Here is a 56,009-nt window from a genome sequence, read left to right as displayed (position 1 = left end):
CCTCTGGGCTCTGGCAGGTAGCAGAAGGGGTGTGGCCTCGGGTGGAAGGGATGGGGCTGGGGGCTAGTCTCCCCCAGCCACGGTTCATGCGCTGCCCATGCCTGGGAGCCAGCAGCTTCGCATCCCCCCCGTGTCTCCCCCCGCCCCCCCCGGGACATGGCAACATCCATGAGGGCTCCCTCCTGCCCCCTTCCCACCCGAGAACCCCCCCATCCCTGTGGGACCTACACACAGACCCAGATCTGGGAAAGCCAGCGTGGCGGATTGGGGCCTGTGTCACGGAGTCGCCGGGGCGATGCTCTGGAACTGCTCCCTACGAAACCAGGCAGGACTCTGGGGGAGCCTCCTCTCTCTGAGCAGACTGTGCCCAGAGCAAGTAGCTTCCACCTTCCTGGGTCTGACCCCGGAGCATTCAGCATCCCTGCCCCTCTGTGTGCTTCCCGCAGCCAGTCTGCCCGGGTGGGGTCCTGGGGCAGCCAGAGGGCCCTGCAGCCCAACTCCGCAGTCAGACGTGACTCTCAGCCAGCGTAAAACAGAAGGTTTATTAGTCGAGAGGAACACAGCGTAGAACAGAGCTTGTTAGCACAGAAATCAGTGATTTTCAGCCAAGTCCATCTTCGGGGGGAGGGAGCCCAAAGCCAGAGCTCCCCCTGTGCCCCAAGCCATGTGCCCAAGGAGACTGTCTCCTCCTCCCGCCTTTGTCTCACTTCCCAGGCCAAGAGTCACCTGGTCACATCCCCCTCCTGGGTCTCAGGTTGCGAAGAGGCGGCTATAGCATCCATGCAAGCAGTTGGAGCAACCCTACAGAAGTCAAACACGCTTATTCCCGCCACCTAGACCAGGGGTGGCCAACCTGAGCCTGAGAAGGAGATAGTATTTACCAATGTACATTGCCAAAGAGCCACAGTAATACATCTGCAGCCCCCCAGCAGCTTCCCCTCCCCCACTCCCAGCACCTCCCACCCACCGATCAGCGCCTCCCCCTCCCTCCCCATCAGCGCCTCCCGCTCAGCTGTTTCATGGCTTGCAGGAGGCTCTGGGGGGGGGGGGGGGGAGGAGTGAGGGCACAGCAGGCTCAGGGAGGGGGCAGGGAGGGGTGGAGTGGGGACAGGGCCTGTGGCAGAGCCAGGGGTTGAGCAGGGAGCACCCCCTGGCACATTGGAAAGTTGGCGCCAGTAGCTCCAGCCTCAGAGTCGGTGCCTATACAAGGAGCTGCATATTAACTTCTGACACAGGTTGGCCACCTCTGACCTAAACATTGGTGCAATACAAAGGGAAACTGAGGCACACACAGCATTCCTGCAAAACAGTAAGATTCACATACAACATAACTAGGGAAAATCTCCACTTTGTCACACCCTGCATGGGCGTCTGCTCTGTAAAACGGGGTAGGGGGTGGGAACCCCTTCTGCTGATAGCGGCGCCTGGCCCCAAGCTCTGGTGTCCCTGGCTGGGGTACTGGGTGGCCAGGCCTGGTAATGGGGCTGAGGGAAGGGGTACAGACCCCTAGTTGGGCAGGGGTAAGGGAGAGAAACCAGTAGGAATGAGGGGTCCGTCAGGAGCATGGCGAGGGCAAGGTCTGACCTGCCAAAAGAGTTCCAGGGGGCTCGGGGAGGTGGGTAAGTCAATGGGAGGGGAACCTGGTGCCAATCAATGCCCAGAAGAGGGAGGAATGGGCCCTGCTCAGATCTCAGTGGGCTGAAAAGGGGCAGGGCTGTGGCAGTGCCATGGAGATCTTGGTGTGGGGTGCTGCTGGACTCAGGGCATGAGGCACTGGTCAGGACCTCAGCACTGAAGAGACATGGCTGCCAGGGTGTGTGGGCAATGGGCACATGGATTGGCTACTGCCCCCAGCTCTGGCAGGCTCCACAGATGTTGCTGCAGCATTTCCTGGTGTCCACACCAAAGGGCGCAGACACACGGGGCTCTGGCCCAGAGGGGTGTTCTGCAGGAGTCTCTCGGGGCTGTAACTCACCATCCACCTGCCCATCCTCAAGGGGCCAGCAGCTCAGCAATGGAGAAGAAAATACCCAGGGTTCCCTTGACACCTGGGAGATGCAGCCTGCTCTGGGGTGGAGCTGGCAGCTGGCCCCCAGCCACAGGGAGGCAGGCTGCACCATGATCAGCCTTGAGCGGTGGAGGAATGGTGTTCACACGCCAGCTCTTGTGTGACGGTCCCAGTGGGGGCGTCCCACTGCCGAGTGGACACCACAAACCACAATGGTGTCAATTCACAGCCCATGCACAGGGCCCAGGGGCCCAATCCTCGGAGGGGCCGAGCCCCTGCGATCCTATGGTCCTGCTGCTCTCAGGATTGGGCCCTTTGGCATCTTGGGGTGTGAGACCAACTCACTGGGAGTTAGCCAATGTCCAGTGCAGGAGATTCCCCCCCGCCAACCTGGCTCCCCCGGAACCCACCACGCAATGCCACACGGCTCCCCCTGCCAGGCCAGTGAGCACCACAGCTCCAAGAGCTCCCGTGGTGGAAGCCTAGAGATGGGTGGGGGGAATCCCCTGGGTCCCTCCGCCCTGAGCCTGTCCCAGCCTGGAGCTGGTCCCTGCCAAGGCACTGAGTGCTGTCAGGGGCCTCAGCCTGGGAGGAGAGTGGATAGCTCCCTAGGAGCCAGGACTTGGGTTCTATCCCAGCCCTGCAAAGGGAGTAGTGGCTAGTGGTTAGAGCAGGGGTGGAGCTGTCAGCCAGGACTCCTGGGTTCTAGTTGGCTCATCCACTGACTTCCACAGAACCCTTCCCTTCTTTCCCAGGACGGGGTGAGGCCCGTGTCTCATGAAGAGGATGTGGGGGCAGTGGCCTGCACATGATGGATCACGGGGCATGCATGGCACGCGCTGGGCTGGGTCGCAGGGCTCTCCGGGCCTGCTGGTGTGGGATGGACTCTGAACCATTGAAAATAACAAGAATGTTGTTTCCTGCTGCTCCAGCCAGCTGAACGCTGGGGCACTGGCCCCACTGCACAGGGGGAGACCAAGTCACGGGGGGGGCAGGCTCAAATGGCAAGTCAGTGGATGAGCCACTGAGAATCCAGGAGTCCTGACTCCCAGCCCAGGGATTAGGAACCAGGATTGCCAGGTTCTTTGCCTAGCTCTGGGTGGGGAGTGGGCTCTGGTGGTTGGTGGGGGGGTGGGGTTTGGCAGTCAGGATTCCTGGGTTCTAAACTCCGGTTTGCCCAGAGTCTCCCTGCCCCCGCTCCCATCCCTGGCATGGGCCAGAGCTCTGTAGCTGCAGCCCGGGTGGCAGGTGCACGCCCTGACCCCGCTCTGGGCTCCTGCCAGCTCCGAGCATGTGAGGCAAACCGGAGTGAGGCAGAATCGCCCATCCTGGCTGAGCTATTTACTGCACCGTTCCCATGGGCGCCCAAAGGGGGGCAGAGGGCGAAGGATGAGCTGTGGGAAACTGACTTTCCTGGCAGGGCAGGGCTGGGTTGTTCCCAGGTCTGTGCCCTCATGCCAAGCCAGCTTGGGCCTGGCCAGTGTGCGGCTGGGAAACCTGAACAGAGGGTGTGGCAGCCGGCTGGGTGGGGCAGTAGGGGCTGTTCTCCCCCGAGTTAGCGCTGACCCCTGACAGCAGGGAGCAGTCTCAGGACACAGCAGGGCTCCTCCCTGCCCCTCTGACACCAACCCCAACTGTGTCCCATAGACTAATTTGCTCAGGATCATTCTCACTGCTGGGGAACCTGAGGTAGGGAGAGGGGATGTGACGTCACTGCTGGAGAAACTGGTGGGGAGCAACATGATCTTGCTTCTGGGGAAACTGAGGCAGGGAGTGAGGCTGTAACCTTGCTGCTGGGGAAACTGAGGCAAGGAGCAGCAAACTGACTTGCCCAGGGCAAAGAACCCAGGAGTCCTGCTTCCCAGCTAATCACTGGAGCCCCTTTCCCCTTCCAAAGCCAGGACTCCCGGTTCCCGGTACAGTGCTCGGGTGGAAGGCAGGTGTGTGCAATGTGGGAGAAGGCAGGTTCCCCAGGGTAGGGTGCGGCACTGGCTCGGGCCTGCTCTGTGGCAAGTTCCTGTGGCAGGTGCCAGGGCTGGTTCCCGTGTGTCGGGGCTGGGCTGTGAATCTCCAAGTGCACGTGAAACGGCAAAGCATCCCCCAGGCCTGAGCACTGTGTGGGGCCAGGTGCCAGCTGGGTGCTGCCAAGCAGGAAAGCGTCCGGGGCTCTGTGCTCTGCCGGGCACACATTCCTGCCCCATTGCCTGGGCCTCTGTGCTCCACAGCTGGGCACCCTGGGCAGTGCCAGGAGGGGCATCTGGGCTCCCCGCACACAATGCCGCTAGTGCCCCTCAATCCCGACCTGCAGTATTCTAGTTCGGTCGATGGCCCGAGAGAGAGGAGCAGAAAGAGTCGTGGCCCCAGTGGTACCCACTGCCCTACTGCTGCCCCCAGCATGTCCTCCGCCCTAGCGCTGCCCCTGCAGTAGCCCCCTGCACCCTTGGGACCTCACCCTTGTCGTGTTGGCTGTTCACATGCAGCAGCTCATGCCCACGTTCCCTGGCTGCCCTTCTCCGGTGCCGGGGGGACGGAGGGGGAGCAATGGACCTTGCCCCTCCGCTGGCATCAGGGAGCAGCCCGGCCATCTGGCTCCGTGGAGCTCAGTCCCTGACCCCTAGCCCAGCCTGGGGCAGGAGGAAGTGGAGCTGTGGCCAGGACACCAGGGTCCCTGGAGAGCATCTGTGTGGGGGGAGGCAGCAGGGCCCTGGCACCCTGAGCTGCTCGGCTGGGTGAGACTGACCCTGATGGGGGAGGGGGCTCCCCAGTCTAGCTCTGCCTCCTCCCTCAGCTGAGAGCCCTGGTGGCCTGCGAGGACAGTGCCAGGGTCCCAGTCCTAGGAGGCAGAGCTGTGCCCCCAGCCTTGCGCCAGTCAGGGGGAGCCAGGTGCCAGCCCCCAGGCCATGGGCAGAGGCAGCTCTGGGCCTTGCCATCAGCCCCGAGTCCCCTTGTGCCAGAGCCAAGGAACACCCAGCCCTCAAGCCTGCCCCTCTCAGCTAGTCCCTTTTCCCTCTGTACCTTGGCAGGCCCCGCCCAACCCCAAGTCCCTCCAAAGCCCACGTCTCCTGTGAGGCTTATTCACTCCAAGATCAACATCTAGCCCTGGGCATCGCTCCCACCTCTGGGCTCCCTTGGTCCATGCGCTGGGGGCTGCCTGGAGCAGGGACTCTCCTCACTGAGTCGGCTGCCATCATCTCAGCAGACCCTGATCTCGGTCGGGGTCTGGGCAGCGCCCGGCACAGATATCATGTAACTAATAACCTTCCAGGCCTGGTACTTCCTGCTGAGAGAAAACCAGACATGGCTTTGCCTGGTATCAGCCCGGGGACGCCTTCCAGAAAGGCACGCTGCTCCCCCACCCCACCACTAGTGTGCCCTTGCAGACCCCGTGAGTGAGGGCCTGCAGTGCTGGAGTGTCTGGTATTCTGGGGACGCGTGAGTAGCACCCCAGGTGCTCTGGGACAGCGAGGGTGATGGGGTGCTAAGCAAACAGGCCGCTGCCCACACTGGGGAGACCTGGCTCGCCAGCTCCTCCACCCGCTCCTGGCTGGCTCAGTGCCGGGGCTGTGGCCTAGTTCAGAGCTCTGTGACGAGGTCCGGGGCTGGTGTCAGGGTGGGCGTTAATGAATTCAGCGTTGCGTGGAGGAGCTGATCGCTGTGTTAAAGAAAAGCACCTCCAGCGGGTTTGAAATTGCAGCAGGGGAGGGGCAGGGCGGTGGGGCCTGAACTTCTGCTGCCCTTCCTGACGGCAGGATCAGTCGTGCTGGGACCCCCGCACGCACCCCTCGGAGTGAAACATGCCCTCCCCTCGCTGGGGCAGGCATGGTTAGCTGTGGCCCCCAGAGCTCGTGGGTCCTGGGCCTCCCCCTCCGGCCATGTCACTTCACTAGGCAGGGGGCCTTCATGCCCTGGGCAGCTCTGCACCCCGGGGAGGGGACCCACCCTGACCCCAGCTGCTTCTGGGACTGGGTTCCTTGGGCAGGGGCTGTCTGGCTCTGCATTGCCAAGAGTTCAGCTCCCAGCACGGTGGGCACACTGAGCATCCAGCCCCTGCTCTGGGCAGTGCCTGGCAGGACGGGGCCCTGATCTCAGGCGGGGCCTGGGCAGCGCCTGGCACGACAGGGCCCTGATCTCGGTCGGGGCCTGCGTAGCGCCCACACATCAGGGGCTGTCACAGCACAGGAGAATGCCCGCACTATATCCCCACCACCCAGCCCTTCCCCCTCCCCAGGTGCGGATCCGTGGCTCTTTGGGGTGTGGATTGGGGAGGGTGACACCTCTTCTTGTGTGTGGGGGACAGGGAGGCTCTGTGAGCAGCCTGCTCCTCCGGGGGTTTCTGAGGGGCAGATTTGTGCACCTGCCAGGGTAGATCAGCATGCCCACCTGTGGGTGTTGGGCGGTCAGACGCAACAGGTGACTCCAGCCTGCCCGGCTTAAGGGAGTTGCCCAGGGTAGTGCCTCACCCCCCCCAGACGTTGGCACCGGTCGCTCTTTGCCTGGTACCTGGGCACGTCCCCATCCCACCTGGGGCAGGTGTGATCATGCTGCACCCACATGACTTACATGTCGCCTGTGTGATTGGCCCAGCACAGCCGCTTGGGCGCTAACCTGGAGCAAACATGCCCACCCTGCCAGCCATTGACCTGTGGGGCAGTGCCCAGCTTGGGTCCATTCACCCACTGCCATCAGACAAGACGGCCAGATCCCAGCCCCGTCTGGGTACCATGGAAGGGCCCCCCAGGGAGCTCAGACCGCTTCCTCGAGCAAGTCCCCACAGCCCCATCTGGGAAGCTGGGGGGAGGGGGCTGTGTTCATTGTCACACATGGTTCAAAACCTCCCCTCCCTGCCCCCCTCCCACACATCTCTTGGCCTTGAGTTTGAATTTGGATTTTGTTCCTGCAAAGGAGCCCAGGGAAGCTGCTGCTGCAAGTCTGACGCCCCGAACCCGCAGGGCCGAGATAGATCCAGATTCAAGGAATCCAGCCCCCCGCTGGCACCCGACTGCACTCGGTTCGTTGCAGGACGTGGCCCTAATCCTGGGTACTGAGCCCTTCAAAGATCCCTGCCCGCAGGCTCCATGTCTAGTTGGCAGCCGGTATCAAGCAGAGTGCCCCAAGGATCGGTCCTGGGGCCGGTTTTGTTCAATATCTTCATTGATGATCTGGAGGATGGCGTGGACTGCACCCTCAGCAAGTTTGCAGATGACACTAAACTGGGAGGAGTGGTAGATACACTGGAGGGTAGGGATAGGGTCCAGAGGGACCTAGACAAATTAGAGGATTGGGCCAAAAGAAATCTGATGAGGTTCAACAAGGACAAGTGCAGAGTCCTTCACTTAGGACGGAAGAATCCCATGCACTGCTACAGACTAGGGACTGAATGGCTAGGCAGCAGTGCTGCTGAAAAGGACCTAGGGGTTACAAAAAGAACAGGAGTACTTGTGGCACCTTAGAGACTAACAAATTTATTAGAGCATAAGCTTTCTTGGGCTACAGCCCACTTCTTCGGATGCATATAGAATGGAACATATATTGAGGAGATATATATACACACGTACAGAGAGCATGAACAGGTGGGAGTTGTCTTGCCAACTCTGAGAGGCCAATTAAGTAAGTGAAAAAAAACTTTTGAAGTGATAATCAAGCTAGCCTAGTACAGACAGTTTGATAAGAAGTGTGAGAATACTTACAAGGGGAGATAGATTCAATGTTTGTAATGGCTACACCTAGGGTAGGCACAGGCAGAAAGAAGCCTTGTACCCATACGGCTTATTCCCCATCCCATCCTGCAATAGCACCTCTTGTATAACACATTACACTCCTCGTTCCTCTGGCAAGTAGCGCCAGGGATGGGTGTTTGGGGTTTGTTTTAGTTAAAAAAAACCCCAAATCAACAGCTTCTGAAGAGACCCAAATGTAGCAACGTCTCCAAAAACATCACAAGGTGCAGTGTGAAACCAGGGTCTTGTTAAATACCAACTAGCTCTTCCTGATGCGGCGCATCAATGGTTTGCCTCCCTTTGGCTGTGAAAGGAAGGTTTTTGTTGCACCTCAGTGCGCAGGAAATGAATGCGCTGAAGCGGGATATCTGCTGTTCTGCGCAGTGTTGTTGCAGCCATGTGGGTCCCGGGATATTAGCGAGAAAGGGTGAGTGAGGTCGTATCTGCTATTGGACCAACTTCAGCTGGGGAGAGAGAGGAATTTGCGAACCGAGCTGTCCTGAAGACAAGCTCTGCAGCTCCAAGGCTGGTCTCTCTCCCCAGCAGCAGCTGCTGGTCCAATAAAAGATCTGGCCTCCTCCACCCCATCTCTGAAACAGGGTGCTGTTCTCTGCTTAAATCCCAACAAGGGACATTTTGTCAACAAACGTTCTACTGGGAATGTCAAAACCCTTATAGCCCTGATGCTTCCTTTCGTTTTTCCAGGGTAAAAATGGTGACAAGGATGCAGTTTGACTCTAAATCTGCTCCACCAAAATAAGGTTTTCCACTCTCACATGGTCTCAGGGGTCAACTTCTGGGAAACCGCCTCATTTCCTGGGAACTTCAGAGAAAGAAGCACAAAGAAACTGGTTCAAAAAACCAAACCCAAATCCACTTCCAAGCGGGAGAGTATTAAAACTACTTTGCACCATACCATATAGGCGTTTGTGGCTGGAGCGAGCCAGCAAGTCCTTTGACCAGCTATACCTAAATCCCATTGCTATGAAACCAGTTAACATTCACTCGCTCCTGGAGTGCAATCAATTTATCTGCACAGTGGTTCAGATGGGAGCCATCTCAGAGCCTCGGAAGGCATCTTGGTCTGGTTCTCCCAGCCTGACCCACCCTGTGCAAACTGGTTTGAGACCTGCCCAAAGCTCTGGCATTGTCTCTTAATGACCCTTAAGTGGAACCAACTGTTAGAAAGGGCCCCCTCCCTTTACGGTCTCGGTGCATCGAGTTCAGACAGGAATTATTTCAGGCTGGGATCTGGCCTGTGCAGTGCAGGCGGCGAAGGAGATGATCACAAATCTCTGCCAGCACTGGCAGTGCAATGCCCAGGAGGGCAGGGTGGCAGTCCCCTGGGCTGGGTGGTTGATCATCTCCCCGCCCAGCCCCATCTCCAAGGCCAGGTGGGTCATGAGTGCTGGGCGTTTACAGGGTGTTATCTGAGCCGTCACGCCGAAAGATTTATTCCTCCCTTGCCCGCTGGGGCCAGGTGGTGCCGGGACTGCATGTGCAATCCAAGTGGCAGAGATCACTCGGGCACAGGCTGATGGAACTGCCAGGTTCTGCTCAGGGCCTAGCAACAGACAGTCAGGAGCCAGTGGGCTGGGCCCCCCATGGGGCACGTCCCCCCAGCGGTTCAGAGCCAGGGAGCCCTTGACTTTGCACATCTAGAGAGTGCCCCAGCCAGCCCAGAAATGCAGCTGCCTCTGGGGTGAGGCACAGCAGCTGTTCAGCAGGCACACAGGAGGGGAAAGAGGGGCCTGTATGGAACTGATCCTGCAGGGGGGCATTTAGGGAGGTGAAATGGAGGCATGGGAGATGGGCTTTCCGGCCCAAAGAGGCAGCGAGACAGCCTGGCTGAGACAGACCGGAGGGAGATGCCATGGCCTGGGCGGCTCAGATCTCATCCAAACTCACCGCCTGCAGCACAGGCCCCCATGTGGTGGCCTGGTGTCGGGGCCAGCACTGACTGCCTGGGCACAGCGCCCTCACCCCACGCCCAGCAGACTGCCCTGTGGGGCTCCCATGTCCTTACCAGGAAGGGCCTGTCCACTAGGGTTACCATATTTAGTGCCTCCGAAAGGAGGACACTCCACGGGGGCCGGCCCCGCCCCCAGCCCCGCCCATGCCCCAACTCCGCCCCCTCCCCTGCTTCCCGCGAACATTTGAGTCGCGGGAAGCCTGAAGCAGGTAAGGGGGATGTGGGGGGAGGAGGCGCGGCCCAGGCTGGCCCCCCCGGCGTTTGCAGCCTGGGTCGGCTCGGGCCCTGGGGTGCCGGCCCCGGGCCCGGCTGAGCACCCCCGGCCCGCCCAGCACTGCCGGTCCCCGGCCTGGCCCAGCCCCCGGGCCCCCGGCCGAGCACCCCCGGCCCCCAGCACCGCACCGCCGGTCCCCAGCCTGGCCCAGCCAAGCACCGCCGGCCGGGCCCCCGAGCCCTCGAGACCCCGGCCCGGCACCGCATGTCCCGATTTTCCCGGACATGTCCGGCTTTTTGGGATTTCCCCCCGGACGGGGATTTGGAGCCCAAAAAGCCGGACATGTCCGGGAAAATCCGGACGTATGGTAAGCCTACTGTCCACAGGGTGTGGGTTAAACCAGGACAGAGAGACAGGAGGGAACTCCCCACAGCCATTCACTGCACCAGTGGCCACGCTGGGGACAGAACCCAGGAGTCCTGGCTCCCAGCTTCCCCACTCTAACCCCACTTCCCTCCCAGAGCTGGGGACAGAACCCAGGAGTCCTGGCTCCCAGCCTCCCCAGCTCTAGCTCACAAGGCTCCCCTCCCCAAGTCAGGAAAGGAACCTAAGAGTCTTGGCTCTCAGCCCCCCACTCTGTCTGGTGAACCATGCTTCCTGTAAGTAAATGATTAACCCCTGCCCCCTGCGCCCCGCACCCTGTGAGGGGAGGGAAGGGGCCGGAGCAAGGATCCTGGGTCTGAGCGGAAGGAGAGGCAGATGCTTGAGCAATCCCTGCCCCACACCCTTGTCCCAGGTGACCCAAGTGTCCCTGACCGCCCCAGCTGCTCTCCTAGGCCTCGCCTAGGTGAAGCACCCTCCCCAGCCCAAGCTGGGAGCTGTCCCCCCACCAGTCGGCCTGGAGGGCAAAGGGGCAGATGGGTGAGGACAGGGATCCTGAGGGATTAGGGAAGGGTCCCGCCTCCTCGATGGGCTGCAGCCGTGGGCCAGGCTGAGCCAGTCTGGGAGCAAGGGGCGCAGGGGATGGTGCAGGGCTCTGCCCCACGCTGCCTCCTGCCAGTGCCCCCAGCCTCCCCCTCTGACCATGCCCCTGTGCCCCTGTCCCCTGCCAGTGCCCTCCCCCACCCCATAATTCTGCCAGTGCCCACCCCCACCCTTTCCTTGCCAGTGTCCTCATCCCCCTCCCCACTCCTCTGCCAGTGCCCATCCCCATCCCCTTTTCGGGGACAGCTCCCTTGGCCCCATACCAGGCAGACCCCTGGAATGCCTGGGCAACCCACCCAGCTGCCTGCTCATTGCTGTCTCCACGTCCTGCCCAATAACTCTTTGCAGAATCCCACACTCTGCCAGGGACGCCATCCTCGGAGGGTGAAATCTGAGGACAAATGCTTCCTGATGCATTTGTGCTCAGCACCTGCCCCTGGGCATCTCATCCAGCCGTGCCCCGAAAGAGCTCTCTCACACACAGGGATTTTAAGAAGCCCAATGCAAAGCTGAGTTAATAATATTCCTGATGCACAGAACAGCCCTCCCTTACCCCCCACCCATGGGCTTCTCTCAGGATCCCCTGCTCTGTGTGAGCTCCTGGCCGCCCCTCAGCGGGATGGGGGGCTGAGATCAGTGGGTGCCCTGAGCTGGGACAGGCTGCTGCTGATGGCACTGCCCGGGCCGGGGGTCCTCCCAGGTTGCATGGAGCCTTGAGGGGGGGTGTGGTTGGTCAGAGATGTGTGCTCCCAAGGCAGTGACTTGCCAGGAGAGGGAAGGCGGGGGTGGCAGCTGGGCGTCACGTCGGCCTCCAGATTGACCACAGCACCTGGCCTGCCAAAGCCACCGTCTGGCAGGCCACAAGGGCGGGAAACCAGGATCTCGCCCCCGCTCACTGGCCGAACAGCCATCTGACCTCACAACTCCAGCCCACACTCCCTGAGTCAGGGCCTGGCTCTGGGCCCTGCTCTGTGAGCGGGGCTGGAGTGGGGTCAGTCACACCTCCCAGCCTCCTCCGGCCGGGGCTGTGCTGGCGTGGCCTACTCTGCTCCTCCAAGCTGCTGGGAGGGTGGGCAGTGCCGGGCAGCCCCTCCTCCACATCACCAGGCAGTGCTCTCTGTGCCCCTTGCATGGAGGGGTCCTGTGGTGGTGGATGGGGCAGGGCTGTCCTCAGTCCTCTTAGCAATCCCTGGCAAGCTTCATTTCAACCCACCAGATGGAAAAGGAGCTGGGACAGGCTCTGTAAACACGGCTCCCTTTGAAAACAAAAGCTGTAATTCTCCTGTCCACGGTGACTCACAGTGCTGGGTTTGCATTAAAGCACCAAATCCTCCACACAAAACAGGGATTTGCCTCTTTAAAACAAGGCTGATGGGACTAAAAAACTGGGTCTGGGTCAGCTACTGAAAAGGAGGCACAGCCTGGGTGTGAGTGTGTGAGTGACACACAGGCAGAGTGGGTGTTGGCTCCAAGCCAAGCAGAAACTGACGAATGGTTTAATTATAAATATCTGGCTACATGTTATTTGCAAGAAGCGCCCTGCAAAGCCCTGACCCCTCTCGGGTGGTCGCTAAATATTGTAATTAACACAGATTGGTCTCTTCCAAAAACACCCTTGAAATAAGCCAACCTGGAGACAGCATAAACGGGAAGTGGGGAGAAAATCCACTCCTGGGCAGGTTCTGGCACCACAGGTCAGCCTGTCTCGAGCTTTACAAACATATTAAAGATAATTAGACACAACAGTGGCGTCTATAAACAAGCCCATGGTCTGGGAAAGACTTTCCCCCTTGGCGAGGAGCTCGATCCATTCAGAAAAAGGCCCTATGGTTGTCAGCGAAGACGAGAACACAGAGCTCTGGGAAATGGAGATTGCAAAGAGCTCATTTGCCATCCAAACCATCTTTCAGCATGGGAGGTGGCCAGAGCAGGTTTTCGACTTTATCTTTGGGCCTTATCAAAGCCATAAAACAGCTAATAGCCCCGATTGCAACATAACCAGCAAAGCCCAGCAGCTGGGCCACTGATTGCCACAAATCCGGTTTTTCAGGTGAGCAGTTTTGGGGGCGTTTGGTTGGGGAAGTTGGGACAAAGGCTAATCACTTGCGATATACACTCTTGTCAGACGTTAATAGATGGTCTCTGTGTCACCCAGAGGAGAAAGCAGCAATGAAAGTAACCAAACCATTAGTGCCTTATTAGTCAAGTAGCAGGATCTTATTATACTAAGTGGAGGGTTATACAAAGGAGTTTGAAGTGCACCTCCCTGAGTATAATGCCAGCCACCTCTTAAACCTGTCTACGTGGTGTTTCAGTACAATTCAAACTGATATTGTTACAGGGGTTACACCAATCTGATGGCAGTGGTGCCACTGGGATAGCGGGCGACAAGGCGTAAAGCAGCCGCTGCAGAACATTGCTTACTCTGAGTTCTCCGGTTCATTCTGCCTGGCAGCTCTGTCTGCACAGCAGGGATCCCAGCCCACAGTTAAGGAATATGCCCTTTTTTGCGTCAACTGATCCTCTCTACAGGTGTCGTGAGCCCTACAGACAGGATCCAGTTACAGGATCAGGGCCAGAAACCTTAGCTGCCCTCTGTTATACTAGTCACAAAGTGGGGACTTAGGAGTAGACGAAGAATTCAGTGGGCTGACCGATGCAGCAGATTGAAAGGAATTGCAAACCGGCTTGCAAATTAAGCACATCCAGGAAGGACGGTCCAGTGGTTGGGGCACTAGTCTATGACTTGGAGTCAATTCCATGCTCCGCCACAGACTTCCTGTGTGACCACGGGCAAGTCACTTAGATATCTGTGCCGCAGTTCCCCATCTGTACAATGGGGACAAGAGTCCTGCCCTACAGGGGTGTGTGAGAAAATATACATGGAAGAAGTGCTGTAAGTTACTGATACTATATAAGAGCAGGACATTATTATTATTTCCCACTAACGTTTGTCCAAGTGCATTCATTCCCTCTTTGGGATCACTTTTCGGGACGTTTCTAGCCAAGGAACATCTTGGAAACTCTGAATTTTTAACAACTATTTCTGGATATTTGCAATGAGCCAGTTTCCAATGTGTAATCACAAGCTTTTGCACCAGTAAATGGTTCCTAAGAGCGATGTTCAACCAATCAGGAAAGAGAAACAAAGCACCTGTCCAACAAAAACAGCTCGGTCGTTGTCTGCGGAATGGTCTCGGGAAACAGCTCACCAATGAGCTGCAGCCCAAAGATCACTCATAGAAATGATACAGCAAATCACTGGTTCACACTAGCTCCTGGGGGGGGGGGGCAATAGTAGATGAGAACTCCATTGTACTGGGTGCTGTACAAACATGGCACAAAAAGAGAGGCCCTCTGTGACGAACTGGGACTGTTCTTAATGTGGTCTTTGAATGTTGAGTGGGGAGTGTTGGCCTGGGAAGGTTGCAGGGGAGTTTGGCTGCATTGGGGGATGGGAGACTGGCCTTGAGGGAAGATACCTGAGCATGTAACCTGAGAACCCAGGAAGGGGTTAGAGGCCAGGTGACACCTTGGCCCGGGAAACTGAACAAAGGCTGGGAGAGGAGACGCTGGGGAGAGGGAGAGTTTCAGGAGCTGGCTGTTGTAATGGAGGGGAGCCCAGGTGGGGCTCTGACCCCACAATGGGGCTGTGGTGCCCCTGGGGACCTCAAGAGGGACCTAATTGGGGGGGCGGTCCTGTTGTCTGTGCCTGCAAGACCTGTCTTGGACTGTGTTCCTGTCGTCTAAATAAACCTTCTGCTTTACTGGCTGGCTGAGAGTCATGGTGAATCGCAGGAAGCCGGGGGTGCAGGGCCTTGTGTCCCCCCACACTTCGTGACACCCTCTCCCAAGGATCTTACAATCTAAGGCCCTGATCCTGCAGATGCCTAGGGGACTACTCACTCATGGGAAAATGACAGGTTTCAGAGTAGCAGCCGTGTTAGTCTGTATCCGTAAAAAGAACAGGAGTACTTGTGGTACCTTAGAGACTAACAAATTTATTAGAGCATAAGCTTTCGTGCATCCGAAGAAGTGGGCTGTAGCCCACGAAAGCTTATGCTCTAATAAATTTGTTAGTCTCTAAGGTGCCACAAGTACTCCTGTTCTTTTTTCATGGGAAAACGAAGCACATGCAGGATCGGGGCCGAAATAGGACAACGGATACAAAAAAGAGGTACAAGGTCTAACTGAAAGGCAGTCATCGCAGAGGGGGGCAGGGGCCCTGACCAGGAGCAGATTGTGCGCAGGATGCCTATGTAGTAAGGAATAACTGCGAGAAAGTCGTGATCTAATTGCAGACAGAAATTCATCCATTATTCATTAACCATTAATGGGCCAGGCCGGGTAACTTCCCAGTCAAGAGTGACACTGGGCCAACGTGTCAGCAGTTGTATCTCTTTGCATCAAAGAGCTGCCTGGAGCCTGTCATTCCCAGAATGCTCTACTCCATCCTGAGCTCTAAAGCAGTGGTTCTCAACCTTTTTGGGCTCAGGACCCATTAATAAATGTTTATGGCCAGTCTCACAACCTAGGGGTGGAGGCCCTGAGGTAGTTTTGGTTGGATCCTCACCTTCCGTGCTGTGAGAATGGCTGGGCTTGGCTCTCCGCTCCGAGCTGTGCAGCCTCTGGGGTTGCAGTGTTGCTCAGCCTCGCCTCCCGACTGGACCAAATTTGTGTGAGTGGAGTTGTGACCTAGCTCATGGGGTTGCAGTGTCACTCACTTAAATTTGGGCTACCCAGGCTCCCGTCATCATGACAGCTGGGCCAAATGTGAGTGGCGCTGGGATTCCAGAGATTGCAGTGCCTGGAGGATATAGGCAAGCGCAGCCTGTCCTTTGGGACAGAAGCTGCCACGCAACCCTTTGAAAAGTTCTGGTGACCCCATTTTGGGTCCCGACCCACGGGTGGAAAAACCCTGCTCTAAAGCACTTCTTTGTTCTGTAGACTGTTTGGATCAAGATGCAGCACCACTGGCAACCTATGTTCCTGCACCCGCATTTGGATCAAGACAGACCAGGTGTCTGGGGTGCTAAGCATTGTGGGCTGCACAGGGGCCCCCATCCCATTGTCAAGGGGAGCTTTGGTGTTGTAAGAACGTCACAGTGAGACCTGTCCTGATCTATGATCCTGTGCTAATTTGGCATTGAATGGCCCTGCCTGATCTGTGTTAGAGCCACCCATGGAAGCTCATAGCCTGGCCCTCTGCTGCCAATCCCACCCACTCATGGTTGGGGGGCTGCATATCATGTTTTGGGAACCCCACAGTGCATGGGCAGGACCATGGGGCTCGTAGTACGAAGGGCAGTGCCAAGCCCCAGATTGATCTGTTCCTGTTTCTGGCTGGCAGAGGGCGTGGTGTCCTTTGAGTCAGCTGATGATGTTTACTGGGAATGCAAGTCATGATCCCCTAAAACCAGAACAAACAAGCGCAGGGACCATATAGGAGCCCAGGGTTGGCCTCAATCCCTCCTAGCAGGGTGGGAGAACAAGCATCCCATGCGGAACAGGTAAGGGAAATAAACCAAGGGGTCTTTCCCAGCTCCCGGGCGGAGGGGTGGGAGGGAGGAAACCCAGGAGCTGGGTGCCCTGGTGGGGCTGGGAGCAGACCCTGCATTGGGGCAGGCTCAGCCTGCTGGTGGGAGGCAGCGTTAGTACCAACCCCCGTTCCCGATCGGCCGGCCAGGGCCCCTTGTTAGGGTCCAGAGTGAACAGCCCGTGGCCGATTGGAGCGGGAGCCGCGCCCATCCCAGCAAGGGGCGTGGCCATGATCCGGGGGTGGCGAATGGCCGCGCGGCAGCGAGAAAGTGGGCCGAGTTCTCCCTGCGTCACTCGCCGGATGCGTGCTCGGCCGGGGGGGGCGGGGCTGGTGGGTCACGTGGGCCGGCTTAGGCTATAAAGGACGGCCCGGCGCCGGCAGCAAGCTGCGTGCGCTGAGAGCTGGTCGGGACAGTGGAGCCGGCTAGAACCAGATCGGCACCGCGGTGAGCGCCGCGCTCGGGCTGGGGGAATGGCGGAGCGCTGCCCGCCGGCAGGAGCCGGGGCTGGGGCGCGGCTCGCGGCATAGGGCGGGGGGAGGACAGGGCTCTGAGCGCGCCGCGCCCCCTCCCCCTCCCCCTCCCCCCACGTGCGTCCGGCTGCCCGCGCGGCCCTGGACCCGCCTGAGGCGAGGCGAGGCGCGCGCGGGAGCAGCCGTTTCCTGCTGCGCGGGAAGGAGAGGCCGGCGCGCGGGGTCGCGCGGGACGGGTGGCCCCAGGCGGGGGATCTGGGGAGCGGGTGATGCGTGGGGCGGGGCGCAAGGGGCTGTGCGGCGTCTGGAGTGACGCCCCACGTGTAAGGGACCTGGTGGGTGTTGGGGGGCAGCAGGGGCCCCAGCTCCTCCAGGGCGTGGGGTGCCAGGTGGGTGGGGGCACAGCCTGTCTGGGGGCGAGCGGTGGTGAGGCTGGGCACTGGAGAGGTGGTGTAAGGTGCTCTGGGCACAGCCCCCTCTCGCCTGGGCTAGCTGGCAGCATGGTGGCACTGACTCCTGTCCCAGTGGAGGGTGACAGCAGGGCCTGCTCGGTTTGTCATTTGCAGGATGCCCACCTGTGTGTTGGCACTGAGTGCTCCGTGCCACGGCCTGGCTGAGCTCAGGGTTCAGAGGAACGTGTGGCTGCCCGTTCAGAGCCCCTTGGGAGGGGAGAGCTCTCAAAGCAAAGTTTGAATTCACAGGGAGGTGATGGAAGTGCCATGTGGCTAAGGCAGGGCAGGCTAGCTAGGCAGGGCTCTTCTGCCCCTGGGGGCTAATTCACCTGCCCTGACTGTAGTGCAAAATGGAGGGTGAACATTGAGTTTGCTAGGATTTTATTTTGAGGTAGCAGAGATAAGGCTCGGTTAGTAAGTATCTGTAGCTAGTTTGAGGCCCCATGTACCTCCCACCTGGGGCTTATCTTGATATAGCCAATTGACATAAAAACAAGTGACTTGTTCCCTTGAGATTTTGACACTAAGGCCAGGTCTACACTAGGAAACTGGATTGATATAGTTCCACACCCCTGAGTAAAACTGTTAGGTCAGTTTAACTCCCTGTGTAGACCATGCTGGTCAATGGGTTCTCCTGTCAACCTAGCTAATGCCTCTGAGAGTTATGCTGTAGCAAGAACCCTAGGTAACCTGCATGTCAGTGTAGGTAGTGTCTTCACTGAAGTGCTGCTGCAGCATTTTAAGTGTAGACAAACCCAAAGATGGCTAACTTGATGTAAAAACACTCCATATTTTGCTGTGAAGACTTGGCCTTAATGGGTGCCTAAAACAGTGAGGGGCGAGTATCCACAGAGCCTGTAGATTTTCAGGTGCATGGTGGCTATTTGGTGCCTCAAGTGATAATTTATTTTATATGGAGATATACCTATCTCATAGAAGTGGAAGGGACCTGAAAGTTCATTGAGTCGAGTCCAGCCCCCTGCCTTCACTAGCAGGACCAAGTACTGATTTTGTCCCAATCCTTAGGTGACCCCTCTCAAGGATTGAACTCACAACCCTGGGTTTAGCAGGCCACTACTCAAACCACTGAGCTATCCCTCCCCCCACTTAAGGCTCACTTAGATGCCCCAATGTGGACTTTGTAATTTCCTCAGGGGGCAGATGGTGGGCACAGTCCCTCTTGAGGTTACATCTTGTAATCTGAGTGCCAGCTGGGTCCCACACTTGCTCACTTGAGGTACTGCAGCCATATAGAAAACCCAATTTTCTGCCTCCATGCAGCAGATGCTGTTTCCCCAGAGTGTGCTTTGTAGGCTTGCCTTTTCAGGCAGATTGTTCTGCCTTTCCTCCCTCCAGTCTAGTAGGGGGATGATCCTTGGCAGTGTTTCAGGGAATTTCAGTTTAAGTGGGCCTGTTGCTCAGATGAAAGGTGTTGCTGCTTCCATTCCAACTCATGGTCAAGGTATCTGCAGCCCTTTCTCCTACTTTGCAGCAAAGGTGGTAATGGTGTGTGAGGAGGTCTGGGGCTGGTGCAGTGCAAGACCTGATGTTAAATTGGCTGGATATTAATCTCCTACCTCTTCTCAGTGTGTGGTGAAGCCTGGCTGCAACACAGATAGGGTAGAGGGGGAAATAACTGAGATGTAAGACCTTCTGACATATCTGTGATGGGCTCCTTCCTTCCCAAATGCTCTTGGGGAAAGGAAAGAATCTTAATGAACAGTCTTTCCTGCTCTGATTCTTGAAGGGTGGGGAGAGGGCTTGCTCCCTCTTCTGATGGCCCTTTTCAAGGACAGCCAGAGCCAGTGCTGTCACTGTAGGGACAGGCAGCAAACAAACCAATAGAGTGAGTAATTTCTGCAGCAGCAATAGCCAGGCTAAGCACAAAAGACTGCAGCTTAGGACACAAGGTACTATGGGGAATTCAGCTGACCTGCCAACATGCCTTACTCAAGTCATTGTTCAGGTACAGGATTTGCAGACTGACTGGGGCTTTTTCTTATTTTGGTGCTTGTCCACACTAGGTTGAGGTGCTGTTAGCTATCAGATTTTAACATGTTAAAATCCTGGTACAGATGGGATAAGTTGCAGGTTTAACATGTTAGCTGGCCAGGGTGAGCCATGGTGTTAATTGTCTTGCAGTGGGGCTTCAAAGGGAAGCCTCTTCCACTCTCCTGCTCCACTGCAGCTTGCATCTGCGACCTAGCAACAGCCCACTTAGTCCAGGAATCTTTGCTGGAAGGCAGAGATAGCGATCTTGGGGTTTTGTTACACCCAACATTATAGTAGCTGAACACCTGCCATTTAATAGCAGTGGCAATAGTGAAGTCCCTTAAGGGCTTCATGGAGTCTGGCACTTCTCTCTTTTTGGGGCCAAAACTCTGCTTGGGTAGAGGTTGTTTTTGGCAGGGTTTTAAGGATTGAAAGGGCTCTGTGCTGAGTCTCTTATGTTGGAAAGAGCTGAAATTGGTAGACCCAGTGCCTGATGTGCCTACCTTCCAGCAGATAGTTTTCCTCCTGGCCTTACTTTTGTGGGTTCTTTTTTTTTTGGTTGCACTTCTCCACCTTCTTGTATATGCACACCCTATCTGTGACCCCATAAAGTTGCAGGACCTCCTCCTCCTCCTAGTGGTGGCCAAAGTGGCAATCTTGAACACCAGAGAGGAGATGTTGGCTGAGTGGGTTCTCTCTGACTGTGGAGCCTGTTTTCAGTCCCCTCTCCACTCACATATCCAGGCAGAGTTCCTCTGAGCAGTGACTGCTGGCTCCCTTCCCACCTTTGAGGATCAGTGGGTGTTGTCCAGGGTTCTCTGCTCGGTGTCCCCTCAGGTTCCCTACTTTTGACCCTCACCCTGACCTTGTTGTTTTTTTCTGTTGTCCCACATAATCCTGGGCCCTGTGGATCCTCCCCATAGGCTGGGGAAGAGTCCTTTAGTTCCTTCCTGGAACCCAACAAGAGCAGATAATGTTTGTAGCCTGTTCAGGAAATACTTGGCCTGGAGTGTGCCTTTCAGGCTAGTAGGGATGGTGGCTAAGTTTGTCTTAATAGAGATTTAAGGTAGGGTTCTGTGGTACTGCCTGCTTGCTTTTAGGTCCCTGCTCCACACGGCAGCATGGCGAGCGTGTTGGAATCGGCCCCATTCTTCTAGTCCAGAGATTGTATCTCTCTTCCCAAGGAAAAATAATTGATCTGGTACTTGCTGTGGGCCTCATGCCCTCTTATTTTACCATGTTCAGCAACTAGACTCCACTGAAGTGCTCTCTAAAATCACTGGCTCAAATCCTCTTTTCTATAGACTGGAGAGCAGCTCCATTCCAAATCCTGATGGCATTGTTAATGTAATGGTGCTCTTTTAAGCATGCCTGCAGGGGGAGCTGGCATTCAGCTTGGATGGTGGGAGGGTAGAAATCACAAGGGATCTTGTGTCCCCATCTGCATTGTGGAACATAGGCAGAAGGCCAGGAATACAGCACTAATGGAGCAGCAGATAGTCACTTATGTTTCCTAATGGGTTTCCTAATGGGTACCCAGTGTGGCCTCTAGCTGCTAAACAGGGATGTAAGCTTAAAAAATGGCCTTGCTCTAACTATTTGGGGGAAGTCTCACTATGCTATAGCCTTGTGCTCACTTAACCAGCATCCATGGACCATGAGGACTCAGTTCTCCCTCTTTCATTTCAGGATGAAGAACTTGTGTTCTCTATTTTCTGCACCATGGAATTTTATTCAGCTCATTTAATTCTCCAGAGCCACAGGAACTTTAGAAAAGAGATTCCCATACACACCGTATAGCAGTAACTCTCTGGTTCTGAACATATCTTCGTTTAGTTTATTTAATTTGTAACATTATTTATTATAATATTGTCATACCTCATATTTTGTTTATGTATCAAAGTTGCAAATTCCTGTTAATTTGAAACCACTAAATTAATAACATGGAATCCACAATTGAATCTACAACGGCTCTGATGGATCTGCTAACCAGTACGATAGGAAGTAAGGCATCTGGTCCCATGGTAGCTTTCCTCTGGATGCTGATATTGGGCTTCATCATTGCCTTTGTGTTGGCATTTTCTGTGGGTGCCAATGATGTGGCAAACTCGTTCGGAACTGCAGTGGGGTCGGGTGTGGTGACTCTGCGGCAAGCATGTATCCTGGCATCTATCTTTGAAACGGTGGGCTCTGTTCTGCTGGGTGCTAAAGTGAGTGAGACCATCCGGAAGGGGTTGATTGACGTGGAGATGTACAACTCTACACAAGAGCTACTCATGGCCGGCTCAATCAGCGCTATGTTTGGTGAGTAACATTCTAGCTGCAGCAGCAAAGTGATTAAGTACACATGGATTAGTTATCTTGTTGGAGTGTCTGTCCCCAAATCTGCCATATATTGTAATGGTGACTAGTCACTGAGACACAACTTTGTTGTTTAGGGTCAGCTGTGTGGCAGCTAGCAGCTTCATTCTTGAGGCTTCCCATTTCTGGTACCCATTGTATTGTTGGAGCAACAATTGGCTTTTCACTGGTGGCTAAAGGACAGAAAGGCGTCCAGTGGTCAGAGCTGCTTAAAATTGGTAAGTAAAGTACAACCCACTAGCTTTTTCAGATGGTGAGGTGTGGCATTAATAAAACCTATCATAGAACATTAGGTTTGGAAGAGACCTCAGGAGGTCCTCTTGTCCAACCCCCTTCTCAAAGCAGGACCAACCCCAACTAAATCATTCCAGCCAGGGCTTTGTCAAGCCTGACCTTAAAAACCTCTAAGGATGGAGATTCCACCACCTCCCTAGATAACCCATTCCAGTGCTTCACCACCCTCCTAGTGAAATGGTGTTTCCTAATATCCAACCTAGACCTCCCCCACTGCAACTTGAGACCATTGCTGCTTGTTCTGTCTATCGGGGTCTGCAACCTTTCAGAAGGTGGTGTGCTGAGTCTTCATTTATTCATGCTAATTTAAGGTTTCGCATGCCAGTAATACATTTTAACATTTTTAGAAGGTCTCTTTCTAGAAGTCTATAATATATAACTAAACTATTGTTGTATGTAAAGTAAATAAGGTTTTTAAAATGTTTAAGAAGCTTCATTTAAAATTAAATTAAAATGCAGAGCTCCCCTAACCAGTGGCCAGGACCCGGGCAGTGTGAGCGCCACTGGAAATCAGCTTGCGTGCTGCCTTCGGCACACATGCCATAGGTTGCCTACCCCTGGTCTATGGCCTTGTCCCCAACATTGGATTAGTAAGAAAAATATAACTGGGTTTTACTGCCCAGAGCCACCTTCTAGTAGCCAGGATATTAATCGCCTCTATCTTCTGTCCTAGTGTTGTCCTGGTTCATCTCTCCCCTGCTTTCTGGCATCATGTCTGCTATCCTGTTCTTCCTTGTCCGTATGTTCATTCTTCGTAAGGTAAGGGTGCCAGATCTCCACAATGTGCATCTGCTGTGTGAAAACTGTTCTGCAACTGAAATTGTATGAGCAGATAATAGGAATAACCATTCCCGGTCAGGACAGTCTTAAATGCTTATTACTGAGAATTTTGTGATCTTTAATGTTTTGATCCATGCATCTCCCAGACTAGCACCCTAGCTGCTGGGCTGCCCTTCTTCATAATTACTGGGTACCTACTTGCCACAGGCTGATAGGAACTTTTTTGTGGGGAAGGGAGCATAGAGATCCAGTGCAATGTTCTGAGAAGCCCTGTCCTCAGCAGTGGGCATGGAGGAGGTTGCTGGGATAATAACCTGGCAAGTGTCTCCAGGCCGCCTTTGAATGCTCCATCTTTCATATCTGTCTCTGGCTAGTGGTTATCTCAACACTCTGGAGATTTGAAGACAGGAGGAGCTTTCTCTTCTTGCCCTCCTATCCAAAGCTGCTAGTTCAGGGGTTAATGTTCCACACCTATCTCATGTTCAACCAGATGGAGAACAGAAGCAGGCATAGCTTCCCCAGCAGCAGCATGAAACTGATAAGACGCTGGCTACTTGTGCTGTCCAATGCCTTGTGGGCTGAAAATCGAACCGACCAGTGTCCTCTTGCCTTTGTGTTGCAGCTTGTTACCTAGTAGCAGTAGAGTTAATTCTGGCTGCAGACTGGAAAGCATCACTGCAACTAGAAGGGCTAGAAACTTCTCTTTAATAAAACCTAAAGTCTGTAGACACTGGCTTATGCATCAGACTTCCAAGGGCAGGCTAGCTGAGTAGACCAAATAGATTTTGAAATACCTTATTCTCAGACCCATTTCATGTTAATACCATTCTGCCTGCCTCTTATTTATACTACCAAGTCTCTCTCTCCCCAACTTGTACTATGCAGTGTTGTAGCTGTTAGGATTGTAAAGAGAGCTCTTTAGCCTTTCAAAGGCAGGAAGGAATCTTGCACCTTGATTGCCACTTGGCACTCAATGGAACAGTTTGTGGAAGTGCCAATTAGAGCTAGTTGGAACTTGAATGACCTGCCTTAGCATTAAAATGCCTGGGAGAGCTCTGCCCTTGTGATGGAAACTCTGCTTCTATGCATGACTGAACTGGCAGCTTGCCTACACAGGGAAACTTAGGGCCTGTCTACACTGGCACTTTACAGCGCTGAAACTTTCTCACTCAGGGGTGTGAAAAAACACCCCCCTGAGTGCTGCAAGTTGCAGTGCTGTAAAGTGCCAGTGTAGACTGTGCACCAGCGCTGGGAGCTATTCTCCTTGTGGAGGTAGGGTTTTTTAAGAGCACTGGGAGAGCTTTCCCAGCACTGTTCTGTGACTACACAAGACATGTTAAAGCATGTGGCAGTGCTTTAACATCGCCAGTGAAGACGTGCCCTTAGCAGCAGAACTGTACTGATATAGATATCTGCAATAGCTCCCCATGTACTTGAATGTGTCGACATAGGCAGTTGTATTGGAATAATTACAGCAATATAGTCTTGCTAATTTCTTGATGTAGGCAAGCCCTCATGGATCTTGGGCTCATGTCTTAAATTAAACCTGCAGACCAGAGGTTCCCAAAACAACTGTCTTGAGATTCCACCAACCTAAAACCAGTTGCTTGAACTTCAGGATGGGCTTTGGGAGGTTTGACTGTACTGGGCTGAACTCTACTCGACCAGACAAATGCTTTCTATTGTGAGATTCCTTGGTTTGGAACTCTTTACAAATACTGTTCTAGTAAGTAGAACAAAAGTAGCAGTTGGAAATGGGAGCATGAAATGAAACTTGTTTGAATGATTTAACACAAGCCACTCTCTATACTCCTGCTGTTCAGTATGCTGAGTAGATCAGTAATCTGAACATGAATTAACACTAAGCATGCTGGTAGTGTACAGACTAGATTGCTGGTCAAACAGATGCTGTAATTATAGAGTCTAGCATCCAGGATTCAACTTGTGTGTAAACGGCTTACAAATACAAAACATAAAATTAGCTCTGGAGTTACCAAGTATATTTTGAGGATGTTATTGAGTAGCTTTAAAATGAACTTCAGATCTCAAATCTAACTCCTGTGGATTCTGCTTCAAAAAATGCAGTAATTCATTTAACACAGCTGGCAGATTAATATTGTATAACTGGCCTTTCAAAGTTGTACTCACTACTTAACACTTATTCAGATGGTTTTGTAATAGGACAAAGCAAACATACATTAAATTTCACTGAACATTGAGCATCAGAACACTTGGATTTGGCTCCTGGTCAACAGTCTCAAACAATGCCACTGCCTGGATGAGGTGTTGCTTTCAGTACATAGGCATGCATTTGTGAGTAATCTCTCTGAATCAGTCAAATGACTTTAATAACAATTGGCCTGACTCACCTGGGGAAATGGAGGAAAAAGCCTTTTGACAAATGAGATTTTTTTTTCCAAAAGAAAATTCCTTTAGTGGATTGAAGCAAAGACTTTTAGAAAGTGCTGTTGAAAACTGAGTTTTAGAGAGCATCTGTTCTGATGGATAGGCTATTGAATACCTGAGAGCAAAATCCAGAGCCTTACAGAATACAGAGAGCAAACAATGTCTTGGGGTGTAGCTACTTTGATGTCTAAGGCCTTGGCTACACTTGGAACTTCTCAGCGCTGCCACAGCAGTGCTGTGAAGCGCAAGTGTAGTCACGCCGCCAGCGCTGCGAGAGCTCTCACAGTGCTGTATGTGCTCCACCTCTCTGAGGAGAATGGCTTGCAGCGCTGTGAGCGTGCAGCGCTGCAGGCTCTGATTACACTGGTGCTTTACAGCTCTGTACTCCCTGCGCTCGGGGGGGGGGGTGTGCATTTTCACACCCCTGAGCGCAGCAAGTTGCAGCGCTGTACAGCACCAGTGTAGCCAAGGCCTAAAACTTAAAGTAAAATGCTCTTAAGTAAAGAGTTCTCAAGCATCAGATTCCATCCACTCTTTGTGGGATGGGCTGTTCAAAAGGCAACATTGCTGTTTCAGGGAATGTGCATTTCTGCTTTGAAACAACAATGGCATCAGGAGGCCCATTTCTGTCTTCAACGTGGAAAGTGCTCTGTTCACAAGTAAGGAGAGACTAATTGGCAACCCTAAAACCCCACTGGATCTTGTGATGCACGGGTTCTTTGGGCCCAATTCTCTCCTTGCTGACTCCTATGCAATCCAACTGTGAACAGAGCTTTCACAGCTCTAATATATAAGCCTCTAATTGGCATTTAGCAAACAATTCTGTTTGAACAAGAGACTCCATCTCCCTCTTCTGGAGCTGCCTCTGCTGGGCTAGTAGGAGGGAAGTAGTAAACTTTTAAGTCTAAGTGCACAAAACAGAACTTTGTAAGAAGTTACTATTTTTCTACACTCTTCCATGTAGAAGTGTACTTTAAATGTCTGCTTTGCTGTTGGGTTCAGAGTTTGGGATCTGGATTTGTATAGCATCAAAACTAATCTGTTTTACAGGCAGATCCAGTTCCCAATGGGTTGCGAGCTTTGCCAGTCTTCTATGCCTGTACAATTGGGATCAACCTCTTTTCTATCATGTACAGTGGTGCACCTTGTAAGTACATATCAGAATACTTCAGTGCTACTTTTATAATTCTTTACAAAAACCTCCATTAAATGCATGATTTACCCCTTTTGCTTTACAGGGCTGAAATCTCCTAGAAGGCTGCCAGCCTGTGCTGGCTACAGAAGGCTGCAGGCTAGCGTGCGCTGAGTTCTAACCTAGATAGTTACCCAACCAAAGAGGCCTGCTCAAACTCTAAATCACTACAGAGCTTTCTCCTTAGTCTTCACAGGAACAGCAGATAACATGACTTCCCCTTTCCTCTCTCCTACTTATGCTAGAGCTCAGGAACCCAGCTGCTGAAGAGTCTCCTTAAGCTTTTCCTATTCTCCAATAAGGCTAGTCAGCACTGGAGTCTTGTATTGGATTTGCTCAGTTTGGCCTTTCCAGCATGAGAGCTTGCTTGCTTTTCATCCCAAAGAATATATTAACTGCCCAACACTTCCTGACCAAGAAGAACTGGCATGTCCTAGCTGGCACAAGTACTCCGAAGAGGAATTCGTGCTTCGGAGTTGAAATCTTTTGGGAGCTCCAGATCAAAATGTTTAACTTTCTGTTGTGTGTGTGGGGGGAAACACAACTGATGAATGGAACAGGCAGCTGCCATCATAATCAATGTAGTTTGACACAGAAGGCCCTGGAGACCTGCAGAGTTAAAAGGCAAGCTGTAGAAAATATCAGTCACAGCAACTTAACAATCAGTTTCAAAACTCTATATACGGGGCTACCTTAATCAGGGCCTGCTACCCTGGACTGTGATGGCAGCTTCAGCTGGGGCTTTCTGCTGTGATGTATTCTAAAACAGGTCATCAAGGAACCAGAGCTAAGTAGAGGCTGACAGTGGCAGGTATTCAGTGTCATATTAGACACTTAGATCTATTTCAGTATTTAGTAGTGAATAGCCTGGTATGTAGCTATGAAGTAATGACTGCAGCTTTCCCTTCATACATTGGTCCCTTCAAATGCACTTTGGTCCTGAAATTCTAACAGATGTTGCAGCACTAATGGCGTTCAGCCAAAGTGGTGTTTATGCCTGTGAATGACATTGTCTTGTGAAGTAGTAATCTTAACCAGTTAAAGCATAAACAGCATTGCATCATGTGATCCAGTTTATAAGTTTGCACATTACTAGCCAGATTCATGTTAAGTTTACATTCTGTAGACAAGGTTTGGTTAAACTTTGTTCCACTTTAGCTGGGGTTTTTGCCAGACTCTGTATTTGTTGTAAGCTGCTATTAGTGTTGCATGTTAACTAAGCCATATGAAATAGATGTGACATTGTGCACTTGACCTCTGCAGTTCCTTTATCTGCCCTCTATGTACTGGGAGTGTTTATAGTTCTTGGCTGCAGCAGAAAATGCAGAAGCATTTTGATGGCCATTTAGCAAACACTTGATACCTTAGCTTAAGGTTATAGTAAACTATGAGTAAGTTCTATGGAAAAAAAATCCAGCCATTCATTTGTAAATGCTTGTGTAACTAGGTCAGTTAACACCTTAAAGCCTCTCCTGTTTCAAGAGATGCCGATTTGGTTCTAATTTAAAAATAAGTGCTCTGGAGTGAGATGCAGAAGCCATCATTGTTGCACCATGTGGCTGGAAAAGTCCTATCCCATCACAAACCTAAAATGCCACATCACTATAAATCTGTTGGAGATCTCTCGTGGGTACAATTCTTCTCCCCCCGGCTATTAGCAGACTGGCATGCCAGGGGGAATAGCGCTGTCTGCTGCAGCAGCAGACTTGCTGCAATGTCAAAGCAAAAAAGCAAGTCAGGACATAAGCCTCTGTGTGTATATTATATTGACAACTAAACTGAGGGAAGGATGGTAGAGCATGTCTAGTCAGTTGCTGCTGGGTCACCAGCATGTACAATGCTCTCGGTAATCCAGTTTTCCCTGGGGAGGGGAGAGGTCAGGAGAGTCTCCGAACATGTGAAAGAGATTAGCTGGGGAGAGAATGTAACCTGTTGAGGGCTCCTATGTGGGTTAAGTTCTAATTTTTGCAGGGTTAGTATTGGATTTTCTATTACATATTCACATCTCATATTAGCAGAAAATCTGAATAGAGCAAAGCTGGTGCAGGGAACTGCAGACTCCTGGGAGGCAGCAGTGAATATCATGTGCCAAGCATCCCTTGAGCCAGTTGTGAAGAGGGTAGCCATACATTGAAGGGGCTCTTGCCCTGGGGTTTTCAAGATTCATTGTTTTATTTCCTAGTGCTGGGCTTTGACAAACTTCCTATCTGGGGTATCCTTCTAACTTCGGCGGGGAGTGCTGTTGTCTGTGCTCTCATCGTCTGGTTCTTTGTGTGTCCAAGAATGAAGAAGAAAATAGAACGTAAGTAATACTTTAGAATGACCTAAAATCACATGTTCTGCTTAATGAGTTACTTAAATATCCTGTTTTGGCTCATCTTGCTTGTGGGTGGGGGGGTGTCTTACAAATCTCCCCTTTAACAGTCTATTTTATTAAAGGATCCTAAAGGGGGGTTAGCACTCAGATCTCACTCAGCTTCCTCTGAAAATCTCATGAGTCACTTAAGTACTGTATTTGTAATCAAGCTTTTGCTGGTTACTGTAAAACTAAACTTGCTTATAACAAGGGGTGGCTTCTAAGAGGGCCCCTTAAGCATGCTTCTAGCTGAGTAGCCATCCACTGGTAAGAAAGTACTGTTGGCAGGCTGCAGCTAACTTCGTGCCTACTTATCTGTTTCAGATCAAGCTGCATGGAGTAGGCTTTAGGCACACAGCACAGAACAATTACCTGGAGTGGATATACTCCTAAACAGCACTATTTCATCATTAATCTTAAAGGGTGCCCAAGGTAGAGAATGCAGGATCAGTGTGCCTAATTGTGGCATATAACCTTTAATACCATATGTACCTAATGAGCAATCTGACCTTGCTGATGCAGATTAGTTTTAAGTAGGTGATCTCATAAAATCCCTGCCCTGTAGCAAAGAATACCTGTTGAAAGGCACTCAAATAGCATTCGCCAGCTTTACCTTAATGTTCTGAGGGGCTCCTCTATAGATTACACGTGAGACTTGGGAGAGGCATCCTAAACAATAAGAGAATAGCTATTCACAAGTACCCTTGTCAGGTTTGCATAAGTGGTGAGAGACTAATAGCTTGTTAAATACTTTCTGGTTGCCTTTGAAATTTGTCTGTCTAGAGACATCTCATCCTTCCGGCTGTTAAAGGAGTTTATACTCTTGCCAGGAATTCAATTTTTTTCCCCCTCACTAATGTAACTTAGCAAATCTGTTCGCAGCTGTTGGGGTTTCAGCATAGCCTATTCCTAAGCAGAACCCTGGTGACACACATACTGGAGTAGTCTGAGCAGCCCCACACAGCACTGCAGCAGAACTAAGGAACTACAGAGGTTTCCTGCTATTAGTATCTGACCTGACCAGCCAGACTTAAAAAGTTCTGACCAAGTGCTTGCAGTGAGCTAATGAGTTCTGAAATCAATGGTTTCTGCTTTAATATAGTACAGATTGGGAAGCTTTTAACTGACTCCTAGTGTTCTTGCTCTGAAGATTTCAAGCATTTGTTAGCTTTGCCCTCCCTCCTGTAAGGTAGAAGTTTTTCCATTTTATGGCCTGGGGAAACAGGCAGATGTTAAAGCCAATTTTCAGACCTGGCTATACGGTTAGGCTCTTTAAATAACAGGCCATGCTTTCTCAGACGAGCTGAGAACCCACAGCTCCTTTGGGAGTCATTGGAGACCTATGTTCAGAGTCTCTGGAAAATGCTACTTGTATTTAGGTGCTTGCTTAGGCAGCCAAAAGTGAATTTAGGCCAAGGTCGTGCAGTCAGAGGCAGGATCACTCCAGAGTCCCAGTTCTGCCCTAACTAGTAGACTAGCTTTCAAACATGAACAGAAACAAAGTCCCACCATCAAGGCTCTAGATTAGAGCTGAGTGAATAATGCACCTTTTTGATTTGGGGGCCAAACAGAACCTCATTTTCAATTTGAAACTAGCCAGTTTTTCTCCCGGGAATGGGAACCAAAACTTTTTATGGGGTTTTGTTTGGCCCAGACAAATTCTGATTTTGGTTATTTAGGTGGCTTTCACTTTTTTGGGTTTTTGTAGCTAAATTTCAAAACAAATCACCATTTTGAAAGTCAAAACATACAACATGAAACACATTGTTTTGCAATGGCCAGAATGAACCATTTCAGCATTAGAGAGAGTGGATGAGGTAATCTTTTTTTATTGCAGTGTTTCTCAACCTTTTTGATACCAGGGACCGGCTTGCTGCCTTCCTAAACAGTCAGGGAAATCTCAGGAACGGGCATTGGTCCACAGATGGGTTGTTGAGAAACACTATTTTATTAGGCCAACTTCTGTTGGTGGGAGGGGGGGAAAAAAAGGAAGTTGGTCCAATAAAAGTACCTCACCCACCTTGTCTCTAATATACTAAACCAACACAGCTATAACACTATTACTTCCCCATTACTTTGTTAGCAGACTTATTGTTTGCTGAAATTTTTTTGCCTGCCTCTACTTTAGATGTTTAAAGTTGTGTGATAGCTTTAAAGCTGAGCTTGGTGCATTTTTCCAAAACACTCCTTGCAGTGGAGACCCTAGTGGTATTGTCATGGCTCATCACCATGTGGAAAAGGTACCTTCCTGCCCAGTGCAGTCTGTTGTCACATGCTTTAACCCAGTGAAAGGCACAGATGAGTCACCTGTATACTCCTATGGCTCATGCATCACAAAGTGCAAATTGCAGCAGTTCACTGATGATACCCTGGTGAGAGATTTGCTGCTTAACACTGCTCCCAAGAAGTGGCTCTGTCATCTGTAGTTAAAATCTTAACTTGTAATCAAAATAAGCTTTCTTGCACCATTGTAGTGTGGTGCAAGCCTTGGCCACGTCATGGGCCAGCTCTCAACCGTGTAACTTCTCTGGGCTGCTGCTTGTGCAATACTAGGAATGTATCTTTAGCTTTTCCTAACACTAAAGTGGAAGCAAAGTATTGGCACCATCTGTCCAGTCAGTTCCTGGTGGCCCACCACTATTCTCATTGTGGAGTGAAGAACCAGTGCTCTGGGAGTAACAAACACAGAGCCCTGCCATGCCATAATCACTCTGCCAGTTATAACCACACCTATACTGGGTGCCAAGAGCGGGGTTGAAATAGTAAAAGAGCACAGTTCAGACTAGTGAGTTCTGTGTCTGAAGATCTGGCTGTCCCATGCACAGCACATGTGTAACACATTTAAGCGTGTGAGTAGTTGGTTACTAACTTGAGCTGTAAACTGAAATTCAGCATGCATAAATCTGGGTTCTGACAGGTGCCAGCATTGTTCAGGTCTCAGTGGATGCAGAGTAGGCTGGAATCAGGTGCTAATGGCTGAAAGGGCTTTAAATGGCGGCAGCCTTTGGGAAAGGGGACTATTAAGTCATTACTTCTTTCCACAGGAGAGGTCAAGTCAAGTCCTTCTGGGAGCCCCTTGATGGAGAAAAAAACCAGTCAGAAAGAAGACCAAGATGAGTATAAAGTGCCACTAGACAACGGCGTGGGTGACAAGAGCTCTGTCACTGATGTGTCTGCTGTGCACCACAGGGCAGCCGTGGAGGAGAGAACAGTCTCCTTCAATCTGGGAGATGTGGAGGAAGCCCCAGAGCGGGAGAGGCTCCCCAGTGTTGACCTGAAGGAAACCAACATTGATAGTGGTGAGTTGGGGTTAGCACCTGCCTTGACTCAAGGCCTTATGGCTGGAGGTTGAGATGGCCCGGGCAAGTCCAGATGAAGTGGGAGTACCCTTAAGCATGCCCTGTGGAGGCATATTCCACCAGCAAATAGATCAGGGCAGAGTGGCACAAGCATGAGGTCTGTAGTGTTTTTAGTTTGGCTCCTGTTTGAGGCATGTTACCCACTCCTGGGCATGTGGGTTAAACTCCAGTTCCATTTGCAGGAGCTGTGCGGTTACCCAGTGGCAACCTTGTTCAGTTCAACCAAGCTGTCAGCAATCAGATCAATTCCAGTGGCCACTACCAGTACCACACTGTGCACAAGGATTCAGGCCTGTACAAAGAGCTGCTGCACAAGCTTCACCTGGCCAAAGTGGGCGATTGCATGGGGGACTCTGGTGACAAGCCCCTGAGACGCAACAACAGCTACACATCGTACACTATGGCCATCTGTGGCATGCCACTGGATTCATTCCGTGCCAAAGAGGGTGAGCCCAAGGGGGAGGAGATGGAGAAACTGACCTGGCCTGGAGCAGACACTAAGAAGAGGATCCGTATGGACAGCTACACTAGCTACTGCAATGCTGTGGCAGATACCCACCCAGCTGCTGATGTGGATATGGATGTAGGCAAGGTGGAGATGGGCAGTGGTGACAGGAAGTGCAGCACTGGTTCTCTGGAGGAGTGGCATGACCAGGATAGACCAGAAGTGTCCCTGCTCTTCCAGTTCCTGCAGATTCTCACCGCCTGCTTTGGTTCCTTTGCTCATGGCGGCAACGATGTCAGGTCAGTAGATTTAATCTGTGACAGGTTTTAGCTGGTTACTCTCAGTGCAAATGTTAATGTAGTATGTTCACTGCTTCTCTGGAGCATGTATGCCTAGCATGCTGGTGTGAAAGTTGCTCATTGTGAGGGCTCTTCTAGCAAAAACTTGCTCCCCAATAAGCTGGTCATCCAGAAAATGTAGCAAGTTGGGGTTTATAGCAAGATTGGAGTTGTTCACTTCAAGTCAGCAGCATGGAAAGATTCCTTAATTGTCTCTGACTGGAATGCATCTGTTTCCTTTCAGCAATGCCATTGGCCCCCTGGTGGCTCTGTACCTCGTCTATCAGACAGGTGATGTGGCTGCCAAAGTGGCAACTCCCATCTGGCTGCTGCTGTATGGAGGTGCTGGAATCTGCATTGGCCTGTGGGTCTGGGGGAGAAGAGTCATTCAGACCATGGGGAAGGATCTGACTCCCATCACACCATCTAGGTAAGATGCTTCATGGGGGGACACAGAAGGATGTTTATGGTATTTTCAGTATACTGTGTCCTCTGTACTAACCATTGTGTACATAACACATTATTACTCAAAGGCTGAGTGAGCATGTAATTATACAATGCAGAGTCTGCAGCCTACTGAAATTGGAAGGTTCATTAATTCTTTCCAGTTTGTTTGCTCACATTCCAAACTTCCTAGTGCTCTGAGGTACAATAGCTTTGATAGTCATGACATGTGGTGGGTTATCTTCAGGAAGACCACTCCACAAATGTCACCTCTAATTGCCGTTTCCATTGGTATGGTTCTAATATGTGCATTTGAATAGATGGCTTTGGGATCAGGTACTTGTACTAAACACACATGCCCTCCTCTCTGTCAAAAGACAGAAGAGCTGAACCTTCCACTGTGCCTTATAGTTCCACCCTCTGGAGCTTCAGGGGTGGATTGCAAAGATCATCCACTGAATTCCCTGCCACCATCTCCAGGTGGCTGTCCTAAAGGGGACTGATCTCTGATATCCAGGTCCAAGATCATATCAGGGCATTACAGATCAAAGCAAATGCCTTGAGGAATTGAATGCAAATAACTACTGAGCTCAGTGAGTGGCAGTGTGAAATCTGCTTAGTCTCCATTGTGTAAAGGGGAGTGCCCTAGAGTTATGGATATTTGACTTTTATTTAAACTTCCTGCAGAGATGCATGTATCCACTAGAAATGGAAGGAAAAATGAAGCTCTGATTAAAGATCTCTAACCTTGCTTCTGGCCTCCAGCTAGGAGCTATCAAGAGGCCCCAGGTGCACTCCATACAAAGCAGAAGTGTGTACAAAATCTAATGCCTTAACAATTAAACTGGTTAATGAGGGAGACCTGGAACCCTGCATAGAACAGGAGCCATAAGCCAAAGTTCTGTATGTGCCATGCGCATGGACTGTCGGGTGTGCAGGAATCCCTTGCTGACATTGTGTGGCTCATACCAACCTCTGATATTACTATCTTTGTGTATACACAGTGGCTTCAGCATTGAACTGGCATCTGCTCTGACTGTGGTGATTGCATCAAATGTTGGTCTTCCTATCAGTACAACGCACTGCAAAGTAAGTGAAATGCTTGCCTGTATGTTAAATGGCTCCTGGGGTGACCTGCCTATTAGTTCTGCAGGAAGTGTCACTACTGTCTCAGGAGATGGAGTTAGTGGTGTAGGACCAGATGTGATGGTCTGGTCTATTGTACGAGAATCCAGTAGTCTCCAAGTACTGGTTCTTGCCTTTTTCCTCCTCAATCTCAGATCTGGTTCGTATTGACTTCTAGTAGAATAGCTTCCAAAATACTCCAAGCATTGGTCTTGAGTTTGACAGGTCTACAATTTGCATGCAGATATGTCCATTTGTGGATAATGAACATAGAGTAAACATAGGAAGTGGTGGAGGGAGAAGCTGAAAAGAAATGGGCATTGAGGAAAAGTACTGAACCACTTCTTTCTCCACTGAGGACTGGTCATCTCCTCCCCATGCTGTGCTGCCCAGTGCAGTAGTCTGGGAGCTGACCTTCCTCATGAAGACAGAGGCAAAAAAAGCATTGAATACATTAGCTTTTTCCACATCCTCTGTCACTAGATTTCCTCCCTCATTCAGTAAGTGGCCCACACTTTCCTTGACTTGCTTCTTGTTGCTAACATACCTGAAGAAACCCTTCTTGTTACTCTTCACATCTCTTGCTAGCTGCAACTCCAAGTGTGATTTTGGCCTTCCTGATTTCACTCCTGCATACTTGAGCAATATTTTTATACTCCTCCCTGGTCATTTGTCTTCCACTTCTTGTAATGCTGCTTTTTTGTGTTTAAGATCAGCAAGGATTTCACTGTTAAGCCAAGCTGGTCGCCTGCCATATTTACTATTCTTTCTACACATCGGGATAGTTTGTTCCTGCAACTTCTAAGGATTCTTTAAAATACAGCCAGCTCTCCTGGACTCTTTCCCCCTCATGTTGTTCTTCCAGGGGATCCTGCCCCTCAGTTCCCTGAGGGAGTCAGTCTGCTTTTCTGAAGTCCAGGGTCTGTATTCTGCTGCTCTCCTTTCTTCCTATGTCAGGATCCTGAACTCTACCATCTCATGGTCACTGCCTCCCAGGTTCCCATCCACTTTTGCTTCCACTACTAATTCTTCCTGGTTCTTGAGCAGCAGGTCAAGAAGAGCTCTGCCCCTAGTTGGTTCCTCCAGCACTTGCACCAGGAAATTGTCCCCTACACTTTCCAAAAACTTCCTGGATTGTCTGTGCACTGCTGTATTGCTCTCCCAGCAGATATCAGGATGATTGAAGTCTCCCATGAGAACCAGGGCCTGCAATCTAGTAACTTCTGTTAGTTTCCTGAAAGCCTCATCCCCCTGGTCTGGTGGTCTATAGCAGACTCCCATCATGACATCACCTTTGTTGCTCACACTTCTAAACTTAATCCAGAGACTTTCTGTTTTTTCTGCAGTTTCATACTGGAACTCTGAGCAGCCATACTGCTCTCATACATACAACACAACTCCCCCACCTCTTCTGCCCTGCCTGTCCTTCCTGAACAGTTTATATCCATCCATGACAGTGCTCCAGTCATGTGAGTTATCCCACCAAGTCTGTTATTCCAATCACATCCTAGTTCCTTGACTGCCAGGACTTCCAGTTCTCCCTGCTTGTTTCCCAGGGTTCTTGCATTTGTGTATAGGAACTTAAGATAACTCGCTGATCATCCTGCTTTCTCAGTATGAGGCAGGAGTCATCCCCTCTTGCACTCTCCTGCTTGTGCTTTCTCCTGGTATCCCATTTCCCCACTTACATCAGGGGTTTGGTATCCTTCCCTGGTGAACCTAGTTTAAAGCCCTTCTCACTAGGTTAGCCAGCCTGCTTGGCCCTCTCTTCGTTAGGTGGAGCCTGTCTCTGCCTAGCACTCCTCCTTCTTGGAACACCATCCCATGGTCAAAGAATCCAAAGCCTTCTGTCTGACACCACCTGCATAGCCATTTGACTTCCACGATTCAACAATCTCTACCCAGGCCTTTCCCTTCCACAGGGAGGATGGACAAGAACACAACTTGCGCCTCAAACTCCTTTATCCTTCTTCCCAGAGCCACGTGATCTGCTCAAGGTCATTCCTGGCAGTATCCTTGGTGCCCATGTGGAGAGGCAGGAAGGGGTAGTGATCCAAGGTCTTGATGAGTCTTGGCAGTCTCTCCGTCACATCGTGAATCCTAGCTCCTGGCAAGCAGCAGACCTCTGTTTTCCTGGTCGGGGCGGCAGATGACTGTCCCCCTGAGGAGGGAGTCCCTGACCACCACCACCTGCCGCCTTCTCTTGAGAGCAGTGGTCATGGAAACCCCATCCCTAGGACAGGTTTCAGAGTAGCAGCCATGTTAGTCTGTATCCACAAAAAGAACAGGAGTACTTGTGGCACCTTAGTCTCTAACAAATTTATTAGAGCATAAGCTTTCATGGGCTACAGCCCACTTCTTTGGATCCCTAGGACAGTGCATCTCATGCCTTCCAATTGGAGGAGTCTCCTTCTGCTCCCTTCCCTCAGATGTATCATCTAGTCCACTCCCCTCATTAGTACCTGTGGAGAGAACATGAAAACGGTTGCTCACCTGTATCTGCATTGCTGGTACATGGACTCTCCTCCTCCTTCTGGAGGTCACATGCTGCCAAATGTCTTCACAGTCCTTCTGTTCCCACTGCAGCCTGCTCTCATTCTTCAGAATGTTGTATCCATAGAAGCATATCCTGACGGCTGTCTAGGAAATCTTAATTTTCTCTTATGCAACACAGGGTCGATACTTGTTTCTCCAGACCTCAAACTTTCTCTTCCAATATGGAAACCAGCTTGCACTTTGTACAAAGTCACTTCTGTCCTGTGGAAGAAAGACAAACATGGCACATCCTGTGCAGGTAACAGCTGAATGCTCACCATCCATATTACCTTCATTCAAAGAGCTTCCTCAGCTGTTGCAGTAACTACTCAGAAGCCTGCAAGATGAAAGCCTCAGTGCGCTCTCCCCAGGTGAACTCCCCCTATTAGCCTCTGCTGTTAGCTGCTTAGCAGGTTCACTGCTGACTGCCTTTTTAGAACAGTCAGGCCCACCTGGAACAAAGCACTCCCAATTCACTTTTCAAACAATCAAGCACATGGACAAACTGTTCCTGCAACAGACACTCAGATACTCACCAACACAGCCACCCAATGCCAGAGGAGGTATGCTAAGTGCTGGAGGCGGAGTTGGCGGATGTGATTGCAGAGCAATTGGCCATTATCTTTGAAAACTCATGGTGATCTGGGGAGGTCCCGGATGACTGGAAAAAGGCTAATGTAGTGCCCATCTTTAAAAAAGGGAGGAGGAGGATCCAGGGAACTACAGGCCAGTCAGCCTAACCTCAGTCCCTGGAAAAATCATGGAGAAGGTCCTCAAGGAATCAATTCTGAAGCACTTGGAGAGGAAAGTGATCAGGAACAGTCAGCATGGATTCATCAAGGACAAGTCATGCCTGACAAACCTAATTGCCTTCTATAATGGTCTCCACGAATGAGAGGAAAGCAATAGATGTGTTTGACTTTAGCAAAGCTTTTGATACAGTCTCCCTTAATTTGCTGGCAAGAATACTGTGGAAGTATGGGATGGATGAATGGACTAAGGTGGATAGAAAGCTGGCTAGATCATTGGGCTCAACAGGTAGTGATCAATGGCTCCAGTCTAGTTGGCAGCCAGTATCAAGCGGAGTGCCCTAAGGGTTGGTCCTGGGGCCAGTTTTGTTCAATATCTTCATTAATGATCTGGAGGATGGCGTGGACTGCACCCTCAGCAAGTTTGCAGATGACACTAAACTGGGAGGAGTGGTAGATACGCTGGAGGGTAGGAATAGGGTCCAAAGGGACCTAGACAAATTAGAGGATTGGGCCAAAAGAAATCTGAGGTTCAACAAGAACAAGTGCAGAGTCCTGCACTTAAGATGAAAGAATTCCATGCACTGCTACAGACTAGGGACTGAATGCCTAGGCGGCAGTTCTGCAGAAAAGGACCTAGGGGTTACAGTGGACGAGAAGCTGGATATGAGTCAGTGTGCCCTTGTTGCCAAGAAGGTGAACAGCATTTTGGGATGTATAAGTAGGGGCATTGCCAGCAGATCGAGGGGAATGATCATGTCCCTCAATTTGGCATTGGTGAGGCCTCATCTAGAGTACTGTGTCCAGTTTTGGGCCCCACACTACAAGGATGTGGAAAAATTGGAAAGTCCAGCAGAGGGCAACAAAAATGATTAGGGGGCTGGAGCACATGACTTATGAGGAGAGGCTGAGGGAACTGGGATTGTTTAGTCTGCAGAAAGAAGAATATGGGGGGATTTGATAGCTGCTTTCAACTACCTGAAAGGGGGTTCCAAAGAGGATGGATCTAGACTGTTCTCAGTGGTAGCAGATGACAGAACAAGGAGTAATGGTTTCAAGTTGCAGTGGGGGAGGTTTAGGTTGGATATTAGGAAAACATTTTCACTAGGAGGGTGGTGAAGCACTGGAATGGGTTACCTAGGGAGGAGGTGGAATCTCCTTCCTTAGGGGTTTTTAAGGTCAGGCTTGACAAAGCCCTGTCTGGGATGGTTTAGTTGGGGGTTGGTCCTGCTTTGAGCAAGGGATTGGACTAGATGACCTCCTGAAGTTCCTTCCAACCCTGATATTCTATGATTCTATATGATACTTGGGCACTACTGTGGTAGAACAAAAAACAGTTGTCAAACAGACCCATTACAAAGCTGCCAAGCTCCCTGGGCCGCTCAGGTCATGGCAAACTTTATTCCTATAAGCCTTGCACTTGTGCATCAGATGCCTGTAATCTCATTGTGGAACTCTCTGCTGGTCCATTGCTGCCTGGCCCCATGCTGTGCTGGTTGTGCACCGCAGTTCCAACAGGGAGATTGCTGTCCATAATGTGGCCAAGTGCCTTGTGCACACTTCAGCATGACTCAGGTTTTCTCTGGGCAGGTCTCATTGGATTCAGGCTTGTCTTGTGTCTGAACCTAGTCAGTGCTGCTCTCTTCTTAGTAAGGCCATACTGGAAACCGAGTTTGCCTGTGGAGGGGCAACATGTTGAGGATGCTGACAGATTGGGAGAGGATACCTAAAGAGCTACAAGAATGACCTGAAGAGTAGAAAACCTGCCTTAGATTGAGTTTTTAGTTTCACTCTTATTTAGAGAAGGTTGAGGTGAGCTTTGAGAGCTGGGGGCATGCTTCTAGGAGATAAAGGCAGAATAAAGATCAGTATCTGGAAGCTGAAGGTAGTACATTGGTTTTCAAACTTGGGGGTGCCCCCTAGGCACCATGAAATTATTGGGTGTGCAAAGACCTGACTGGTTATGGATTTTTTTAAGATTATCAAGTAGGTACTAATCTTATTCCCTGGGGATCCTATCTAACCCTAGTGTGCCTTGGTTCAGGGTGGGTGGGAAGAGGCTGGGCCTCCATTATGCAAGGGAACTGCACAACCTTTGGAGGAGAACTCACTCCCCTGTGGCTTCACTGGGAATCAACATAGCAGCTGTGCTGCACAGGTGTCCTGGCCCCATTGCAGAGACATCACACCTGGTTCATGTGCAGGTAGGGGGTGGAGCTGCCATGCATGAGTTCCCACCTCTAGGCAGCTGGGATTTGGGTGGGGTGCACAAGCTGCCTCCCTGTATGTGCTATTCAGTCTATAAAAATTGCAATATCTTTCTAAGATACTCTAGCTGACCAGAAGCTGTTGGGTTTGATGCTGGAAGCACTAGGTGGTGAGACCCTAGTGGTCTCCTAGTCTTTAAATCAGTCCCTTGGTGTATCTTCCATAGGTGGGCTCCGTGGTCTCAGTGGGCTGGCTCCGTTCCAGGAAGGCTGTGGACTGGCGTCTCTTCCGTAACATCTTCCTGGCATGGTTTGTCACTGTCCCGATTTCTGGCCTCATCAGTGCAGCTATCATGGCACTGTTCAAGTATGCCATCCTAGGAGTGTGAGACCAGCTTGGGTGAAATCCATATCATCTCGCTGCTCCGAGCAACTGGAACAGTGCTAGGGTGACTCGCCTGGGGAGGAGATGGGAATATTGCATTTATGCTGTAACTGCTTTCATGCTAAATGACTCGTCTCTAAATTAGCTGCAAAATAACCAGCACCCCTGACCTCACTAAGGTCGGTTTCCTGTTTGGCCTGTGAATTACTGTACATATTTCTATATTCTTTTGTATCAAGCTTATCTTCCATTATGTATGTTTGTCACTGAGGTCCTTTTTTTTAAATTTGTTTTTCTTTGGCGCTAAATCTTAAACTGGCAGGCGCAGTGAATTCTGGTGTGACCAGCTTAGAGGGGTGACTGTTCCACTGACATGTTTGCTCTAGGTTAACAGTAATGGGCACTATACCCAGACCACACTTATTTTTTTTTTTTAAATAAAACTTTTAAACTAAACATACCTATTAGCTGACTCCTTGTGGAGCAATACCTATTACACACCATTTCCTGACTGTCCTGTCGCCTCTGCAGCTCACATGGTACCTGTGGGACATGTTGCCACCTCCCCTAAGAGCTGTGAAAGATGCTGGGGGTGGTTCTTGCTAGGAAGCAGGTTGTAGTATGTCTAGTTTTGCTTCCATTTCAGTACTTACAGGTGCAAACAAGAGAAAGCTGCAGTACCATGATGCTCTGGTCTTGTGTTGTCTTCTCATTTTTGTGCAAATACACCTGAGCTGTGGGTGGGGAGGATTTTGTTTTGAATCTAGGATGGGCTAAACTCTTAACAGAGTTGATTTAAATGTTGAGATAATTGACTGCTCCCTCCCTCTACTAGCCAAGAACCTAGCTCTCTCCAGTGACCCTGACACTACAGGACTCTGCACCCATTGCTACCTCTAACTGAATAAAAGCTTAATTTTTAAAACAAATCTTTGGATTTTCCATCCCATGAAGTGTTAACATTCCAGTTTCACAAGTGGTGTGCTCATCCCGTGATCTCACCATGACTAGCTATAGCTGAAGGAACACAACCCCTTCCAAAGCTACAACAGCTGGCAATAAGCCAGGAGCAAGAGCATGTACAAAGAAATTACAAGCAGCATGAAAAGGTGAACTAAAGTTGGGCTAAGGGGAGGATCCTGTTTGCTGGAGGAAAGCAGTAGGTGCCTAACTGTAGAGTCATTAGAAGCTGCCCTTTACTACTGCTAGAACAGCTCCATTGCTGTGACCAACCTCTCCTTTTCTCAGCTCATGTACTGTTTAAGAGGCTTCTCAAGGCACACATGCTTGGCTTAAATTAACCCCTGATTTTTGGCACACCCTCTAATCTAGTGCTCAGTCTGCTTGTCTATTGGGGATTAAAACCCAGCCTGACTGTTCATGTTATTGGAGTGCACTTAGGTCGGCAATCCTAGCTGGTGCTGTCACTGGAACAGCTAGGCCTATATCAAATACAGACGCTTCCCGACTTATGCAAGCATTCTGTTCTGGAACATCGTGTGGAACTCACATTTCTGACTTATGCAAAATTTATCTCCAACCATTACATGCAAAAAAACCCCCCCCCCTCCTATTTCTAGCTTACAGAACTTTTTCCGTAAGCTCGGATGTGCGTACGTTGGCTTTATGTAACTCAGGGAGTATCTGTACGCTAGAGTGGGACCATTCCTCCCTCCAGCAGAAAGTATAGCCACAGACCTGCTTTGGAGCCAGACTGACCCATACTGTTTGAACAGTCCCATTTTGCTACTGCCATAGTGGCAGAAGGCAGCATAGCATTCAGACAGTAGGGCCCTTTGTCCTGCAGCTTCCTGTCTTAAAGCATACAGGAGGTGCCATGGTAGACTGAGAAGGGGTTTGGAAGGAGTTAACAGCTGGCACTTTCCCGCAGTACCTCCCAAAGGAGATTAGTGTCCTCTCCAGTTTACAGATTCAGAAACTGAGATCCACATCAGAGCTGGAGTGAACTAGTCCCACTCTGCACCCCCATCCACTAGTTGGCACAGCCTCAGCCTATTGCTGTGAAACAAGCCCAGTGGTCCAGCCTAGCAGAAGGAATGGAGGAGTAATTCGAAGATGCCCCACACAGGGAGACAGTGCTCTAGAGATGGGCATGGGCCTTCTGTTCTCAAATTTCCCTCCTGTTTCACTGGAGTATGAAAGCGTAGATGGGGGGCAGGGCAGGCGTGGTGGCAACTTTCTCAGTGTGTCATGGTAGGGTTTAGGGTTGGTTTCCCCTGTCCACTCCCAGACAGCTGACCCCTGTTTACAGCAGTGCTCTTACCAAGCAGGGGTTATGCTGCAGCGACACAGAATTGTTCCCCAAGTGGTTGGGTTCAATAGGTAGTTGGGGGAGGGGTTAAGGAAGTGGCTTCTGGTACTCCATTTGCTTCTTGCAGTCTTGGGGATCTCCTAATGTAAAGTATCCTCCAGCAACCTACCTGTGCTTGTGTTAAAGACTACTGCAAACCTTCTTTCCTCTCTGCTGCTCTTAGCAATAGATCTCCAAGCACTTGCTCAAGGCTTGTCCTAGCCCAGGGGTCGGCAACCTTTCAGAAGTGGTAGGCCAAATCTTCATTTATTCACTCTAATTTAAGGTTTTGTGTGCCAGTAATTCATTTTAACATTTTTAGAAGGTCTCTTTCTATAAGCCTATAAATAAGGGTTTTAAAATGTTTAAGAAGCTTCATTTAAAATTAAATTAAAATGCAGAGCCCCCGGATCGGTGGCCAGGACCCAGGCAGTGAGAGTTCCCCTGAAAATCAGCTTGCGTGCTGCAGGTTGCCTACCCCTGTCCTAGCCTGTTTCACAGGGACTGAAATGAAGGTGCAGAAAGTGGAAGTGGTTTGCCTGAGGCTGCAGAATCCTATGCTATGCTCTGGCCCAACCTGCTACTCCTAGAAAAGAGAAAGGGCATAAAGATGAGCTTTGCCCTTGGGGGCAGGTGCTGGGAGAAGGGGGATAGCACCAGGGGAAGAGGTGAGAAGCAGAACAGCTTGGTGCAGAGGCAGAGGGAACTAGTGTGGAAAGAGGAAGCTGCTGGAGGGCTTTGTGCAAGAGGGTGGGGTCCTTGACACTTCCGCTGAACTCCTCTGCCTGGGGCTAGGGTAGAAACTCACTGAACCAGTTCCAGAGTAGCACACTGTCCCCTGGGATGGGCCTCTGCATTGTGGGTGCCCAAGTGGAGCTGCGGAGGGCCTGAGTGAGTGCCCAATCCCTTCTAGTGCTGTTGCTGCCTGGAACTTCTCTGAATCCAGCATGATGGGCACCCATGTTGCATGGTTGCTCTGGGAACACTGGTCCTCCTGGTGCTGTGACCTAGCAAACCCACTGCACCCAGCTAGCCAACCTCCCCAAACCATCCCCACTCTAGGACAGATGCTGGACTTGACATTCCAGCTTCTTTACTGGCCCAACCATCCCTCCCCAGGAAGGGTGGGGGTGGATAACCCAAAGGAAAGAAGTTACAAGGCCATGCTTCTTCCACCCCCCAATTTTAGACCAGGTGGGGGCCTGTTCGCACAAGGACCTCTGAGCTGCAGTTCCATGGGGGGGGGGAGGGGTGTTCTTCCCATAGTGGGCCCCCAACCACTTTAGGGGTCACAGGTAACCACAACAGGTCATGTTGGGAGCCTGGTGCATGGCTTGAGTATGTGCTGGGTCCAGTAGACTAAGAGTGGGGGAAAGGGTGCACATGCCACTTCTGCTCTGGGGGGCAGCTCTGGCCAGACCAGCCTCACGTTAGCATGAGGTGATCCAGGGCTTCACCTCCACCTGGGCACATGAGCAATAGTGCTCACCCACAGGCCTGTCCCTGTGCAGTTTAAGACCCACCTGTGCTGCTTAGCCCTTTAATTGCCTGGCCAGGGCTGGCCTGGCACACAGAGCCCTCGTGTTCATCCTGATCCCCAGTGTCTCCTGCTTTGCAGGCTGCAGTCTGTAATTAGAGCGTTACATTAATTGATATACACTCCATGTCATGGGGGCAGCATAAATTAGCAGGAACCGTAAGTGTGGCAGATAACGGAGGCAGTGATTCTGAGTGAGCCCCCGGGTGCTTTCCCAGGCCTGTATCAGTGGGCCGAGGGGCACGCGCTCCCCCTGCTCTGTTGTGCAGTTCTAGGGTTAATAACGTGTTTGGATAAATCCTGCAGGTGTGGCTCTCCTGGCTGCGATGGGTGAGGAGGAAGGTTTGTGTGCCTCCATCACAGAAGCTATGCCCTTGTTCACAGATGCCACCTGCAGAGGGTGCTCTGTGCTGCCCTGCTATGGATGTGGCATCCCCACAGAACCCCAGTTTGTCGCTTCCATGTCCCTTCCAGCTTGTGCTGCAGCACTAGCTCCAGCCTCGTCCCATGGATCCCATCCGCCAAGCAGGCCGAATTCCCTGTAGCCGGCACCGCTCTGACTCCTGCTGCTGAGGAGCTCTCCACCTGCCCCAGCAGGGCCGGCTGGGGCCGCAGCCTGGTGGGTCTCAGGCCCTTGTACCTCATCCTCAGTGAATTGGGTGGCATCTCCCCATGGTCTAGTGTAGTATTTTCAGGCACTCAAGGCTGCTGTGCAGAAACTAAAAGGCACAATCCAAGCAACGCTTCCCCTCCAGCAGGCGTGCAGACCACAGCCAGGGGCCTAGAGGTTGCTGTAGAGCAAACTCTGGCAGCTAGTAGCCGAGGGCTGCGTGGGAACCTCTCCCGGGCCAGATCGTGCTGCTGTGGGACAGGCCCTTTGGCAGGAGGGATTCCCGTACAGAGATGTCCCAGCCTGGGCTTGGATACAGCCTGAAAAGCTATGCTGGGGGTGGGGGAAGGAGCTGGTTCCTGCTCTGGTTTGTGATGAGCTCTGTAGAATAGGAGGAATGAGGGGTGGAAATGCAGGTGCCGCCCATCCAAGGTCAGCCCCCTCAGAGACCGGTTGGTGCCACCCTGACCCCAGTGCCTGTCTGCCATCACTCATCTGGCTTTGCAACGAGGCATGAGACTTCTTCCTGGATTACAGATGGGGAAACTGAGGAAGTAGAAAAGCCAGGGCTAGAATCCAGCAATGGTGACTGCCAGTCCTGTGCTTTAACCGATCGACCCTGCTGCTCCAATCTCTGGGGATCTGATCGCATGCCCTGTGTCACAAGGGAGTGGTTTTAACTGCTACCCCAGGCCCAGGGCTGGTAGCAGGGACGGAGCGGGGAGAGGTGGGTGATTCCTCAGCCTGCAGCAGCTCTGGGCTTTCCCACACACTGGCTGCTGGGATCTAGCATGTTGCTGTGCAGAGGGATTGCAACAATGTGAAGCATGGGACCCAGCCTAGAACAGTGGAGGGAGGGGAGCAGGTAGCAGCCCTGATTTGTGCTGGCTCTAGGAAGGAACCCATGGCCCCTCCACCTGCTGCTTGGCTATGGGCACCTCCCACCAAGCTCCAGCCCAATGTCGGTGCAAGGTCACTGGCAGCTGTCGCAGTCAAATGTCACCGACTCATTTAGATCAACTCACCTCTCGCCTGCTCCCGGCGCTGCTCTGCCAGACTACAGCACTGCAATCCCCAGTGCGCCAGATGCACCACCCTGCTGGTCAGCCACCGCCAGGCACTTTCCACGTGCACAAAGACGCTGGGCCCCCAGACTGATTTACCCACAGCATCTGCCATGCCCCAGCGGTGCTAGGAGACAGGCCTCCAGAGATGTATGTAAAAGGCAAGAGACTGGGTACTGCAGGCTGGGGGTGGCTGACAGTCCCCTGGGAGCTCACTGGACTCGGGGGCCATGTGGGGATGCTGCTTCTCAAGCAGAGCTGTGCAGTACCCCATCCCTGCCGTGCAGGAGGCAGCCCTGCACCCATGAAGGACGTCCCAGACAATTAGCTCCTGGGGTTCCACTCCGAACTGTGCCACTGGGTCACTGCATGATGTGTGTATCTGTGCCTTGGTTTCCCCATCTATGCAACAGGAGTGGTATTTATTTCCAGCGGGGGAGGGGGGGAATTCTCTGAGCCCCCGACATGACAGACGTGCCCTCCATCCCCACCCCGGTTTTCAGAGGGCAGCTCGGATCCCTCTGGCTCAGTTGCAGGCTGGACCCTGGGTGTCTGCACGGTGGTTGGAGGAGGATGGAGCCCTGGTGGGATCCGTTGTGTCTGGCCCTGGAGCTAAAGCCCCATCTTCTGCCCTGTGAATCATCCCCAGGGTGAGAGCCTGCAGCCAGGTCAGAGAGTCCAGGGGACCAGTCACTGGGTCTGAGCCCTTCCCCTGGGAGTGAATCTGTTGGGGGAGGGGAGGGGCCGTGAGACCACAGCAGGGAGCATGCTGCGGGAGGGGTTCCCATGCATGTGAGGGGATGTGGGCCTAGCAGGCACAGCCGCACCCTGGCCCGGCCCGCTGAGTTCTCGTGCTTGTTTCCCATGGGGACAGGACGTCCCCAGGCTGCACTGCCAGGGGCCATGACTCACTGGGTGTTCCAGGTGACCTTTGGATGCAAATAGAAAGGCCCGAGGGCCCCCCGCTGAGTGGGAGCAGCCCCCGCAAAGAGAACGGATTAATGTCAGCCCCTGATCACACCCCTCGGCTACCTGAGACAGACACAGGGAGGACACAGTCTCACATAGGATACACACACATGGGATGCACACAGATGGGATACATGCGCGCACACACACACGACATACAGAGATGGGTAACCTGTGTGTACACAGAGGATACACACACACAGATGGGATATGTGTTTGCACATGGGATACACACACATACAGATGGGATATGTGTGCACACACGAGATAGGCACACAGAACATGCACCAGACACATGGGATATGCACACGCACACAGATGGAATACACACGTGCACACATGCATGCATTCACACACGCAGGATGTGTATACACAACACCCCTGCCTCAGCTCAGAGCATTCCCCAGAGCACCCCATTCCCAGCGCCCATCCCAAATGGGCACGTGGAGCAGCCGGAGATTAGGCTCCAAGATTAGGCTGCTCTGCCCTGTTCACCTGAGCTCTGCAGTTGGCTCCAGGGATGGGAAAGCCCTGCCCAGTGCTAGGAACATTCCCATCCACGATCCTCCCGGGTGCAAGCAACACTGCACTACTACTGCGTAACGCCCCTGGGATCCAGTTGGCAGACCTGGGCAGGATCACGGGTTCTGCTAATCTGTTGGCACCATTGAGGTCAACAGGTTTTGGGGCCAAAATCTATTGACATTGGCTTTGGGTGAGGTCAAATGGAGCCACTTCGGCCCCGGGAAGGGCAAAAATCATTTCTGAAGCCAGCGCACGGGTTGGGAGAATTTCCCAGATGCTTCCATGATTTAAGGGGTGCTAGCCACACACAAGGGCTCTCTGGCCTGCACGTTCGCCTTTCAATATCAGCGGGAGAGACAATTTGCCTGCACTTCCTGTCCTAGCCCTTGCCAGAAGCTGTGTTGAGGCATTGCTACGCGCTGGTAGACAACAGCAATGCTCCACCCCAGAGATGGCTGCATTTCAGCGAGAATTGAAAGGTTCATGCTGCAATATGAAATGGCTCAGGGTCTTGTGGCGTTCAAATGGCTAATAAATATAAATTGTTAATAAGAGCAACACCTCATACGTGTGATTTAATTAGCAAGTGGTGTCATTATCCACACTGGAACAGAGGGCCGAATGGAATGGAGGCAATTGGTGGTTGTGCCGGGTGCTGCCCAGATCCCAACTGAAATCAGGGCCCCGTTGTGCCAGACGCTGCACAGACACAATTCCTGTTCCAAAGAGCTCAAAGAAGACATGACAGTCTAAGGGTGGGAGGGGAAACAGAGGCAGAGAGGAAGTGACTTACTGAAGCTCACACATCAGCCTATCTGGGGAGAGAACCCAGCTCTCCTGCCTCCAGTGCAGCGCTCGCCACTAGACCCCGCTGGCCTTGGGCAAGCTGAATGCAGATGTTCCTATTGTCTCCCAGGCCCCCGAGGATACACCATTTGGGAGAATGGACGGCACCGGTTGCCCCTCCACACACACCGAGGATGGGCCAGGCGAGAGCAACAGTTGTAAGACAGAAAAAAACACAAGATGTGCTTTAAAAACAAAAATATTCCCATGTTTTTGGAGCCAATCGCCTGATGTTTTTGGGTCTGACTCGTTTTTTGCTCTCTTGAGGTTGGCAACAGCGGGATCTGCTCACGGGAGCCTGTGGTGCAGTGTTTGGCACCCACTGGAGCTCTCCGAGGGCCTCATGCCCAGATCTATGGCAGCACCGGAGCCCAGGTGGCACGGGACGCTGGCCGGTAGCACCAATGCCAGGGCATTGCCTGCCAGGGTGGGATGCAGTCTCCGAGCCAGCCGGAGATGGTGAAAGCGGCACCTGCGAGAGCTGAGCATCAGCGAGGAACCTAGGAAACCAAAACCCACAGACTGCACTTACCAGTGTTATTGGGGAAACTGAGGCATGGGGTGGGGGAAGGGACTGCCCTAAGGTCACACCATGAGAACAGAACCCAGGAGGCCTATGGCCTATTCTCGCATGCTGGCAGCTGGCAGCTTTCAGTCACGGTATGAAATCCCGGAAGAAGCAGCCCTTGCCCCGACGCCTGGCTGGAAGACTTCGCCCCCAGAGCTTGGCAGCAGTGCAGGGTCCCAGTTGGCCCTGAGCTGTGGGCACCATGGGGTGATGGCAGCCATCAGCCCAGCCTTGCAGCCCCCAACCCATGGGATGCCGTAGGAAAGCCAGGCTGCTGCTCCCACAGAAATGCCAGCTATGGAAGATGAAGGGCTTGGGAGGTGGGGGCCAGCAGGGCCCAGTTGAGCACGGGGGCCTCCATGGTACCAGGGCAAGGGGACTTCTCCCCTCCCCCCGCCTGGCACAGCATGGGCAGGACCCTGACATCTGGTGTGGGCTCTGTTATATAAGCTGCCCCTTGGGCAGTGGGCGCAAGGCCTGGTCCTGGGAAGGGAGCTCAGTGCTTTCACTACTCACAGGAGCCATGCCAAGGCAGGTTGGGGGGCATTGGACTCTTTACCCGGGAACCAGAGGCTCCAGCGGAAGCTCATTCAGAGCCCTGGCTGGCAGCAACATGGATGCCACAGGGGCTGAATACAAATGGGCTGTCCCTGCAGGCTGGGCACACGATCACCAGGAGGCAGCAGCTTTCACAGGATCGCCAACGCAGGGACCACAGGCAGCAAGGGTCTGCTCAGGGAGGGGCATGGGGGTTAGAGCAGCAGGACTGGGCATCAGGCCTCCTCTGATATCAACACAGAGCAGCGCGGGCATTAAAACCAACCCTACCAAAACACACCCACCCCTGCTGCCCACGCACTAGCCCCTGTGAGACAACAAACCACACGTGATAGGTGCTTAATGCATGACTGCAAGGAGCCCAGATACCATGGTGATGGGGTGGGATAAGAACTTATAAGAATTCCTACCTAGGATAAGACCTTGTCTTCAGTTGCTTGTCACTTGACCCTAATTGAACCGGTTTGGGCTGGTCTCAGCCTCCAGCTGCATTTTTTGGAAAAGCTTCAGCTAGAAAGGCTCAGCTGTTTCCAAGCAGGAGATCAGGGGTCTTGGCTGGCCCACGCTAGGGCCACAGCAGCGACCCGAGGGCTTGAGTTAAACCTTCCCCCAGCTGCTGCAGGGGAGGTGGGAAGGGGGCAAACAGTGGATGAGGCTGGGTTGGGACAGCTCTGTGCTCTGGGTGATGGTGGGGGGAGCAGGAAACAGCTGAGGCAACTATAACAACCAGCAGCTGCATTGGCAAGGACCACACGGCAACCAAGTATCAGGGCTAGGCATGACCGACAGGATCAGAGCAGGGAGGGATGGGGGTGGCTGGGGAATCTAGCTCCATATACCCCATCTAGGTTTACTTTCTTTTTTTCTTTCTCATGCTCATCATTAGGGGACCGAGGACTCTAGGATCTTTTCCCTGCACTCTAATATAATGATGATTAACAATAGCTAATAATCATCCTTCACTCTCTTTAGCTCCTTCCAGGTCGGGATCCCAAAGTACTTTTCAAATATCAGCAAACACTACCCTCGCCACTGCCTGCTCCTGTCTTCCCGCGGCTGTCAGGATTATCCACACTGGACAGCTGGGTAAACTGAGGCACAGCGCCAGGGCATGACTTGCCCTGAGGTCACGTGCTGGGTCTTCTGATTGCCAGCGCTACACTGACCACGCCCTGCGATAAGAATCCCAGGGGCAGAGTGTCAGGGAGTGTGGGGGAGACAAGGCCCCTCGGCTTCCTGTGATTCACCATGACTCTCAGCCAGCCAGTAAAACAGAAGGTTTATTTAGAGACAGGAACACGGTCCAAGACAGGTCTTGCAGGTACAGACAACAGGACCCCCTCAGTCAGGTCCCTCTTTGGGGGGGGGGCAGGGAGGCCAGAGCCCCATCTAGGCTCCCCTCCATTTTCCCAGCCAGCTCCAAACTGAAAGTCCCTCCCACCAGCCGACTCACTCAGCCTCCTCCCGGCTCCTCCCCCAAGCCTTTGTCCAGTTTCCCGGGCAGAGGTGTCATCTGGCCTCCAATCCCCTTCCTGGGTTCTTATGTTAGGTGTTCAGGTATCTTCCCTCAAGGAAAGCCTCCCATCCCCCAATGCAGACAGTCCCAGCAACACTCTCCTGCAACATTCCCAGGTCAATACTCCCCACTCAGTATTCAAAGAACACATTAAGAACAGTCCCACTTCGTCACACAGAGCTTCTGTGGAGATAGGTTCGGTCTGGGGCCGTTCGGAAGCTTGTCTCTAGCAGTGAGCAGGGAAAGGCCCTGTCTGATCCCTGGCTTCGTGCTTGTACCCCGGATGATGCTCCGATGAGGGACAGATCCGGTTCCAACGCACACGGCTGCCCATGGCCCCAGCCAGCCGACCGCTGGGTGTTTAATGCATTCCTGGGCTGTTTCTCCCACCCAGACTCTTGCCAGCCCATTTTGGAGGGTGTTGCCCAGAACCGTGCAGCTGATAACACCGGCATGCAGCTCAGCCTGTGTCAGGATGGAGAACTCCAGAGCATCTGAGAAAAACAGCCCCCCTCAAGACTGCCATCTGCCCGCCGCCTTACCCAGGAGTGCCGCCAGCTTTTCTGCTGCCGAAATACCGCCGCGGTCGCCACCCCCCAAATTGTAGCACCCTAGGCGACCGCCTAGGTCGCCAATGGGTTGCGCTGGCCCTGGCCTCACCCCCACCGATCTGGGCTTGGTGTGTAAGGTGGGGGGGGGGGCTGGAACCCCTGCTTCCCCCTGCAGCCTGTCCTTGGGGGAGAGAAAAGGCAGCAGCAGGCTGTGCTGACGCTATCCTTATCAGGGCAGAGCAGCAAGGGATAGGCCCCCACTGTCCGCACAGGGCCTTTCTAGTGCCTTATCAGTCAGGCCAGGCGAGGGCTGGCCAGCAGCTGGGGCGGGCTGGCAGGTCTTGCTCCACGGGCCAGGGCTCCCTGCCAGGGAGGACAGAGCCCGAGGCAGGCTGTGCTCCGGTCGCCAGGGCCAGCCTTAGGGAAAATGGCACCCTGGGCGAACTTGCATTTTGGTGCCCCTGGCCCCCATGGGTGTGGCACCCTCCCTTCCCCCACAACCCCTTCACTGTGCCCCCTTCGTCCCTGCCTGCTCCCACTCCCCTAATCCCTACACCCCCTTCTCTCCCAACCTCTGCCCCCCTCCTGCACCATAATCCCTACACTGTGCCACTTCACCCCTAATCCCTGCACCTCCCTCCTGAGCCCCAACCGCTGCACTGTGTCACCCCGCGTAGCCCTAGGGGGCTGTGAGGGGGGAGGGAGAAGCCAAGTCAGGGCTTCCTACATCCAGGTCACTTTCCCTGTGGGCTGTTTAAGGGGAGGGCAGGAGAGCAGCAGCCTCTGTACAGGCCAGGTGGGGAAGTGACCTAGATTCAGGGAGCCCTGGGGTGTGTGAAGGAGGAGGAGTGTGTGTGTTTGAGTGAGTGTAGGAGCACACAGGGGCAGAAGCCCAAACTAGGCTTGAGCAGACAGAAGTAGCTGCCAGCAGCTCCGAGGAGCAGCACAGACGGACTCCCCCCCGTCCCGTCACCCCAGCTCAGTGGGAATCGGGGACACCACACAGTGCCATCAGCCTCCCCTCCCCCGCAGAGCAGACAGGAGTAGGCTCCCAGTCCGGGGTGGCCAGAGGCGACTCCAGGGATGAATGGGGGGAGGGGGGACAGGAACAGCAGCGGCTGAGCACGTGGAGCAGGGTGGGGGGAGGCACCCGGGGGGGCACCCCAGCTTCTGTTTGCCCACCTACCCCCTGCAGCTTGGGTCTCTCCCCCTCCCAGCTGGCTTTGGGCAGCAGGTCAGGTGGGAATCCAAACCCCCCCTTGGGCGGGAGCCCGTACACCCATCCCAGAGGCCGGCCCTGCTACGTCTCCCCACACCCACCCCACTGCCCCAGGTTTTCCTGAGCCTCCCTGGCAGAGTGCTGAGCCCCTGGGCACCTGTCCAGGCTCTGGGCAGTCCCTCCAGTCCCAGATCTGCCCTGGAATTGAGGCCTGTGGGAGGGCTGCATCCCTCCTTACTCATAGCAGACCTTGGGGGTTCTGGTCTACAAGGGTGGGGCGGGGGCCAGGGAGCCCCCTTTAAATCCAGCAGACTGATCGGGCACTTCATGTCCTGCCCGCCATGAGCTTTCTTTCCTTCTGCAGTAGCCGGGGGTGCTGTCCTGGCCGCCCCCACTCAAAGCGGGTGCTCCGTGGCGGTACCGGGGTATTTCCGGGGTCGAGGGTCCTCAGCTCACACTCACCCCCTTGCTGCCTTAGCTGCTTCCCCACCATTCCCAACTGGAGGGGAGGGTGAGGAACCCTGCAGCCTGTTTAGAGGGAGGGGCCCCAGGGAGTTCCCACACAGTGTCTGGCCAGCCAGGAGGGCACAGCCGCTGGCTGGCACCTGGGGTCAGTGAAGGCCAGAGGTGAAAGTAAGCTGGTACAGCAAGAGCCAGTATGCCGTGCCAGACTGGACTGGCTTCTCCAGCAGTGATTTAAAGGGCCCAGGGCTCCAACCAATGTGGGGAACCTTGGGCCCTTTAAATCACCACCGGAGCTACGACAGCTGGGCTCGGGCAGGGATTTAAAGGTCCCAGAGCTCTGGCCCCTGCAGGGAGCCCTAGGCCCTTTAAATCACTGCTGGAGCCCTGCTGCTGCTACCCCAGCCCCAGCCCCAGGGTAGCAGCGGCGGCAGGGCTCCTGCAGTGATTTAAAGGGCCCAGAGCTCCGTGGCAGCCAGAATCCTGGGCCCTTTAATTCACCCCTGAGCCCTGGGGCTCCCAGCTGCCTCTGGGGTGATTGAAAGGCCCCACCTCTTCCGGTTGAGGCCATGCTCCACTCAGGACTTCGGCGTACTGGTAAGTCCTTTAAGTTACTTTCATCCTGGTGAAGGCTGCTCTCCATGAGGCTCTGCTGAGCAGGCCCAGACCACCTATGTGGTCACATGGCTACTACACAGGTGGACTAGTGGCTATAGTGGGGGATTGAAGTCAGGACTCCTGGGCTCTGTTCCTGGGGAAGCTTGCAGCGCCCTGATAGAATCACTGTGCCACTGCTCCTGGGGAAGCTCACAGCGCTGCACTGAACTGCAGTCTTCTCAAACAGAAGGTCCTGCAGCTGAGGCCCAGCCACCCCACTCCCTTGCCTACCATTCCCCCTGTTAGTAACTTGTCTGGTAGGGAAGCAGGGCCCTGGCACATAGTCAGCATCCTGCATTCTTGCTGGCTGGCTCTGTGCGAGGGGAAGCTCTGGCATTCAAGAACAGGCTGGCATGATGGGGAGAGACAGACATCAGCCTGACCTACAGGGGCCGGAGCCCAGCTGAGCTCATCTGTGTTGCAACAAACGCAGGGGGTTGTGGAGTTACTCTGCCGTGGGAACTCTGCCAGCACTGAGGGGTGTGGGGCTAATGTGCCCCTCTCGGGAGATGCCTGGGCACTGGGGGGCTCTATGCCACCCCTAGAGGAGACCCCATTGTAGGAGTCATTCCAAGGGGGGTGGATGGGGGGCAGGAGCTGGTGGCTGGGCTGGGCTATCCTGCACAACAGGGAGGGTAGTATGGGGCATCCCCTCCCCCATATGGTACCAGCTACCTTCCCTCAGTCCCTGTGCTGGCCCTAGTGTCAGCACAGCAGACGATTCAGTGGTAGTATTTGCAGGGCACTGTTCTGAGGAAGCTCACAGCCCTGGGAATCACACAGCACACCCTGAGCCAGGGCGTGTGTGAAGGTGGCTGGATTAGCAGAGCTGTCCAGAGTGACTGAAGGGGGACAGAGGGGAGGAGGCAGACACAGCTCCTGGGGCAGGCCAGCTTCACAGCTCCCACCACCCTGGGCACCTGCCAATCAGGCCAGGGGGCTGGGCTGCAAAGGGTGGGGTGTAGGACCCCAGCTTTCCCACCAGCTGCTGAGTGAGGTGTGGGGACAGACGCCTCGAGCCCTGGGTTGGACTTGGACTCTGCAGCTGGGAGGTGGCTGAGTGGGCCTACAGTGGGACATGGGGATGGGGGTCAGGGCAGCCTGGCCTGGGGCCCCCCTTCCCAGTGCCCTGCAGGGTCACTTCAGTGTGACCACGTCGACCCCAGTGCAGTCACTCCTCATAGACCAGGGGTCGGCAACCTTTCAGAAGCGGTGTGCCGAGTCTTCATTTATTCACTCTAATTTAAGGTTTTGCATGCCGGTAATACATTTTAATGTTTTTTAGAAGGTCTCTCTCTATAAGTCTATATATTATATAACTAAACTAGTGTTGTATTGTAAAATAAACAAGGTTTTCAAAATGTTTAAGAAGCTTAATTTAAAATGAAATTAAAATGTTGATCTTATGCCGCTGGCCCGCTCAGCCCGCTGCTGGTCTGGGGTTCTGTTCACCTAGGCCAGCAGCGGGCTGAGCGAGGCCTGCGGCCAGGACCCCCGCTGGCAAGGTTCCGGCAGCCAGAACCCCAGACCAGCAGTGGGCTGTGCGGGGCCGGCGGCCGGGACCCCAGACCGGCAGTGGACTGAGCGGCTCAGCTCACTGCTGCTCAGGGGTTCCATCCGCCGGCTCCTGCCAGCCGGGATTCCGGCTGCCGGATCCGTTCAGCCCACTGCCAGTCTGGGGTCCTGGCCCTCCCCACATACAGTGGGTACCTACCTTCTCCCTGGTTCTGGCCATTCTCTTCCTCTCTCTGCACTCAGCTGTGGGTGAAGGGTCTGGCCAGGAGCTAAGATGAGAGAGGGGGCTCAGGGTTGGGGCAGGAGGTTCGGGTGTGGGGTACTTACCTGGGAAGCTCCCATTTGATGCGAGGGGTGCAGATGGGAATGTGGGGGGGGTGCAGGAGCTCCCATTTGGTGCTCCGGGTGGGGATGTGGCGGGTGCATGGGGTGTGGGGGGGTGCAGGTGTCAGGGCAGAGGGGGGGCTGGGGATGTGTGGGGGTGCCAGAGTCAGGGCTAGGGTTGTGGGGGTGGGATGAAGGAGTCAAGCAGAGGGCTGGGTGTGTATGAGGGAGGTACAGGGCTCAGGGCAGGAGTCTGGGGTGTGTGCGGGGCTCAGGGCAGCGGGCAGGGTGTTTGTGTGTGGGGGTCAAGGCTCAGGGGAGAGGGCTGGGTGACTGCCCCCCTAAGAACTCCCAACCCACCAGCTCCTTGTCCCTTGACCACCCCCACCCTAACTGCCTCCCCCCCCCCCGGACTCTCCTTGCTCCCTGTCCCCTGACTGCCCTGACCCCTA

The 56,009-nt window shown here is 52.9% G+C and overlaps 1 protein-coding gene and 1 long non-coding RNA gene across 3 annotated transcripts; both read left to right on the top strand.

Moving 5' to 3' along the window:
- Positions 1-16,285: 16,285 nt before the first annotated feature.
- Positions 16,286-41,250, top strand: SLC20A1 (solute carrier family 20 member 1). Of its 2 annotated transcripts, none has more exons than XM_034761611.1 (11): positions 16,286-16,405; positions 21,039-21,653; positions 21,788-21,928; positions 22,678-22,763; positions 26,241-26,337; positions 28,565-28,684; positions 31,783-32,037; positions 32,280-32,841; positions 33,125-33,310; positions 34,329-34,413; positions 40,168-41,250. In XM_034761611.1, exons 2-11 carry the CDS (start codon positions 21,293-21,295, stop codon positions 40,327-40,329), a joined length of 2,055 nt encoding a protein of 684 aa, XP_034617502.1. In that variant the 5' UTR covers positions 16,286-16,405; positions 21,039-21,292; the 3' UTR covers positions 40,330-41,250. The 2 variants fall into 2 exon arrangements, with proteins under 2 accessions (XP_034617502.1, XP_034617501.1); XM_034761610.1 differs by lacking the exon at positions 16,286-16,405 and adding an exon at positions 16,765-16,879.
- A 3,266-nt stretch (positions 41,251-44,516) lies between these two features.
- On the top strand, positions 44,517-48,397 carry LOC117871589. Its single transcript, XR_004644293.1, has 2 exons — positions 44,517-45,997; positions 48,258-48,397. It is a non-coding gene; the product is annotated as an uncharacterized LOC117871589 (long non-coding RNA).
- Positions 48,398-56,009: the final 7,612 nt, after the last annotated feature.

The sequence above is a fragment of the Trachemys scripta genome, chromosome 2 (assembly GCF_013100865.1).
Source record: "Trachemys scripta elegans isolate TJP31775 chromosome 2, CAS_Tse_1.0, whole genome shotgun sequence".
Lineage (NCBI taxonomy): Eukaryota > Metazoa > Chordata > Testudines > Emydidae > Trachemys > Trachemys scripta.
Note: the sequence above shows the minus strand (reverse complement) of the source record. Positions and strands in the feature narration are given on the sequence as shown.

Excerpts from the sequence above, each read along its gene's own strand:
- SLC20A1 (XM_034761611.1), top strand. The coding sequence starts at position 21,293 with ATGGAATCCACAATTGAATCTACAACGGCTCTGATGGATCTGCTAACC. Across the intron at positions 21,654-21,787 it reads CTCAATCAGCGCTATGTTTG|GGTCAGCTGTGTGGCAGCTA; the intron begins GTGAGTAACATT and ends TTTGTTGTTTAG. Across the intron at positions 34,414-40,167 it reads TCAGTACAACGCACTGCAAA|GTGGGCTCCGTGGTCTCAGT; the intron begins GTAAGTGAAATG and ends TATCTTCCATAG.